Raw genomic sequence first — 72,089 nt, forward strand, 5'->3', positions numbered from 1 at the left:
TCGGGTTACTGCATATTCATATCTCTACAACCCTAGCGTCACCGAACTTTAAGTGTGTAGACCCTACGGGTTCAGAAGACATGTAGACATGACTGAGATGGCTCTCCGGTCAATAACCAACAGCGGGATCTGGATACCCATGTTGGCTCCCACATGCTCCTCGATGATCTCATCGGATGAACCACGATGTCGAGGATTCAAGCAACCCCGTATACAATTCCCTTTGTCAATCGGTACGTTACTTGCCCGAGATTCGATCGTCGGTATCCCAATACCTCGTTCAATCTCGTTACCGGCAAGTCACTTTACTCGTACCGTAATGCATGATCCCGTGACCAGACACTTGGTCACTTTGAGCTCATTATGATGATGCATTACCGAGTGGGCCCAGAGATACCTCTCCGTTATACGGAGTGACAAATCCCAGTCTTGATCCGTGTCAACCCAACAGACACTTTCGGAGATACCCGTAGTATACCTTTATAGTCACCCAGTTACGTTGTGACGTTTGGTACACCCAAAGCACTCCTACGGTATTCGGGAGTTACACGATCTCATGGTCTAAGGAAATGATACTTGACATTGGAAAAGCTCTAGCAAACGAACTACACGATCTTGTGCTATGCTTAGGATTGGGTCTTGTCCATCACATCATTCTCCTAATGATGTGATCCCGTTATCAATGACATCTAATGTCCATAGTCAGGAAACCATGACTATGTGTTGATCAACGAGCTAGTCAACTAGAGGCTCACTAGGGACATGTTGTGGTCTATGTGTTCACACATGTATTATGATTTCCGGATAACACAATTATAGCATGAACAATAGACAATTATCATGAACAAAGAAATATAATAATAACCATTTTATTATTGCCTCTAGGGCATATTTCCAACAGAAAAATGCAGGAAGGGATTGCGAGAGTTGTAGCGAGCATTACCTTCAAACCGCAGGCGCTCCTGCGAAGCCGCTCCGTTTCGGCGAGCCCCACCGACGGCCGCGAACACCGTCGATTCTTCCGCCTCCGTCGTCGCCTTCTCCTCCAATGGTTTGAAATGCGAGTGGGTTGTGCCAGTAACTGCGGTGCGGGTGAGTAAATGGAACCGTGAGGGAGAGGGGGCAGAGGTGTGCGACGTGTTTGACGTCAACCGCGATCGGAGCGTGGCGTGCGGGCGCATAGCAGTTCCACCGCACGCCTCCGAGTGGCAACCGCTGACCGCGGGATGGCAGCCAACGTGTGGGCGAACTGACTTGCACACCACACACGCGCCTCGTCCTACGTGGCGCAGAAAACCGGCCGGTTTGTTCCAAGTTTCATGCACACAGTTGCCAACGGAGATGCTTGCGTGTGGTCGGGATGGTGAACGCCCACACGTGTGGGCGTTAACATTTCCGTTTTATTATCCGTTTGGTTTAGCGTTTCGGGCGGCGTCCGACCGCCCAACGGACCGGCGCATTTTGCGTCCGCGTGCATTTTTTGCACCCTTTTTCATACATCTAAAACATTGCCCAAAGTTCGCATATGTCTCGTAACCAAATAAAAATATCACAGTTTTACAACCAAATAACAAGTTCATAGTTTACAAGCTGAATGAAATTTAAATTTTCACAAATGTGGGTTTTTCTAATCACGCATTTCATTATAAAATTAGATAAACTGTGTAAATGTTGCCGCTCTTCCATGCTCAGGCACAACATTTTTACCCTGAAATTGAAACCCTTGGTCATAGATTTCATCCGGGCACCCATCCTCTACGATCATGTTGTGCATGATCACACAAGCAGTCATCACATCCCATAACTTCTTGGTGCTCCAAGTTCTAACAGGATTCGAATGATGCCCCATCGAGTTTGAAGGACACCAAAAGCACGGTCCACGTTCTTCCTAAAACTCTCTTGTGCTTGGGCAAATCTCTGCCTCTTCTCTCCTACCGGGACGGGGATTGTCTTCATAAAGGTAGTCCACTGAAGATCGATACCATCAGCTAGGTAGTATCCTTTGTTGTAGTGGTGGTCATTGATCTCACCACTGACCTCTGGGAAGTTGTCTTCTGCAAGCCTTCCGAGCATCGGAGAACGCTGGAGCACGTTGATGTTGTTCTGAGAGCGGCCATGACAAAGAGTGCCAAATCCAGAAATCTTGTGACGCCATGGCTCAAGAATGACAGTGCAAACTTTCACATGGCCCATATACTGCCCTTGCCAAGCAAATGGACAGTTCTCCACTTTCAGTTCATACAATCTACGCTACCAAGCATACCCGCAAAGCCTCTAGCTGCATCGATCTTCAACAACTGGGTTGTATCTGCAGCAGTTATCTCTCTCAAGTACTCCAGTCAAACACTGCCATCACGGCCTTGTAGAACTTGTACATGGAATCTAGGCAAGTGAACTCACTCATGCGGACGTACTCATCAATAAGATCACTGGGTATTCCATATGCAAGCATCTGAATAGCTGCGGTGCATTTCTGAAAAGAGGAGAAGCCAACTTTTCCAAAGTGCATCTGACTTGCATTCTAGATAATCATCGTAGGCCGCTACCCCCCCCCCCCCCCCGATATGATTGAACACATGTCTAGCCATCCGGAAGTGACGCCGGAATTACTTGTGTTTGAACAGTTGATCACGGACGCAAAGTAGTCATTCCAAAGTAGGCAATGGCCCCTCTCTCTATTGCGATTCAACATCGGAGCATGGCCCGGGATCGAGCCCCTAAACATCGGCCGCTGCCTAGCAATATGGTCATGGACAACCAATGCAGCAACCACCGTCCCCTCATCGTCCAACGATGAATCGTCCGAATCACAAATGAAGTTGTTGAAAAAAAATACTCATTTCCACTATCCATTTGTACCTTGCGGGCGAAAAGTTGAACACCTTGCGGGCGTGGTGGAAGAAGCCGGTCGGCGAAGAGCACCGCCCGTCGCCCTGCCCAGGCAGCGGGCCTGTTGGCGTGGAGGCGACAATGGGGGCGGAGGCACCGGGCTCGGAGCGTTTCCGGCGGCGGCGGAGGACGGGGTTGGCGCGGTCGTGGCAGGTGCTACGGCGGCGGCTGCAGAGGCCACCAACGCCGGCAAGTTCGACCGCCGGGGGGTGCGGCGTGTTGCTGGGGAGATGTCTGGGCAAGGGTGACGGGCTGACGGCCTGGGCAGTGTCCACACCAGTCGGAACTGGGAGACGGCGGGGGTGGCCGGGTGTCGGCTGCAGATGGGAGGAGGGGGAATGGTCAACGTACCATCGACTGCCGGGCCAAAGGAAGGACAAGGACCGGTGTTGCGCATGTCCGCGATGATGCAAACTGGGCTCAAATTTGGGCTCGAAATGGGTCACGCGCGGACAACGGACACTCGTTCGTTTGGGTCGGCGTGTGGGCCACGGTGGATAGAATGCGTCGGGACGTTAGAGTTGCTCTGATGCATTAAGAATAAAGCCTGTGCCTGCTTGTTCGACCGCGAATACGTATGCTAGTACAAACGAATTCAGTATAAACCAAGTCCTCACCATCTGTTACACAAGGCTGCACTCACTCTGCAATCCCAAGAGACCAAGCACAACAGCTACATGAAACATTCACAAAGACTAGGAGCAACAAGCAGATCCTCTTGAGTGAAACCTAGCCAACAACGCAACGAAATGCTGCAGACACGCACTATCAAACAGAAAGCAAAACTCTCTCCCCATCTATGTATCCGTATATGTATGGGTTACTCCGGGGTTCGTTGCTTCTGCGGCTGGATGAGGGTTTAGAGCCCGGCCCCTGTTCAAAAAAATTGAAGAAATTGAAGCTCCAGTCGAAACTGTCACTGGGGGGCGGGGGGTCGAGGTTCAGCTCTTCCTCCTCGGATTTCTTGTCCGCGTCCACGTCGTCGCGACTGCGTCAACATGGCGCGGGCACGGGCCACTTGTATGTTTTTTTTTAGAAAAGGAGAATGACTCCTGGCCTCTGTATCTGGGCGATGCATACGGCCATTTTATTAATTATTAACACAAAACCTTACAAAGCCATACAACAATAAGACTAAAGCCATCGTCTTAGCAATAATTGTCGTTATACCTATCCAATTGATGAAGGGGCGCAGATAGTCTGGGCCTAATATCAAACAGACATCACAGCCAAACCTAAACATCTAAGACCTGAGGTCCCAACCAGGACGCCTGCCGGGTATGGGGCACCTACCAGTCCGGCGCACTCCTCAACCTATGAGGCCGCCGCAGCCACCTGCCACAAATCCATCTTCAGAGCTATATTGTTGTATGTACCGTGCCAGGTCTCTCTGCCATCGACGCCACCACGACGCCCGACAGCGTCGTCCTCCTGCGCGAATCCATCCTCCCACAGCGAACTCCGAATCTGCATTGCGCCACGCCATCAAGATCCGTCGCCATCAGTGTGTAGGATGAAGCACCGCTCCACCAAAGAATCCGTCCTCTGGTCTCTCGATCACGTGTGTACCTCCAAAAATAACGCCCCCAAGGAAGGAACGACACCAGAGCGCCGCCATCATCCGATCATCCGATTTAGGGTTTCCCCCGGAGGTAGCAGAGGGTGGCCTTGAACTTCTCCATGGCGATGCCTTCAAGAAGGGAACGACGCAGATAGCGCCGCCATCGCCGGCCTTAGCAGAAGCCGAAGGCAAGTTTTCACCCAGATCAGTTCGAAGGAATCCAACTCTCGTGCACGGGCCACCGTCACAACCAGCACCACCAGGCAGACCCTGGAGTACCGGCAGATCAGCGAGCCACCGGCACCACCGCATCCAGATCGCCGGCCACGCAGGGCCGCCGCCATTCCCCGCGCAGTCCGGGTCAGAGACGGAGCCGCCGACCGCGCACAGGGACCGCCGCCGCCTACACACGCCGGAGCGCCGCCGGGGTCCCAGCGCCCTCCACCGCTTGCCGACGCCAACCTCCGCCCGAGCACTGGCGCCACCGTGGAGCCATCAGATCGGGGAGGGAGACGTTGCGCGCCGACCACCCTCGCGGACCCCGCCGCACGCCTGAGCGTCGGCGCCACCGCGACGCCATCAGATCGGGAGGAGGAGGAGCCCGCGCCTCGCCGCGCTGCGCAGACCACGCCGGCGCCATTGTCGCAGCGCCACCAAAGGGGAGCCCCGCAGATCCGCCGGCGACCCGACCTGCCGCCGAGCCGAGCGCCGCCGCGAGGGCCGGCCGTCCCGCACCGCCCAGGAGCCTCGCGAGGAGGGAGGAAGCCCCGCCGCCGCCGACGCACGCGCGGGCTTTGCCCGGCGGCGTCCCCTGGCGACAGCGAGGGAGAAGGACGGCGAAGGAAGGGAGCGGCGGCGGCGATCTAGGGTTCCGCCCGGGCCGCTCGCGGGAGCGGCACGGGGGACCTTTCGGCCACCTGTATGTATGTGGTGACAATCTCATTATTGTTTATCCAAAGAAAAGAGCACATTGAAACCATAGCTTATTAGTGTCAACTGTATCGGATAACAACACATGCCTGTTTAGCCTGTCGCTGGGATCCCCATCCAATTTCCAGAAAGCCTCACCACTGTCACTCCCAACTTCTCCAGCCTTACTGTCAGCCAAAACATACCGATAAACAGATTTAGTTGTAATAGAATTCACTCATTCATGATGCTTCACTGAACCTGCTTGGTTCAGCAAGCTTCTTAAAACATTCGGCCAAGGTAAGTAAGTAAGTAAGTAAGTAAGTAAACACCCTTTAAACCTCATTAAAAAACTTAACATGTATGACAAGCGCCTGAATGCCCAGAAAGGAAAGCTAGCCAGGCATACCTCTTTTCACAAAAATGTTCCAGAATGCATTGAACATGATCCCACATCACGATAGGGGTTCCGATCCTCGTGTCGTAGAAGTCCATGCCGACAACTTCCCCGTCCAAATTAACAAGGGGTCCTCCCATACCAGCCTAGCAAGGTGACATGGAGTACATGCTGTAATTTCTAATCCAAATAGATACTACTGTACTACCTTGGATTATAGCAACAGCATATAATTTCCAATTGTACTCCATGTCCTAATCACCAAGTATTCCTAATCCATGAAATAGTATTAATACTGCTATCAGGTTTAGGACAAGGAGTACAATTTACTTTCACCTAGGCAGGAAATAGCAACAGCATGCGCACCTTGGTGATTCTACGTGAGATTCGTTCAATGCAAACGCACTCAAGCGTGCCTGTCCAGGTGACCTCTTCCGCGATCACGGCCATCAGCGCGCCTGATTCGAAACAGTGCCCTACGGCTGCTATTTTAGAGCACACATACCGACGACGCTGAATAATCGCCGGACGAACAACACGGCAATCCTCGACGCTGACTAGAGCAACGTTGTAGTGTAGACTCTAGTGCTGTAGCGTGCCCTTTATGCGCCGTTTCCTGGGAAGCAACACTTCGATCTACAAATGGTCCAGTGAGACTCAAGCAAGCAATGATTTGAAAGAACAGGCAATCAGTGAAAAGAATGACGAGGATGGAGTGGACCAACCCTCAAGTTTTCATCAATCTTATTCCCAGAGCATCTCCAACAGCCGCACTAAACTAGTGCCGCGCCGCAAATTAGGCCGTTTTAGCGCGCGCGCAACGCGGCGGGTCGTTCCAGCGGGCGCGCAAAAACGGCGCGCGCGCTATAACGGGTTAGGCGCGCGGTTGAAAACACTTACCCGCGCGGCGTATTTCGGGCGCCAGCTACAGCGCGCGGCACACTCGAGCGCTCGCGCCGCACTCTCTCCTCTCCTCGTCCTACGCCCCGCGCGCACCGGCGCCGGCGCCCTGCCACCCACCCATGGACGCGCACACCGGCGCCCCGCTCACCCCGCTGTACAACCGCGACCCCCCCGCCGCCGCCGCCGCAGCCGCCGCCGCCGCCGGAAACCCTAGCGCGGGAAGCGCTGGCGTCGCCACCGCCGGAGCTCCACCGAGCGTCGGCCTCACGCGCAGCCTCTTCTTGCCGCCGCGGATGACCACGGCGCCGGGTGGCGTTACGCCGGCGCCGTCCCGTGCCGCCGCCGCACCGTCGAAGAAGGTCCCCAATGCGGCGCGGACGAAGAAGGGCAAAACATCCGCAAAGAAAAACAAGGCGGCAGACGGCTCCGGCACCACGAAGGCGAGGGGAAAGAAGCTTGCAGGGCGTTCGACGGCCGCGGCGGCTACCGAAGCACCGGCGAGCTCACTCGTTGAGCCGGCCGCCGACGCGCACCACGTGTTCGACGAAATGCCCCCAAGGTGAAAAAATTTCCAACTTTTCTTTCCTTCTTATTTTTTCAATGCATCATCATCACATATAGATAGCTTATTTGCATTGTTCAAAAAACTTTGTAGTCTCAACGATGATGCATACATGTCCACTATGGGTGTTGGGTCCAACAATTCGCATTGGTCTCAAACCAATGACATCCATTTCGAAGACCATGAGTTTGAGGTGGACGAGGAGGGTGAGGGAATTGTCGAGGCGCCGAAAGGAAGAGCGGGCAATTACTCAACCAACGATGACAAGTTACTATGCCATACTTATTTGTAAGTGTCGAGGGATCCATCCATTGGAGGTGATCAAAGTAGAGACGCGTATTGGGGGCGAATGAAAGAACACTTTGATGCTCACAACTTGAGTGGAATTGACCACTCCGAGAGATCACTTCGGTCCCGATGGTCGACAATCAACTCGGATTGTCAAAAGTGGGCAGCCGTACAAAAGGCAGTTGACAAGATTAACCCAAGTGACACAAATGAGGATGATCGAGTAGGTGGCATCTCATATATGTTCATCATACTTGTTTTTGGTGACCGAAGTGCTAACTTGTTTTGTTTTTCTTGTAGTACAACATTGCACAAAACTTGTTCAAAGAAGAGACAAGGACAACCAAGAAGGGAAAGATCAAGAAAGGCAGGGTCTTTACCTTGCCTCATTGCTATGAAGTGTTAAAGGATGATGAGAAATGGAAGAAGCGTGATGGTTTGGAGGATTTGCATTTGAGCAACAAACGGAAGCGAGCAATTGAGATGAATGATGATGAGGAGGAGGATGATGCATCAAGTGATGACGGCAAGAGAAGCCCCACACCCAACTCGGTTTCATACTCGAAGCCAAAACGACCGGATGGGTGCAAGAAAGACAAAACCGAAAAGAAGAAGAGGAAAGGAGATGATGAGCTCAAAAATGCTATGGAAGCTATTGTGAAGGCAAGGGTCGAAGCCAATGAGGTGAGGAAAATGGCAAGGAACCAAGATGCCGTGGCCGAGGAGAGGAGGTTGGCGGCCGAGGAGAGAAGGGTGGCGGCCGAGGAGAGAAAGGTGGCTTTGGAGGAGAGGAAAGTGAGCAACGAGGAGCGAGCTAAGTTGTTGGAATGGGAGAAGCACTTATTCTTCTTGGACACATCTAACCTCAATGCGGCGCAAAAAGAGTATGTCAATCTTGCCCAACAAGAAGTCTTGATCCAAAAAAGAGCCTTGGTTCGTGCAATGGGTGGCGGTGGCTTCGGCGCCATGGGTGGCGGTGGCCTCGGCGCCATGGAAGGCATGGGTGGCTTCGGAGCCATGGGAGGCATGGGTGCACATCCGGCCGCCATGGGAGGCATGGGTGCACCTCCGGCCGCCATGGGAGGCATGGGTGGCTTTGGAGCACCCTCCGACGCTATGGCCGCCATGGGAGGCATGGGTGGCTTTGAAGCACCCTCCGACGCTATGGCCGCCATGGGAGGCATGAGTTTTGCTTCTCTTATGGGAGGCATGGGTGCACCTCCGGCCGCCATGGATGCAATGTCTTTCGATGTGCCTTCTCACACACATTCCCATGAAGATGCCGTTGAAGATCTTGCCAACACCGTCGGAGCTTCACATGATGCGGTGCGTGATGCGGTGCGTGATGAGGAGAGGGAGGAAGATTCATCTTCGGAGGCGGAAGAGTCGTCTTCGGAAGATGATGACGAAGACGAAGACGAGGAAGATGAAGATTGATGTGTCTTTTATGTCTTGAACTTTAGTTTGCATTTGAACTTGATTAGATGAACTTGTGGGCATGATTTTGAACTTGTGGGCATGAACTTTTATTCATCAACTTGTTTGTGTCAAATTTCACATGTTCATTTTTTTCCAAAATATCATATATGCAAAATGCCCGGCGAGTCGCGCGCGCTGTATTTTTGCGCTCTGCTGGAGCGGCGCGCGCGCTGCATTATAGCGCGGCTGCTGGAGCCAGCGCAGGCGGGCGCGCAAAACCAGCCGCAGCGCGCGCGGTAAACAGGTTTTTTGCGCGCGGCGCTTAGCGCGGCTGTTGGAGATGCTCTCATCACTTGAACTCGAGTAAATTGCAAAAAACCATCACAATTATGGACTCTAAATCAAAAAACCACCACCATTCATTTTTTTGCAAAAACCACCAGGTATTCAGTAATCCTTTTGCAAAAAACACTAACCGATCAATAAGCAGCTTTTAACACAGAATCTGACAGATGGGACCCAGTTGTAAGTGCTGACGTGGGGGTCAAATGTCACACCGTTAGCCTATACTATTAAGTCGATAGGGGCTTTGACTCGCGCGGCAGCGCCAGGCCGCCAGCCACGGTAGCTGGGTCTGCCCGCACGCGCGCCCGCCGGTGCAGCTGGGTCTCCCGAGCCCACCGCCCTCGCCCTGCGCCGCCGTCGGACATGGCGCACCGCCCGCCCGCTGCAGCTCCTGCCCGCCATGGACGCCGCTCTAGACAACGCTCGGCTTGTCGGAAGCCAACCAGCGCCAGCACTGGACGCGGAGTTCTTATGCTGCTCCACCTCGTGCAAGTTGTGCACGTGCGCCGCCTATATGCTCAAATGGATTAGCAGTAGGCCGGACGCCTCCTTTCCGCCATGGTCGAGCTCCCAAGAGGCCCTCCTCTATCTCCTTGCATTTGATCGAACACCTAGCAGGCAGCGTGGCAAGACGCGGCCGCGCCGCCTGGGTAGTGCGCCACTGGGTCTTCAAGGTCCTTGACAACATCCACGAGCACCCCATGCTCCTCAACCTCCCAGATAACGGGCATCGCCGTGCTGGCCGCATACTTCGGCCGAGCTGTCGCCGCCGTGGTGCGCTGTCACCGCCGCGTGGTGGCCACCACCGCGCCGCCTCTGCGTCGGTGCGTCCGAGCCGCCGTGCAGGCCCGAGACCTCGGCTCACGCCCTGGTCATCGTGCTGCTCCGGGCCGCTGCACGTGTCTGAGCGCGGGGCTCGCCGTTCGCCATGCGCACGCAGCGCCATCCGAACTCGCTGGTGCACGGGTGCTCCCGGAGGTGGTCAGTGAGTCAGGTCGTTCAATCCATCCGCCGGTACATAGCTGGCTAGCCTCCGTATGAATCAATCAAGCAGCTTGTTGTACACTTGTACGTGCGTATGTATTCGCGCGCGAACGACGACGGGTTCCGGCGTTGATGTGGCTCACCTCGACGGCTTCGCTCCACGGTTCGGTGCTCGTCGTCTCCAAGCTCCGGATCTTGCCCAGCTCGGTGCGGCACCCGAGGAACCTCCTGGAGACGCGAGGAAGCAAAGAACGTGGTTCGGGGCTAACCGGAGCTGGAGATCGTGCGGCATAAGATCCACCGGCTTTGACCTCCGACCGAGCCATGGCCGCAGCTATGTGGCTTGCGGACGCGCACAGAAAAAGGAGAGGAAGAGGAAAAGAGGGTGGCGGGCGGTGGGCGCAAGGAGCAGCGGCGGCGGTGCGAGCTGCCCAGACGTGGCGGCGGGGCCGGGCGGCGCGCACGAGGGCGGCGCTGCCGTATCGACCCCATCGGCGGCGGCAACGCTAACTGTAGTAGGGTGGGTCCCAAGTCAACCTAACGGGTGATCCAAACGGTGTGACGAGCACCGTCTTCATCAGCGCCACATGGCACCTGACAGTGAGACCTACTCATTAGGTTTTCAATCAAATTGCTCTAATTGACCTATCAGCGTTTTTCGCAAACTGTCAGCACAATAGTGATGGGTTTTTGCAAAAAAAAAATGAATGATGGTGGTTTTTTGATTTAGGGTCCGCAATTGTGGTGGTTTTTTGCAATTTACTCCTTGAACTCCTGACCAAGCTCGCCGATGTCAGAATACCATAGATCCATTCCATTCGATGAAAAAACCTGAGCATGCAAAATGCCTTTTCTCTCCTGGTGTGTGATTTTTGGTTTGTTAACAAGTGATGGCTCAAACACAAACATGACACGGTAATTGCGGCGTCACTGTAACTCACCACTGAATGAAGCAAGCGCGACAACATAGCGATCTATGTTGGAAGAGCCCTTTTTACTGAATTCACGCCAATCACCTTCAGGATATGTGTCGCCAAAAGTCTCCTCGAAAGTATTAACCAAAAGCATATCATCTGATGGAAGATAGATGTGGTTGTTAGTTGTACAACAGACCTGTAAAAAAGGGTCAGTAATAATAACTCACCATCTGGCATGGTTATTGGTGGCTCAGGGTAACCCATGGACTCTAGATCCCCAAACTGTTCCTTGCAGCGAGCATATGTGTATACTGGTGCAACAAGGTCAAGCGATTAGCACTGTGATATTAGCTACTATACGTGCCAAGTAAATTCACATAAATCCAGCGGATAACTGATGTAGGAGTATTAAATTATATGATGACAACCTGAGCAACAACAATTCATAGCATTAGAAGTCGGTCCACATGAACATACCCAAGGACATTGTGTAACTGTGCTATCCGATAGCACTGAAACAATTAATGTGTTCTAAACTAGTTGAATAGTTATTAAGTACTCCTCACCTAGAAAATCTAAACTTGTATTTTTGGCGTTAGCTTACTTCACCCTGTTGGTATTGATCTAGAGGCCCAATGGGCCAAAACGAAAATAAAAGACCAAAAATAAAGTTACGTTAAAGAGAGAAACAGGGAGGCCACGAACCAACGTTCGTACCCCTCGATCTCAACTTACGCGCCCTGATCGGGGGCACCCTAACCAACTATGGTTTTGGTCCCCTGTCGCCAGCGCACATAAAAAGATGGGGGAGCAGCCGGCACCTACGCTAGACAAGTTCTCGTACGGTTTACTCCTGCTCCCCACATCCCTAAACCCAAACCGATCTGGGGGAGCGCTGCACGACGGGAAGATCATCTCCAAGCTCTGCCTCTGTCCCAGGGCAGTGCCGGTGGCGCCCGGAGGGACGCCGCTACCTGCAACGAACAACTTCACCGAGCCTGCATCAAGCCTGCATCAAGCAGGCACGGGACTTCGCACCGTCGACACCAATGGCTGCTTCCATTGGTGGTAAGAACCTAATCCATCTCTCTGATCTGTGCTATTAGGTGATCTAATGCCTAGCTTACGATCTGTTAAGTAGATCCTACGGGATTATAAACAATAACAATGGTATCCTGAGCATGGTTAAGCCTAGATTAGATCCCTAAGGTGAACTGTTTAAGTTTGATGATCCTGATTACGTACTGATGATTAAGGTTAAGGATAATGGTTCATGATTAAGGCTAGATTGCCCTCTGTTGAAGTCAATGTTTAATCTCTAGGGTTATGTGGTTTCGGTTTAGATCTAATTTGCTATGGGATTAGTGTTAATGATTCAATAATGATGATTAATCCATTCGGTTAGTCTAACAACACCATGCTTCCGCATCAAGATATGTGAATTAACACTGCTTTTAGTCCCTGTTAGCAATTAGATTGAACTAGCGAAGTTAAAGTCAGCCGAACCCTAACTCTAGAAATTCCTCAATTTTGGAACCCTAGAAAGTCAAAATCATGCCTCAAATTGAAAGAAATTAAACAAAGGAGGGGCTGGATCTTACGTTTGTTGAGCATGACGGCCTTCGGGTCCGACGGCCACCGCCATTGGGGCACGGAATGGCCGGAACGCCGCCGCCCCTCGGGACGGCGAGCGGAATGAAGCAGCAGCCGCCGCTGCTGCGCTCACGCACGCGCGCGTCGCCTGGCCTCCGCGCCTTGCACGCCGCCGTCGCCGTCGAACGCCTGCGCCGGCAGCAGCCGGCGAAATGACCTCCCTTCCGCCGCACAAGTCGCCGTGCGCGCGACGCTGGAGCTACGCTCGCCGGAGGAGCACGCAGGACTCGGTCCGTCGCACGCTGCTCTGGCTTGGGCAGCCACCGCGCCGCCATGGCCGGCGAGCCTCGAGCTGCCGCGCGGTCGCCGCTCGTCTGGATTGAGCGAGGAAATCGGGAGGAGATGGGGAAATGAGGGCTATGGTTTGACCCTCGCTCGTTTTTGCTCCATGCGGGACGATCACGGCCATCGGCCCGATCGAATGGGCGAGAGCGATGGGTGGCTCAGGGCAGGCCTTCGGGCATACGTTCTCGCGGCTGGGCTTCGGCCCAAGTTGTCTTAGCCCGCAGAAAAGGTGTTTTTTTGTTTATTGGGCTAGGATTTAAAGAGCTGCCGTGGGTTTTGGGCTAATATTGAAGTTTCTATGCGTTTTCTATTTATTCAGTATATTTCCGTATTATGATTATTCCCAAAATGTTCTTGCACTGTTATAAATAGAAAATTGCCAGAAAATGATTCTGAAAATTATGGTTTAGTTTTCTGAATGAAATGAAACCAACGAGAAATTTTATTTAGAAAACTTTTATGAATTAATGTTTGTGTCATTTTATGGCACATTTATGTTCATCCCATGGTAATATCAATAAATGGTGAATTATTAATGTTGGAAAATTGATATTACACATGAGATTAATGTGATCATTTTTGTAATACAGACCAACGTTGTTTTACATTTTTTGAATCACTCTGTTAATTCCTTATTATTTTCTGCCCAACGGTGATATAATTTGGAGTTAATTTTTGCATGAAAATTGATCAAACCAACGTAGGTTAATTTTTGTGCAATTTAATTTAACTATGACGTTCTTTTCCTTTACTTATGATATTTCGAAATCATGACAGCTTCCGGTTCTCGTGGCCTCGAGATTGAGCCACTTACTGGGAATAACTTCCAATCGTGGAAGGACTCGTTGCTTTTGCACCTCGGATGGCATGAGGTTGACCTCGCATTGAGGGAAAGCAAACCAGTGGAACCTGCAAAGGGTGCCACTGGGTATGCTGAGCTTAAGAAAGATTATGATACTAAAGTTGAGAAGTGGGAGAGGTCAAACAGAATGGCGCTCCTAATTATGAACTTCTCCATCTCGACTGAGATTAAAGGGGCTATTCCAGCCAATGAAAGTGCCGCCGAATTTTTGAAATCGGTGGAAGAACAATTTAAGGGCTCAGAGAAAGTGTATGCAGATGAGCTTTTGCACAAGCTGCTTGCAAAATATGACGGGCATGGAAATGTGAGGGAGCACATCTTAAGTATGAGCAATGCCGTGACAAAGCTTAAAACCATGAAGTGTGACTTGAACGAAGAGCTTCTGGTGCTCCTAGTTTTTAGGTCACTATCCTCACAATTCAATCCATTCAAGATAAACTATAACTCTCTTGAAACCAAATGGAAACTATCTGAACTCATTGCACATTGCGTTCAGGAGGAAGAGAGAATGAAGAGTGAGCAGAAAGATCAAGCTCTCCATGTTAACTCTGCAAAGAGGAAGCATGAGAACCATGCTCATAACAATAATGTGCCCAACAAAAAGCAGTATTCCAAAAAGAATCCTCCAAAGCCTGAGCAATGCAACGAGGCAAGTTGTTCACGTCCCGCACCTTCAGCGGCTACTTCAATTAATCTTACAAATGCCGCTGGAGAAAGACTTGGCAATTTTTGCAAGCAGCCAAATCATTTCAAGGCAGACTGTCCAGGTTTTCTTAAGTGGCTGAATAAAAAGGGTAAGGATGAGATCACTCTTGTAGATGAATCTCTATATGTTGATTTTTCTGAATCTACATGGTGGATTGACTCAGGTGCGACTGTTCATGTCGCGAATTCTTTGCAGGGATTCCATATAAGCCACACCCTAAAGGGAACAAGAAGACTTAATGTCGCGAATGGGAAGGAGGCTGAAGTTGAAGTCGTGGGCTCCCTCACCTTGAAGTTGCACACTGGTTTCCTACTTCAGCTCAAGGACATTCTTTATGTGCCTACTTTGAGTAGGAATTTGATTTTAGTTTCATGTTTAGATGATTTTGGATTTCATTGTACCTTTGGGGAGAAACAATGTTTTTTAAAGTATTGTAATAAGGATGTTGGTCTCGCCGTCCGACGAGGCAAACTTTATATGTTAAATCTTTCCGGTTATCCTATGTGTGTGAATCTCTGCGAAATGAATATGAATGAACGCAATCATAAAAAGAATGGGAGAAGTATCAATCCTTCTTCGAAATTGTGGCATCGTCGCTTGGGCCACATTTCGAGGGGGAGAATGGAACGATTGATTAAAGAAGAAATACTTCATCCGCTAGATTTCTCTGATGCGGGCAATTGTATTGACTGTATTAAGGGAAAATATGTGAAAACAATTAAGAAAGGAGCAGTAAGAGCCACATCGGTCCTTGAACTTATTCATACTGACATATGCGGACCTTTTAACGTAAAGTCTATGGATGGTTTTGATTCTTTCATTACCTTCACAGACGATTTCTCTCGCTATGGCTACATTTACCCCATATGTGATCGATCCGAAGCTTTGGACAAATTTAAGATTTATAAAGCCGAGGTTGAAAATCAACTCAACCTAAAGATCAAAGTAGTACGGTCTGACTGCAGGGGAGAATATTATGGCAGGCATGCTCCTTACGGGCAAATTCCAGGACCGTTTGCAAAATATCTTGCTGAAAATGGAATAATTTCCCAATATTCAATGCCTGGTGAACCTCAGCAAAATGGCGTAGCTGAGCGTCGCAACCGCACTCTTATGGATATGGTACGTAGCATGCTTAGTCATGCGAACTTACCAGTAAGCCTTTGGATGGAGGCATTGAAAACAGCTGCACACATCCTAAATCTTGCTCCAACTAAGTCAGCACCGAGCACACCTTACGAGATGTGAGCGGGAAAGAAACCGAGCTTGAATTACTTACGAGTGTGGGGCTGCCCGGCTGAAGCTAAAGTATTCAATCCACATATTAAGAAATTGGACCCAAAGACAGTTAGTTGTTTTTTCATTGGGTATCCTCATAGAGGAAAAGGATATCGCTTTTATTGCCCAGGTCATACCACCAAGTTTGTGGAAACTAGGCAAGCGGTGTTTTTTGAGGATAATGAAGTCACTGAGGTTAGGGCGATTGATCTTGAGGAGAAGCGGGTGTACGTTCCATCCCCGACTATCCAACAAAACTTTATCCCTATGCCTAATATGCACGAGACACCTACTGGTGATCCTGAACCTGAAGTGGATCCTCAATCCAACGAGGAGCCTCAGCATAATGAAGATCCTCAGCATGATGAGGATCCTCAGCCAAATGATGATCCTCAACCCAATGTTAATCCTCAACCTTCTCGGGCAAGAGAAAATGCACATACTAATGAGCCTACGAGAAGATCACAGCGGGAAAAGAAAAAGGCCATCTCTAGCGATTATGTCACTTTCATGTGTGAGGATGAAAATGACATAGGGAAGGCACAAGATCCGACCTCATATAAAGAAGCCACTAAAAGTGAAGACTCGTCCAAATGGTTGGTAGCCATGGAAGACGAATTGAAATCTATGAGCTCGAATGATGTTTGGGACTTAGTAGAAGTTCCTGATGGAGCCAAAAGGGTAGGCTGCAAGTGGGTCTACAAAACCAAATATGATTCCAAAGGGAATGTCGAAAGGTTCAAAGCAAGACTCGTAGCAAAAGGTTTTACACAGAGAGAAGGAATCGATTATAAGGAGACCTTCTCGCCTGTGTCATCCAAAGATTCTTTCAGAATTGTCATGGCACTTGTAGCTCATTATGATTTGGAGCTGCATCAAATGGATGTCAAGATGGCATTTCTGAATGGTGACTTAAAAGAAGAAGTTTACATGACTCAACCTGAAGGTTTTGTCATGGAAGGAAAAGAACACATGGCATGTTGTTTAAAGAAATCCATATATGGCTTGAGGCAAGCTTCAAGGCAGTGGTACCTAAAGTTCAATGAGATTATTAGAACTTTTGGTTTTAAAGAGAATGAAGTGGACAACTACATATATGTTAAATTTAAAGGCAGTAGGTTCACATTTTTAGTCCTATATGTGGATGATATTCTATTGGCTTGCAGCAATAAAGATATGCTGCATGAGACCAAGAGATTTCTGTCCTCAAAATTTGACATGAAGGATCTCGGTGAAGCCTCGTATGTCCTTGGCATCGAGATTCATCGAGATAGGTCCAAAGGAACATTAGGACTATCGCAAAAGGCATACTTTGAGAGAGTACTAGAGAAATTCAATATGCATAAGTGCTCTTCCTCACCTGCCCCCATAGTTAAGGGCGATAAGTTTGGGACATTCCAATGTCCGAGGAACCAAAATGAAACTGATCAGATGAAGTCGGTTCCTTATGCTTCAACTGTCGGAAGCATCATGTATGCTCAAGTATGTACACGCCCTGACTTAGCTTTTGTAACCGGGATGCTTGGCAGATTTCAATCTAATCCAGGACCGGACCACTGGAAAGCCGCAAAGAAAGTCTTGCGTTATATGCAAGGTACTAAAAATTTCATGCTTACATATAGAAAGTCCGATAACCTGGAAGTTATTGGTTATTCAGACTCTGATCTTGCCGGGTGTGTGGATAGTATGAAATCCACGTCAGGTTATATATTCACACTCGCTGGAGGAGCCATATCGTGGAAAAGCTCCAAGCAAAAGATAGTTGCCTCATCTACCATGATCGTAGAATATCTAGCATGTTTTGAGGCCACCGGGCAGGCTGTATTCCTAAAGAATTTCATTCCCGGACTTAAAGTGGTTGACAGCATTTCCAAACCACTGACATTGTACTGCGATAATGAACCCGCAGTTTTCTATGTGAATAACTGAAGGAAATATGCCCTAGAGGCAATAATAAAGTTATTATTTATTTCCTTATATCATGATAAATGTTTATTATTCATGCTAGAATTGTATTAACCGGAAACATAATACATGTGTGAATACATAGACAAACAGAGTGTCACTAGTATGCCTCTACTTGACTAGCTCGTTAATCGAAGATGGTTATGTTTCCTAACCATAAACAAAAGAGTTGTTATTTGATTAACGGGATCACATCATTAGGAGAATGATGTGATTGACATGACCCATTCCATTAGCTTAGCACCCGATCGTTTAGTATGTTGCTATTGCTTTCTTCATGACTTATACATGTTCCTATGACTATGAGATTATGCAACTCCCGTTTGCCGGAGGAACACTCTGTGTGCTACCAAACATCACAACATAACTGAGTGATTATAAAGGAGCTCTACAGGTGTCTCCAAAGGTACATGTTGGGTTTGCGTATTTCGAGATTAGGATTTGTCACTCCGATTGTCGGAGAGGTATCTCTGGGCCCTCTTGGTAATGCACATCACATAAGCCTTGCAAGCATTGCAACTAATGAGTTAGTTGTGAGATGATGTATTACGGTACGAGTAAAGAGACTTGCCGGTAACGAGATTGAACTAGGTATTAAGATACCGACGATCGAATCTCGGGCAAGTAACATACCGATGACAAAGGGAACAACGTATGTTGTTATGCGGTCTAACCGATAAAAGAACTTCGTAGAATATGTAGGAGCCAATATGAGCATCCAGGTTCCGCTATTCATTATTGACCGGAGACGTGTCTCGGTCATGTCTACATTGTTCTCGAACCCGTAGGGTCCGCACGCTTAAGGTTTCGATGACAGTTATATTATGAGTTTATGCATTTTGATATACCGAAGTTTGTTCGGAGTCCCGGATGTGATCACGGACATGACGGGGAGTCTCGAAATGGTCGAGACATAAAGATTGATATATTGGAAGCCTATATTTGGATATCGGAAGTGTTCCGGGTGAAATCGGGATTTTACCGGAGTACCGGGAGGTTACCGGAACCCCCCGGGAGGTATATGGGCCTTAGTGGGCTTTAGTGGAAGAGAGGAGAGGTGGCCAGGGCTGGGCCGCGCGCCCCTCCCCCCCTAGTCCGAATAGGACAAGGAGAGGGGGGCGGCGCCCCCCTTCCTTCTCTCTCTCCTCTTTCCCCCTCCCGAATCCTATTCCAACTAGGAAAGGGGGGGAATCCTACTCCCGGTGGGAGTAGGACTCCTCCTGGCGCGCCCTCCTCCTGGCCGGCCGCACCCCCTCCTTGATCCTTTATATACGGGGGCAGGGGGCACCCCTAGACACACAAGTTGATCCACGTGATCATATTCTTAGCCGTGTGCGGTGCCCCCTTCCACCATAGTCCTCGATAATATTGTAGCGGTGCTTAGGCGAAGCCCTGTGACGGTAGTACATCAAGATCGTCACCACGTCATCGTGCTGACGGAACTCTTCCCCGACACTTTGCTGGATCGGAGTCCGGGGATCGTCATCGAGCTGAACGTGTGCTAGAACTCGGAGGTGACGTAGTTTCGGTGCTTGATCGGTCGGGCCGTGAAGACGTACGACTACATCAACCGCGTTGTGCTAACGCTTCCGCTGTCGGTCTACAAGGGTACGTAGATCACACTCTCCCCTCTCGTTGCTATGCATCACCATGATCTTGCGTGTGCGTAGGAATTTTTTTTGAAATTACTACGTTCCCCAACAGTGGCATCCGAGCCTAGGTTTTATGTGTTGATGTTATATGCACGAGTAGAACACAAGTGAGTTGTGGGCGATATAAGTCATACTGCTTACCAGCATGTCATACTTTGGTTGGGCGGTATTGTTGGACGAAGTGGCCCGGACCGACATGACGTGTACGCTTATGCGAGACCGGTTCTCCCGACGTGCTTTGCACAAAGGTGGCTAGCGGGTGACAGTTTCTCCAACTTTAGTTGAACCGAGTGTGGCTACACCCGGTCCTTGCGAAGGTTAAAACAACACCAACTTGACAAACTATCGTTGTGGTTTTGATGCGTAGGTAAGATTGGTTCTTGCTTAAGCCCGTAGCAGCCACGTAAAACTTGCAACAACAAAGTAGAGGACGTCTAACTTGTTTTTGCAGGGCATGTTGTGATGTGATATGGTCAAGACATGATGCTAAATTTTATTGTATGAGATGATCATGTTTTGTAACCGAGTTATCGGCAACTGGCAGGAGCCATATGGTTGTCGCTTTATTGTATGCAACGCAATCGCGCTGTAATGCTTTACTTTATCACTAAGCGGTACCGATAGTCGTGGAAGCATAAGATTGGCGAGACGACAACGATGCTACGATGGAGATCAAGGTGTCGCGCCGGTGACGATGATGATCATGACGGTGCTTCAAATATGGAGATCACAAGCACAAGATGATGGTGGCCATATCATATCACTTATATTGATTGCATGTGATGTTTATCTTTTATGCATCTTATCTTGCTTTGATTGACGGTAGCATTATAAGATGATCTATCACTAATTATCAAGAAGTGTTCTCCCTGAGTATGCACCGTTGCGAAAGTTCTTCGTGCTGAGACACCACGTGATGATCGGGTGTGATAAGCTCTACGTCCATCTACAACGGGTGCAAGCCAGTTTTGCACACGCAGAATACTCGGGTTATACTTGACGAGCCTAGCATATGCAGATATGGCCTCGGAACACGGAGACCGAAAGGTCGAGCGTGAATCATATAGTAGATATGATCAACATAACGATGTTCACCATTGAAAACTACTCCATCTCACGTGATGATCGGTTATGGTTTAGTTGATTTGGATCACGTGATCACTTAGAGGATTAGAGGGATGTCTATCTAAGTGGGAGTTCTTAAGTAATATGATTATTTGAACTTTAATTTATCATGAACTTAGTCCTGGTAGTATTTTGCAAATTATGTTGTAGATCAATAGCTCGCGTTGTTGCTTCCCTGTGTTTATTTTGATATGTTCCTAGAGAAAATTGTGTTGAAAGATGTTAGTAGCAATGATGCGGATTGGATCCGTGATCTGAGGTTTATCCACATTGCTGCACAGAAGAATTATGTCCTTGATGCACCGCTAGGTGATGGACCTATTGCAGGAGCAGATGCAGACGTTATGAACGTTTAGCTAGCTCAATATGATGACTACTTGATAGTTTAGTGCACCATGCTTAATGGCTTAGAATCGGGACTTCAAAGACGTTTTGAACGTCATGGAGCATATGAGATGTTCCAGGAGTTGAAGTTGATATTTCAAGCAAATACCCGAGTTGAGAGATATGAAGTCTCCAACAAGTTCTATAGCTAAAAGATGGAGGAGAATCGCTCAACTAGTGAGCATGTGCTCAGATTATCTGAGTACTACAATCGCTTGAATCAAGTGGGAGTTAATCTTCCAGATAAGATAGTGATTGACAGAATTCTCTAGTCACCATCACCAAGTTAGTAGAACTTCGTGATGAACTATGATATGCAAGGGATAACGGAAACGATTCCCAAGCTCTTCGTAATGCGGAAATTGACGAAGGTAGAAATCGAGAAAAACATCAAGTGTTGATGGTAGACAAGACCACTAGTTTCAAGAAAAGGGCAGAGGGAAGAAGGGGAACTTCAAGAAGAACAGCAAGCAAGTTGCTGCTCAAGTGAAGAAGCCCAAGTCTGGTCCTAAGCCTGAGACTAAGTGTTTCTACTGCAAAGGGACTGGTCACTGGAAGCGGAACTACCCCAAGTGATTGGCAGATAAGAAGGATGGCAAAGTGAACATAAGTATATTTGATATACATGTTATTGATGTGTACTTTACTAGTGTTTATAGCAACCCCTCAGTATTTGATACTAGTTCAGTTGCTAAGATTAGTAACTCGAAACGGGAGTTGCAGAATAAACAAAGACTAGTTAAGGGTGAAGTGACGATGTGTGTTGGAAGTGGTTCCAAGATTGATATGATCATCATCGCACACTCCCTATACTTTCGGGATTAGTGTTGAACCTGAATAAGTGTTATTTGGTGTTTGCGTTGAGCATGAATATGATTTGATCATGTTTATTGTAATACGGTTATTCATTTAAGTAAGAGAATAAATTGTTGTTCTGTTTACATGAATAAAACCTTATATGGTTACACACCCAATGAAAATAGTTCGTTGGATCTCGATCATAGTGATACACATAATCATAATATTGAAACCAAAAGATGCAAAGTTAATAATGATAGTGCAACTTATTTGTGGCACTGCCGTTTTGGTCATATTGGTGTAAAGTGCATGAAGAAACTCCATGCTAATGGGTTTTTGGAATCACTTGATTATGAATCAGTTGATGCTTGCGAACCATGCCTCATGGGCAAGATGACTAAAACACCGTTCTCCGGAACTATGGAGCGAGCAACTGACTTATTGGAAATAATACATACTGATGTATGAGATCCGATGAGTGTTAAGGCTCGTGGTGGGTATCATTATTTTCTGACCTTCACAGATGATTTGAGCAGATATGGGTATATCTACTTAATGAAACACAAGTCTGAAATATTTGAAAAGTTCAAAGAATTTCAGAGTGAAGTGGAGAATCATCGTAACAAGAAAATAAAAGTTTCTACGATATGATCGCAGAGGTAAAATATTTGAGTTACGAGTCTGGCCTTCAGTTAAAACAATGTGAAATAGTTTCACTACTCACGCCACCTGGAACACCACAGCATAATGGTGTGTCCGAACATCATAACCGTACTTTATTAGATATGGTGTGATCTATGATGTCTCTTACCGATCTACCACTATCGTTTTGGGGTTATGCATTAAAGACAGCTGCATTCACGTTTAAAAGGGCACCATCTAAGTCCGTTGAGACGACACAATCTGAACTGTGGTTTAGCAAGAAACCAAAGTTGTCGTTTCTTAAAGTTTGGGATTGTGATGCTTATATGAAAAAGTTTCATCCTGATAAGCTCAAACCCAAATCGGAGAAATATGTCTTCATAGGATACCCAAAGGAGACTATTAGGTACACCTTCTATCACAGATCCGAAGGCAAGACATTTGTTGCTAAGAATGGATCCTTTCTAGAGAAGGAGTTTCTCTTAAAAGAAGTGAGTGGGAGGAAAGTAGAACTTGATAAGGTAATTGTACCTTCTTCCTTATTGAAAAGTAGTTCATCACAAGAAATCTGTTCCTGTGACTACTACACCAATTAGTGAGGAAGACTAATGATGATGATCATGTAACTTCAGATCAAGTTAATACCGGATCTCGTAGGTAAACCAGAGTGAGATCCGCACCAAAGTAGTATGGTAATCCTGTTCTGGAAGTCATGTTACTAGACCATGACGAACTTGCGAACTATGAGGAAGCGATGATGAGCATAGATTCCGCGAAATGGCTTGAGGCCATGAAATCTGAGATGAGATCCATGTATGAGAACAAAGTATGGACTTTGATTGATTTGCCCAATGATCGGCGAGCCATTGAGATTAAATGGATCTTCAAGAGGAAGATGGACGCTGATAGTAGTGTTACTATCCACAAAGCTAGAATTGTCGAAAAAAGGTTTTCGACAAGTTCAAGGTGTTGACTATGATGAGATTTTCTCACTCGTATCTATGCTTAAGTCTGTCCGAATCATGTTAGCAATTGCCGCATTTTATGAAATCCAACAAATGAATGTCAAAACTGCATTCCTGAATGGATTTCTGGAAGAAGAGTTGTATATGATGCAGCCGGAAGGTTTTGTCGATCCAAAAGGAGCTAACAAAGTGTGCAAGCTCCAGGGATCCATTTATGGACTGGTGCAAGCCTCTCGGAGTTGGAATAAACGCTTTGATAGTATGATCAAAGCATATAGTTTTATACAGACTTGCGGTGAAGCCTGTATTTACAAGAAAGTGAGTGGGAGCACTACAACATTTCTAATAAGTATATGTGAATGACATATTGTTGATCGGAAATAATGTAGAATTGTTCTGCAAAGCATAAAGGAGTGTTTTTAAAGAAGTTTTTCAAAGAAAGACCTCGGTGAAGCTGCTTACATATTAAGCATCAAAATCTATAGAGATAGATCAAGACGCTTGATAAGTTTTTTCAATGAGTACATACCTTGACAATATTTTGAAGTAGTTCAAAAATGGAACAGTCAAAGAAAGAGTTCTTGGCTGTGTTACAAGGTATGAAATTGAGTAAGACTCAAAGCCCGACCACGGCAGAAGATAGAAAGAGAATGAAAGTCATTCCCTATGCCTCAGCCATAGGTTCTATAAAGTATGCCATGATGTGTACCAGATCTATTGTATACCCTACACTGTGTTAAGCAAGGGAGTACAATAGTGATCTAAGAGTAGATCACTGGACATTGGTCAAAATTATCCTTAGTGGAATAAGGAAATATTTCTCGATTATGGAGGTGACAAAAGGTTCGTCGTAAAAAGTTACGTCGATGCAAGTTTTGACATAGATCTGGATGACTCTAAGTCTCGATCTAGATACATATTGAAAGTGGGAGCAATTAGCTAGAGTAGCTCCGTACAGAGCATTGTAGACATAGAATTCGCAAAATACTTACGGATCTGTATGTGACAGACCCGTTGACTAAAATTATCTCACAAACAAAACATGATCACACCTTAGTACTCTTTGGGTGTTAATCACATAAATGATGTGAACTAGATTATTGACTCTAGTAAACCCTTTGGGTATAGGTCACATGACGATGTGAACTATGGGTGTTAATCACATGGTGATGTGAACTCTTAGTGTTAAATCACATGGCGATGTGAACTAGATTATTGACTCTAGTGCAAGTGGGAGACTGAAGGAAATATGCCCTAGAGGCAATAATAAAGTTATTATTTATTTCCTTATATCATGATAAATGTTTATTATTCATGCTAGAATTGTATTAACCGGAAACATAATACATGTGTGAATACATAGACAAACAGAGTGTCACTAGTATGCCTCTACTTGACTAGCTCGTTAATCGAAGATGGTTATGTTTCCTAACCATAAACAAAAGAGTTGTTATTTGATTAACGGGATCACATCATTAGGAGAATGATGTGATTGACATGACCCATTCCATTAGCTTAGCACCCGATCGTTTAGTATGTTGCTATTGCTTTCTTCATGACTTATACATGTTCCTATGACTATGAGATTATGCAACTCCCGTTTGCCGGAGGAACACTTTGTGTGCTACCAAACGTCACAACGTAACTGGGTGATTATAAAGGAGCTCTACAGGTGTCTCCAAAGGTACATGTTGGGTTGGCGTATTTCGAGATTAGGATTTGTCACTCCGATTGTCGGAGAGGTATCTCTGGGCCCTCTCGGTAATGCACATCACATAAGCCTTGCAAGCATTGCAACTAACGAGTTAGTTGTGAGATGATGTATTACGGAACGAGTAAAGAGACTTGCTGGTAACGAGATTGAACTAGGTATTAAGATACCAACGATCGAATCTCGGGCAAGTAACATACCGATGAAAAAGGGAACAACATATGTTGTTATGCGGTCTGACCGATAAAAGATCTTCGTAGAATATGTAGGAGCCAATATGAGCATCCAGGTTCCGCTATTGGTTATTGACCGGAGACGTGTCTCGGTCATGTCTACATTGTTCTCGAACCCGTAGGGTCCGCACGCTTAAGGTTTCGATGACAGTTATATTATGAGTTTATGCATTTTGATATACCGAAGTTTGTTCGGAGTCCCGGATGTGATCACGGACATGACGAGGATTCTCGAAATGGTCGAGACATAAAGATTGATATATTGGAAGCCTATATTTGGATATCGGAAGTGTTCCGGGTGAAATCGGGATTTTACCGGAGTACCGGGAGGTTACCGGAACCCCCCGGGAGGTATATGGGCCTTAGTGGGCTTTAGTGGAAGAGAGGAGAGGTGGCCAGGGCTGGGCCGCGCGCCCCTCCCCCCTAGTCCGAATAGGACAAGGAGAGGGGGGCGCCCCCCCCTTCCTTCTCTCTCTCCTCTTTCCCCCTCCCGAATCCTATTCCAACTAGGAAAGGGGGGGAATCCTACTCCCGGTGGGAGTAGGACTCCTCCTGGCGCGCCCTCCTCCTGGCCGGCCGCACCCCCTTCTTGATCCTTTATATACGGGGGCAGGGGGCACCCCTAGACACACAAGTTGATCCACGTGATCATATTCTTAGCCGTGTGCGGTGCCCCCTTCCACCATAGTCCTCGATAATATTGTAGCGGTGCTTAGGCGAAGCCCTGCGACGGTAGTACATCAAGATCGTCACCACACCGTCGTGCTGACGGAACTCTTCCCCGACACTTTGCTGGATCGGAGTCCAGGGATCGTCATCGAGCTGAACGTGTGCTAGAACTCGGAGGTGCCGTAGTTTCGGTGCTTGATCGGTCGGGCCGTGAAGACGTACGACTACATCAACCGCGTTGTGCTAATGCTTCCGTTGTCGGTCTACAAGGGTACGTAGATCACACTCTCCCCTCTCGTTGCTATGCATCACCATGATCTTGCGTGTGCATAGGATTTTTTTTTGAAATTACTACGTTCCCCAACAATAACAAGTCAAGTGCTGCTGCCAGGCACATTGACCTAAAGTACCATGTTGTTCAACATAGAATCCAGGATCAAACTATTAATGTTAAGCATATCAGTACGGCACGTATGCTTGCGGATCCGCTTACTAAAGGCTTACCACCCAATATATTTCATGAGCATGTAGCCGGCATCGCATTATTGGAAGCCTCTTGATTCTGGAATTATGGGACCGCTAATATAAACCACTCCCAATAAGTAAAATGTTTCCTTTTCGAAATAGGATGTGTGCTATGAATATTGAGGTTCAATGGCTTTTTCATCGGTTGTTGTAACACCTTACTCTGGTATATTATTCCTATGGAGAATGGACAAAAGTCATTGAGCCTAACGATCAAGGGGGAGAATGTTGGTATTGATCTAGAGGCCCAATGGGCCAAAACGAAAATAAAAGACCAGAAATGAAGTTACGTTAAAGAGAGAAACAGGGAGGCCACGAACCAACGTTCGTACCTCTCGATCTCAACTTACGCGCCCTGATCGGGGGCACCCTAACCAACTATAGTTTTGGTCCCCTGTCGCCAGCACACATAAAAAGATGGGGGAGCAGCCGGCACCTACGCTAGACAAGTTCTCGTACGGTTTACTCCTGCTCCCCCCATCCCTAAACCCTAACCAATGTGGGGGAGCGCTGCACGACGGGAAGATCATCTCCAAGCTCTGCCCCTGTCCCAGGGCAGTGCCGGTGGCGCCCGGAGGGACGCCGCTACCTGCAACGAGCAACTTCACCGAGCCTGCATCGAGCAGGCACGGGACTTCGCACCGTCGACACCAATGGCTTCTTCCATTGGTGGTAAGAACCTAATCCATCTCTCTGATCTGTGCTATTAGGTGATCTAATGTCTGGCTTACGATCTGTTAAGTAGATCCTACGGGATTACAAACAATAACAACCCCTCACCTAGAAAACCAGATTCCAGGTGTTTTGCCCCAATGTATTGATACCCGTCTAAATGGCCCCCCTAGGGTGGTTTTGCTGATGTGGCATACTACGTGGATGATGACATGGCCGTGTCCAGGGCAGGAGCCGGGGCTAGGTGTGGGCCCACGCGGTCAGGGTCTCCTACATGACAGCTGCTCTAGCACTGCTGGGGACTAGGGTGCTGGTGATTGGCATGCAGATCTAGACAGGGGAGACTGGAATGTATTTTGGTCTTTTTTAGTGCAAGCAAACCCATTTTCACTCTCTCTCTCTCTAAAAACCATGGCCCACAAATTATCTCTTGATTGTAAAACTATCACATACAAATCAATCAAGGGAATGCTGATGAAAGAGGAAGAGCCAGTATGCCGACGACTTGGTTACGACTTCTTTACCATCGCGAACTATTGTACTCTTATGTGATATTGGGAGAAGATCACCATCCCTCTCATCCGATCTGCTTGCGAGATCATCGCCACCCCTCTTAGTTCCCCTCTTACCTTTCCGCACCTTCTCCGAGACTGCTGCATGATTTTTTGGGGGAAAAACAAGGGGAAAAATGTGGATTCACTAACAGTAAAGCAATGTGGTAAAACTTTTACAAATCAATCAAGTCAAAAGGGGTGCTAATAAAAGAGGAAGAGGCAGCATACATGAGGCCATCGGCTCGGATTCCCTTCCTTTACTATTGCAAGCTCGTCTACTCTTATGTGACCTTCATGTGCGATCGTCGCCACCCCTCTTAGTCCTGCTCATCTTTTCTTAGACTGAAGCAGTTTTATTTTCTGCAGGAGGCAAGCTGTAGAGTTATCAACAGTAAGTCAGTAAAGCAATGCTGTAAAATTTTCAGGCCGAACAATCTAAGGGACGATATGTGAACTTAGCCCCAAACACCAACTTTGAATTTTATTTTTTTGGAAGTAACCGGGGGGCATTAAGGCCACCTGAATCTGAATTTTCATTAGCCGAGAAACCGGCAAAGCCACACAACTACACAAGGTTCAGAACTCCAGATCGGAGAACAGGGGTCAAGGCCACAGGCGGCACTCTATCTACGGCAACGCGGCAAAACGCTAACTTTGAAAGTTTTTGGTTGAGGCCCCAATTGAAGGTTCCCATAGCAATTTTGGTTGAAGCCCCAGACATCCGATGACTTTTTTTTTTTGCAGAAAATCAAAGTACAAAATAGCTTGAATTAGGGTTTGGGTGCTCGGTTTTGCACAGCGGGAAGGGCAGGACAGGGAACGGTAGAGACGCACCTGGTTGATGATCGTCGCCAGCAAGAGGGTCCGGCGAAGAGGGCCGTGCCGCTCGCCCAGCCGTATCTATCTATCTTTTTTATTTTTTTTGAGCAACTGCCGTTCTATATCTATGGAGAGTCGGTGGCCGACTCCTGCGGGATATCAGCCAGGCTATGGGCCCAGCCAGGAAGTAACGGGCCTCGGGATAGGGACTATGGTAGCAGCCCGACTCGTAGGGAAGAGTCAGCCCGTTTTCTTTTATTTTTCATTCTTCCTTTTTTCCTTTTTTCTAGGAAATGCCATCATGGCTAGTTTTATTTCATCTCAAATAATGAAAAATCATCCAAAATAAGGTTACGGATAAAAGAGGGAGGATTGTCCGTCCACACACCCGGAGGATCAACCCTAGCCCTTCTAGCCAGCTCATGAGCCACGCGATTCGAATCACGCGCACAATGCTCAAAACTAACATGGCCAAAATAATTACAAATCTCAAAGCAATCATTTTAATTATATATTAATATAACAAGCGAATTTCGCGAGCGTTACGACGGGACAGAAAAGAAAAATGGATTTGCTTTTTTTTTAGGATCCATCTAACTCCTACACTATTTGATTAATCAGACACAAAAAAAAGGCAAACCAACCTGCGATTGGACTTTTAGAAGGACAGTTGTATCGTCAGCCTATCATGGTTTAAGTCCTAAACTTGACACTTATGCTCGCATTTTTCTGAATTTATTTCTGGCCTTTCTGCGATGTGCGTTCAGTGGGAGGAGACGTTTCCATCGACTACAAAGTTTCTGTGACGCTTTGTCAATCACAAGATGATGTGCCGGCTCAGTCTCTCGAAGGTGCTCATAGGGATAGGGTATGCATACCGTTCATAGAGATGAGTGTATGTGCAAGCGTCTGTGTTCGTACTATGTTAGAAAAACACAAAAATAAAAGGAAAAAATCCCAACAAATATCTGCATAAAATTCAATGATATTTTTTTTGCGGGTGAACGATGTACTCCCTCTATAAACAAATATAAAACGCTTTAGATGAGGGAGTTCTTTTTTGTTGTGGAAGATGAGACATAGTTATTTCTCTTTTTTTTGCGATCATAGCTATTTTTCATTTAGATGAGAGGTAGACACATTTTTGGTTTATTCACCAGCAAATCATTTAGATGAGAGATATAGTACATGTTATCCGAAGTAAATAAAACACCCTTATGTTGACGTATCTCACACGCATTCACAATCACACTGGCATATATAAGGTGCGCGACTGCACGTACTTGAAGCTTCGTGGCAAGCTCAGGTGGACGTGGAGGTGCCCCCCTTGAGAGTGCCCATCCACGCCGGCGGTAGCATCCCAGTCTGCTCGTGCACCGTCGTTAGCAACGGCGGCAACATCCTGTACACCCCGGCCATCTCCTTCATGGCGCCGTCACCACCCTCGGAAGCAGAGCCGTTGCTCCACACGCTGATCTTGGGCTCGAGCCCCTTGATAGCGTCGGCGTTGATGCGCGCCATCTCCTGATACACGCCTGAGCTGATCATGAGGTAGTCACGGAGCGCGCCGTAGCTGCCGCCGAGCGCGCCGAGCATGGAGGACAGGTACACGCTCTGGGCCTCTCCCATGGCCGCCAGCCCCTCGGCCTCCTTGCGCTTGGCGTAGAGCTCGGCCTCGGCCTCCCGCTGCCGCGCGAAGAACTCCGCGTCCGCAGTCGCGCGGCGCGCCTCCGCCTGCCTCTCCTGCTCGAACAGCAGCGCCTCGGCCGCCTTCTGCCGGTTGTAGAGCTCCCAGTTGGCCTGCTGCACCTTCATCTCGTAGTCCACGACGGCCTTGCTGAGGTGCTCGGCCTTGAGCTTCTCCGTCTGCCTGGCGGCGTTGGTGCGCTCCACCTCCACCTGCAGCTGCGCGTCCCGTATGGCCACGGCCTTGGCCGCCTCCACCTCCGCCACCCTCGCCTGCTGCTCCCACCCGGCCTTCTTCATGGCCAGCTCCGCGTCGGCCTGCGCCACCTCGGCGTCCCTCTCGTTCCTGAACACCCTCACCTCCGCCGTCACCCTGGCCTCCTCCTTGGAGCCCTCCCCCTGGCGCTTCACCGTGTACACCTTGGTCTCGGCGTCCACCTTGGCGGCGTTCTGGCGCGTCATCCCCTCCCGCTCCTTGGCGCCGACCTCGCCCTTCATGCGCGCCTCGGCCACGTCCACCTTGGCCTGGTTGACGGCCTCCTGCTGCGTCTTCTGGCCGAGGTAGGAGAAGTACTCGTGCCCCGGCACGTCCACCAGCTGCTTCACGTTGGCGTTGTAGATGACGAGGCCGAACTGGTTGAGCTCCAGCTGCACGCTCTCGAACACGGCCTGCTTGAACGACTTGGTGCCGTGGAAGATCTGCTCCATGGTCATGGACGCCGCCAGCACGCGCGTCTCGCCCTCGATCACGCCCTTGACCAGCTCGTTGACGTGGCGGGAGAGCTTGTCGTGCGGGGAGATGAGCTTGGCGTAGCGGAGCAGGGACTCGACGTCGTCCGCGCGCGGGCCGATGGTGAAGACGGCGGGGAGCACGAAGGGGAGCTTCTCGGCGCTCATCGCCTGCACCTCGAAGGTGTAGTTCACCGGGGAGATGTCGAAGCGCGCGCACCGCTGCCCCGGCGCGATCCACGCCTTCTTCGCCAGCTTCACGTCGTCCACGCCGTACCCGGTGATGGCCAGGTACTCCGACGGGCTCGCGATTCGGTACACGAACCCCATGGCGCAAGCGAAGATGACAAGTGCAGGCTGTACGGTACTGAGCTAGACTGCTGCCAGGAACATGGATATGATGACAACTGACAACAAGCGTACGCAGCAGCATGTTATATATGCGAGGCTGGTCAACACATGCAACCACATAAATCTTTTCTTTTTGCGCCAAAAAACATTTTTTTTTACGGAACCTCGTCACACAAATCTTGCCCTGTATTTCCCGGTCATTGCTGGGATGCTCTTAGCTAGTTCCGCTTGATTCAGCCCGGGCTAATTTTCCAATTGGTCAGCATAGCGTGTAAGAAATTGTATTCCAATTTATAGACATTATCTATGCGTTGGTCCTTTCCAAGTAATGCTATACATACATTGATTTACATGGATCTTACAAACAAGTGTAATTGCGTGTGACCCTTTGTATGTTTAGCATTATTGGTCTTTTTTCGGAAGTTTGACGCAAGCATTTTTCTCGAATGGATCGAGTCGTTCCCTGTCCATTTCCGTGGCCTTGTGAGTTGTGATGTACTCGTTGCCACAAGAAACGGGCGTTACGATTTTATACGGTATTTTCCTCGTTGACATCGATGGAGTGTGCAGTACGACAACGCGTCTTCCCTTCGTTGGTCCTGGCTTTAATTGTGGTTCGAAGCAAAAATCATCGGGTAAAGAAATAAACTTGGAATCAACCGAATTGACGTTGACCGATCGAGCTTGGAATCAACCGAATTGACGTTAACCGATCGAGCTTTGTTCGTTACCGGAACAGGTTTCTGGTTTTGATCGGTTTAACCAGCTCAGAGCAACTCTCTGGCAGAGTCGTTGCAGTAGTAAGGGCATGTACAATAGTTCTATCTTAAACGTGCCACATAGATAAATGATGAGGTGGAAGATAGAGAAATCATAAGAGAAGGCTTGTCTTATCTTATTTAAGAGAAGATAAGAGATGATCTCTTAGCATAATTTGTCTCACTATGTTTTTAGGAACAACTAATTATTAAAGATAAGGCTAAGAGATGATCCATTGTAGACATGTTTGTTTGTCATCTCTAATTTACATGTAAAACTTAAGATAAAACTATCTTATCAACTATTGTACATGCCTTAATACATATGAATGCTCGATGTGCACTTGAAGGCTGTCCAGATAACGCACAAAATTGGAGTCAATATAAATGTAGCCTTTAAAATGGATTGTCACATAAGACCAGCTTTATCTGGGAACTAGCTAGAGATCAATTGACTGAAAATATAATTTGGGTCAATCGACGGACCACAAATTTGTTGCAGTCGATCTGCTCTCTGCTCGAACGGAGCGTCAGAGCCCGGTGGATGGATCGGTCTCGAGAGCAAACCTGCATCACCAGGGTACGCAGAACTGGAGCCAGCCAGTTGTCCACTCCCCTGCGATGCATGCAAGCACGCACACAACTGCACAATCTCCTCCTTGAACGGACTCTCACTCACCCCCACCTACCTTATCCTCTTCCTCGATCCCATGGGTGGGACACATGCAATATTTGGTTAATTAAGCATTGGTCATTAGCATTTAATTAAGTTAATTCATCACATGCAAAACACCCGTCACAGTCATTATCCAAATGGTACCCTGGTGTGTTTGCATGCAACTGTTAGCGGCTAGATGTGCACTCTCACACACATATATTTATTTTTACATACATGCATAGAATACATTTTTTTAAAATACATATATGCACACATACATACATATCATTGAAGAGAGAGAAGAGGGTATTTAAACCCATAATTATAATTCATTTATGTCCAGTAATCATCACACAAGACATCTAAATACTAGACATAATTACTAGACATAACCTACTCTCTCCTTTCCGGTTTATAAGGCTCAATTCAAAAATCTCACCAACCAAGGTAGATGATGAGTGGTGGAATATTTTTTGTAGTTTGCAAAAACACCCAATTAATGCTCTTGTTTTCCTTGCACCTTGAAGTCTGAACATGTGATGGGGAACAACCAAATTGAGCCTTATAAAATGAAAAAACTAAAATTTTGAGATAAGCCCTATAAACCGGAAAGGAGGGAGTACAAAATCAAACAACTTACACATAAATTATGTTTTTTTCTAATATGCAAGAATAAGCATATAATAGTGAAAAATATAATATGCAAGAATAAACATACAATATTGGATTTTTCATAAAAAAGTTTTTAAGCTGGAATGAACAAATGACATATGCATTACCCTTAAAGAAAAAAAAGTAAATTAAAAAAAGTAGAAGAAAATAAAGACATTGAAGTTTTCTAAAAAAGAGTTAATGACATTGCTATAACACTTTAAGAAGAAAGAAAATAAAAAACAAATGACAAAAATTGCACACAATTTACACCTTTTCTAATATGCAAGAATAAGCATATAATAGTGAAATGTTCGCAATAAAGGAAATTTCCTAAGAAATGATGAATTAGTGGCACTTGAGCTACAATTAAATGAGAAATAAAATAAAAAACTAAACGAAAATAAAATAATGAAGTTTTCAACGGAAGAATGAATTAGAGGCTTTGGTATTACCCTTTAAGAAGAAATAAACTAAAATAAAACCTAAATAAAAAACAAAATAAAGAAGTTTTCTAGAGAAGAATGAATTTGTGGCATTGGTATTACCATTTAAGAAGAAAGGAAAAAAAATGAGAAATTTGCACTTAATTTACACAGAAATTGCAATTTTTGTAATATGCAAGAAAACTATATAATAGTAGCATTCTCACTAGAAAGAAAGTTCCCTAATAAGGAATGAATTAGTGAGATTGGCATTACCAATAAAGAAAAAGTAAAATGAAACAAAAACTAAATAATGAAGGTTTGTAATAAAGAATAAATTCGTGGTTTTGGTATTACCCAAAAAGAGTTAACTACTAAAGCAGAATCACAAAATAAAAATATTTTTTTTCTAAGAAACAATGTATTAGTGGCATTAGTATTAACCTTAAAGACAGAAGAAAAATGCAGATGAAATAATGACACACAATTAACATAAAAATTACATTTTCTACAAAATGAAAGAGTAAGCATACAATAGTGGAATTTTCATAGAAAATGTTTTCTAAGATGGAAGGATTGAATGACATGCACATTACACTTAAAGAAGAAAGTAAATTTAACAAAAAGCAAAAAAAACAATGAGTTTTCTAAAAAAATAATTAATGACATTTCTATTACACTTTAGGAAGAAAGAAAATAAAAAAACAAATAATGGCAAAAATTTCACATAATTTACACATAAATTATGCTTTGTTCTGATATGAAAGAATAAGCATATAATAGTGAAATATTCATAGTAAAGGTAATTTCCTAAGAAGAATGAATTAGTGACACTTGTGTTACAATTAAATAAGAAATAAAATAAAAGTAAAACTAAATGAAAAATAAGATTGTGAAGTTTTTCTAAGAAAGAATGAATTAGAGGCCTTAGTAATACCCTTTAGGAAGAAAGAAAATAAAATAAAACTAAATCAAAATTAAGATAATTGAGTTTTATTAAGAAAGAATGAATTAATGACATTGGTATTACCCTTTAAGGAGAAACGAAACAAAAAAATAAAAAATTGAGAAATTTGCACACAATTTATGCAGAAATTGCACTTTTTACAATATGTATGAATAAGTATATAATAGTATAATTCTCACAAAAAGAATTTTTTAAGAAGGAATGAATTAGTGACGTTGGTATTATCATTAAAAAAGAAAGAAAATGCAACAAACACTACAAAATAATGAAGTTTTGTAAGGAAATAAAGTTTTGTAAGTAAGAATGAGGTAGTTACATTGATATTACCCTTTAAGAAGAAATAAATTATAAAATAGTAAAATAACAAAAAATACACACAATTTATACAAAAAAAACGTGCTTTCAACAATATGCAAGAATATGCATATGGTAGTGGAATTTTCACAGAAAATACAAATATGTTGAAACTACACTATTTTAATAGTATGTAAGAAATAAGCACATAATAGAGCATCTTTCATAGAATTACAATTTATACACATATTATACATTACTTATGTGTATATATTTTATATTCACCCAACATCCAAAATATACCCACAAAAACCGACAAAAAAAACAGAAGCAAAAACGCACAAAAACAGCCTAATAAGAAAACACATAACAAGCTTCAGCCCAACAAGAGATCAACTGACCCAAAATAGGGGTCAATCAAAAAAGCCAGCCCAATACAGGACAACACACTCAACAGGAAAAAAACAACTAGCACACATCTTAAAGCAGCAATCAACGGTAAAAAAATCGACTAACCCAAAAAATAAAACTCAGTCAGCTGACATGTAGCTATAGTGCTTGATCTCTACTGTTAAAGGGAGTTGTGGATAGTACGTCCAACTCTTCCTCCCATCGATCTCCTCTCGCCCACATCCTGCATTAACTCAATGAAATCAAATTTTATTAAAACCTTTACTAAAGTAATAATAAAATCATTGCATTTCCCTACCTATACTCGAGTCAAATAAAATCTTACCAAAATCTACAATATGATGGGTGTGAGATTATGTCGGACATGATTGGACTTGCATAATGATGTCAAACCAATAGAATATGTATGCCTCCGTTGCAATCCACGATCAAGTAGCTAGTCAGTGACTAAAAACATCTTCCTTCCCCACCTCAACAATGAAGGTTTTCATTACTGATACGTCTCCAACGTATCTATAATTTTTGATTGTTCCATGCTATATTATATTCTGTTTTGGACTAACCTATTAACCGGAGGCCCAGCCCAAAATTGCTTTTTTTGCCTATTTTAGGGTTTCGCAGAAAAAGAATATCAAACGGAGTTCAAACGGAATGAAACCTTCGGGAACGTGATTTTCAGAACGAACGTGATCCAGAGGACTCGGACCCTACGTCAAGACATCAACCAGGAGGCCACGAGGTAGGGGGCGCGCCTACCCCCCCCCAAGCGCGCCCTCCACCTTCGTGGGCCCCCTGTTGCTCCACCGACGTGCTCCTTCCTCCTATATATATCTACGTACCCCCAAACTACCAGATACGGAGCCAAAATCCTAATTCCACCGCCGTAACTTTCTGTATCCACGAGATTCCATCTTGGGGCCTTTTCCGGAGCTCCGCCGGAGGGGGCATCGATCACGGAGGGCTTCTACATCAACACCATAGCCCTTCCGATGAAGTGTGAGTAGTTTATTTCAGACCTTCGGGTCCATAGTTATTAGCTAGATGGCTTCTTCTCTCTTTTTGGATCTCAATACAAAGTTCTCCCCTCTCTTGTGGAGATCTATTCGATGTAATCTTCTTTTGCGGTGTGTTTGTTGAGACCGATGAATTGTGGGTTTATGATCAAGTTTATCTACGAACAATATTTGCATCTTCTCTGAATTCTTTTATGTATGATTGGTTATCTTTGCAAGTCTCTTCGAATTATCAGTTTGGTTTGTGTCATGGAATTGTCACGGCAGATGTCCTAGCGAAAGGACTTAGTCATAGGGCCATCGCAACTAGGAAGCTTAAAGGGGTTAATCGGGACAAAGGACACGAGAGGTTTTATACTAGTTCAGCCCCTTACGATGATGGTAAAAGCCTACGTCTAGTTGTGTTTGGAATTGTTGGGGTTTCGATCACCAAGAGGCTGATCCGCCGGCTTGGTTATCGATCTCTTGTTTCTTTTCCTAAGCCGCCGCCGCGTCGTCCCCTTATATACACGGGTTGACGCCTGGCGGCCTACGGAGTCCCGACCGGCTCATAAAGCGTGTCCGGCTCGGTTATATGCCTTTCCTTACAAGTCTTTCCTTACATACAGCGGTTTACAATATTGGGCCTTAAGCCGCCTCTGGGCTTAGGCCTTCTATAAGCCTTAATAAACTACCGCCTTGAATGTTTATTGGGCTTCCTTTGTGACCCGCCATTGGGGCTGACCCGGCTCCTCCTGGGCGGGTCATACCTGGTAGCTATATCCCCAACATTAGGCCCCAGGTTGACTTTAAACTTTGTTCTTTGTCAATCTTCAATACTTAGACAAAATCCATCTTCCTCTTTTCGCAGAAATTTTTGTAACCCGCCATGACGTCATTTCTTGAAAACACGAAAAACTATTATGACGTCATCTCTCAACAGATCTTTATCCTTTTAATGCCTTCCGAGAATCGAGGCGTCCGTTTAGTTGGATAATCATTATTCGGGTCTTCCTCGATTTTCATGCCCGCCTGTTCGCTTATCCCCTTATAAATAGGCACGCCCCGGTCTTTATCATTCTTCTCTCTTCATCATCTTCTTCCTCTCGCAACCCCCGCTGCTGCTCGAGCTCCGCCGCCGTCAGAGAGCACCTCACCTCCGTCGACTTTGGCTGCTGCATCGACTGGAATCAGTCCAGAGAACGGCGGCGACTCTCCGCGGAAGATCTGTGGCTGTAAGCGTTTCCCTTCTTGCTCCTCAGATTTGCATTAGGGCTTTCTTGGTTTCTGCATGTTCTTCGTAGTTCATCGCAGTTTCTTCGTAGTTCTTCCACTGCAGCCTCTTCTTGATCCAAAAAGAGATATATGCTTGTGTGGTAGTTGTTTTGTACCTACTCTTGATACTAGTAGATCCCTTTTCCCGGTATAAAGGCCTCATTAGGACTCACAAACTCATCTGCGCTAAACTTTTAGGTCTAGAATTTTTTCCATTTTGAATAGCCATTTGATCTGGAATAATATCAAGCAATTAGGAAACTTGTTTGTCTCAACACTTACCCGAATCTGCTTTCTCAAATATCTGTAGTCATGGCGGCTTATTGCGCCAGCTTACTTTTCCTTATATTACATTAGCCCTTACTTAAGCCGCCATTACTCCTTTGTACAATCATCACTTAACTTCACCATTATCATTGAATTGAACCGGCATGTTGCTTTCTTTTCAGTTCGTCTTTTGAACATCATGCCATCCAAAGCACCAACTGTCTGCAACTGGGTTCCCTCAACAGTAACTGAGGATAATTTGAAGGACTTCTTCTCCATAGGATTTTTGCCAGGGAAGAATGTTATGTCTTACCATGCACCTGACCCGGATGAGGAACGGCCCAATCCAAAAGATGGTGAAGTCATTGTCTTTTCTGACCACATGAACCGTGGCTTTTCACTACCCGACTCAAAGTTCTTCAGAGATGTCCTCCATTTTTTCAGACTCCACCCTCAAGATCTCGGGCCCAATTCCATATCCAATATCTGCAATTTCCAAGTCCTCTGTGAGGTGTACCTTCAAGAAGAACCGACTGTGGAACTCTTTAGAGAGTATTTTTATCTGAACCGCCAGAACGAGTGTACCAATGGCCCTAGCTTGGAACTTGGAGGCATCTCAATTCAGCGTCGACAGGGCGCCGTCTTCCCTCTAATAGTCTTGCCGAGTCATCCCAAAGACTGTAATCAGACTTGGTTCTATTGTCAAGACACTTCACCAGCAAATGAGAAGGCACTGCCAGGTTATCGTGCAGAGCATCTTGACTCCAAGTTTGCGCTCCCTGACAAACTCACTGCCGCCGAACGCAAGAAGCTTAAGCCATCAATCAAAAGGATTAACGCCTTATTGGGGAACGGCTTAACCAGAGTTGACTTGACCCGTTGCTAGGTCCCATGGCGGGTCATCCCTCTAAGCCGCTGATCCAAATTGATGTATGAATATGGTGGTGGCCCAAATGACTCTCTTCATCACAGCTCCGTTCAACTTACTGAAGAAGATATTGTTTCAATGTCAACTCTTCTGGTGAACAACAAGTATGAAGACTGCAGTAAAGTCGGGTTAAACCTGTTCTGCAAACTTAACCTGGCGCCAGAGGTAAAGAACCTTTGACCTCTTTCTCTTTTTATTTTTCTCAGCTGTTTTAAATACCTGCATGACCTTTCATCTTGTTTATTTGTTTACAGGCCAAATCTGATTTCTGGAAAGCCAAGTATGACCATGAAGCCGCCAAGAAGACGACCCGGAGGTCTAAGAAGAAGAAGAAGACCACCGCAGAGGACCTGTTAAAGCTTGACGATGATACTTCTGAGTCGGAGGTAGCCCTTGCCTCGCTTGGCCAATTTTTTAATAACCTTATTGACACTGATTATTGCCAGGACGACACGGGGGCCAGTCAGGCCAGAGAAGAAGAGGTAATTATTTCCTCCGACTCAGACAATTTGCCGAGACAAAAACTTCGACGGGTAACCCGGAAAGTAAGGTTTTCGCACCCTTTGGCTTATTTGGACCCTCATTTTCTTTTGAAAAAGCAGCAACACGAGAGTCGTCGTCAAGCCCGGAACAATGATGAGCCGCCTTCTGTTGTACAACAAACTCCTCAAAAACGCCAAAATGAGGTCCCTTTTATACTCCTCTTCGGCTTTTATTAATGAATCTATTCTCTTGTGTTACTGACGTTATTTGCCCTTTGAAGGAGGTTTCTCGCTCTTCTGGCGACTCATCTCAGACGCAATTTTCGGCCTTCAAGACTGCTCCTGGGTAAGGAAAAAAAAATCATCTTTCCTCTGTGTCTTTAAAAATTACACCATTGCACTAATTGTCCTATAAAATCTTTCTTAGTGGTCAAGCCAAATCCAAGAAGGCCAAAGTGGTTAAACCGGTGGAAGACCCGTCAGTTCTTGCACCTGAACCGGCTATGCCAACTTCTCCCCCTCAAACTGAAGCACCAGAAGATCCAGCTGTGACGGCTCAATCGGACCCTCCTAAACCGTCAGCTGATGAGACCGCTCTCAACCCGGCTATAACTAAACCATCCAGTTCAGCTAACCCACCGACAACCTCTGACACTGACGTCTTGGTTACTGGTAGCCGGTTTGTTGAGCCAGGGAACCCCACCGTATTAGCTCGACACACTGCCAAACAAGAAGCCTTAGAGAGGCAGAAGGTGTGGTTTGATGTCTCCCATTACACCCATCTCAATGCCAATGACGTGTTGTCCGGCTATCTCAGTCATGTGCACTCCAGCCGTGACTCGGAAATCGAGATGGTCAAGCAATTGCAGCTGAAATATGAGGTATGCTCTTTCGGCTTACTTATATTCTGCCAGCCCCCAAGTCTTTAGATTATGATAATACCTGAATGAGCTGTAGACTTATGATATAGGCTAAAGCTTTACCTTTAAATTTTTTTGAAGTCCAATAAAGTAGTATAAACTTCACCTGTAGTCCCCAAGGGCCGGTTCACTTGATCATAAATGAGCCGGTACTTAATTTCATAACTGTCTTGTACCGAACCCAACAAATATTGTAATCCGGTTTAATCTTGAGAGACTTTCTGAATATCATGCATTAGCCCCCAAGTATCAAGTGATGTTACTTTGTAAGGTACTTGGGACTTGAAATATATCATTGTCATAAGAAATTGTTTTGGCATACATTAGCCCCCAAGTGTCAAGTGGTTTTGCAGTGCAAAGTACTTGAGACTTGAATCTTGAATTTTTAGTTTAAACCTTGACACACCTGTGTATGTTTTGTAGAACGCCTTATCTGAATTGGGTTCTCAATTAATTGACGCCAAGACCCGACTGGCGGGTCAAGAAGCAAAAATCAAGTCTGCTGATTCTAAACTTCAATTAAGTCTTGCGGAGACAGAAAAACTGAAAACCAGCTTGACTGCCAAAAAGAAATCCTGGGTTGAAGAAAAGACGCTGCTGACACAACGCGTCGAAAAAGCTGAAGCAGCTCTTGAGGAGGTTACCACGGAGCTGACCGGTTTAAAGAACCGGGTGTCTCAAATGGTTTCTGCCATCTTTGGTAAGCCGTCTGTTGATGTCTACCACACAACCTTCTTCTTGTAGACGTTGTTGGGCCGTCAAGTGCAGAGGTTTGTAGGATAGTAGCAAATTTCCTTCAAGTGGATGACCTAAGGTTTATCAATCCGTAGGAGGCGTAGGATGAAGATGGTCTCTCTCAAGCAACCCTGCAACCAAATAACAAAGAGTCTCTTGTGTCCCCAACACACCCAATACAATGGTAGATTGTATAGGTGCACTAGTTCGGCGAAGAGATGGTGATACAAGTGGTATATGGATGATAGATATGGGTATTTGTAATCTGAAAATATAAAAACAGCAAGGTAACTAATGATAAAAGTGAGCATAAACGGTATTGCAATGCGTTGAAACAAGGCCTAGGGTTCATACTTTCGCTAGTGCAAGTTCTCTCAACAATAATAACATAATTGGATCACATAACTATCCCTCAACATGTAACAAAGAGTCACTCCAAAATCACTAATAGCTGAGAACGAACGAAGAGATTATGGTAGGATACGAAACCACCTCAAAGTTATTCTTTCCAATCAATCTGTTGGGCTATTCCTATAAGTGTCACAAACAGCCCTAGAGTTCGTACTAGAATAACACCTTAAGACACAAATCAACCAAAACCCTAATGTCACCTAGATACTCCAATGTCACCTCAAGTATCCGTGGGTATGATTATACGTTATGCATCACACAATCTCAGATTCATCTATTCAACCAACACATAGAACCTCAAAGAGTGCCCCAAAGTTTCTACCGGAGAATCACGACGAAAACGTGTGCCAACCCCTATGCATAGGTTCATGGGCGGAACCCGCAAGTTGATCACCAAAACATACATCAAGTGAATCACGTGATATCCCATTGTCACCACAGATACGCACGGCAAGACATACATCAAGTGTTCTCAAATCTTTAAAGACTCAATCCGATAAGATAACTTCAAAGGGGAAACTCAATCCATTACAAGAGAGTAGAGGGGGGGAAGAAACATCATAGGATCCAACTATAATAGCAAAGCTCGCGATACATCAAGATCGTAACACCTCAAGAACACGAGAGAGAGAGAGAGAGAGATCAAACACATAGCTACTGGTACATACCCTCAGCCCTGAGGGAGAACTACTCCCTCCTCGTCATGGAGAGCACCTGGATGATGAAGATGGCCACCGGAGAGGGATTCCCCCCTCCAGCAGGGTGCCGGAACGGGTCTAGATTGGTTTTCGGTGGCTACGGAGGCTTCTGGCGGCGGAACTCCCGATCTATTGTGCTCCCCGATCGTTTTAGGGTATATGGAGATATATAGGCGGAAGAAGTACGTCAGGGGAGACACGAGGGGCCCATGAGGGTGGAGGGCGCGCCCAGGGGGTGGGCGCCCCCTGCCTCGTGGCCTCCTCGTTGCTTCCCTTACATGGACTCCAAGTCTCCCGGGTTGCTTTCCTTCCAAAAATAAGTTCCGTGAAGTTTCAGGTCAATTGGACTCCGTTTGATTTTCCTTTTTTGCGATACTCTAAAACAAGGAAAAAACAAAAACTGGCACTGGGCTCTAGGTTAATAGGTTAGTCCAAAAAATAATATAAAAGTGTATAATAAATCCCATAAACATCCAAAGTTGATAATATAATAGCATGGAACAATCAGAAATTATAGATACATTGGAGACGTATCAGCATCCCCAAGCTTAATTCCTGCTCGTCCTCGAGTAGGTAAATGATAAAAACAGAATTTTTGATGTGGAATGCTACCTAACATATTTATCCATGTAGTACTCTTTATTTGGCAAGAATATTCAGATCCATAAGATTCAAGACAAAATTTTAATATTGACATAAAAATTATAATACTTCAAGCATACTAACAAAGCAATCATGTCTTCTCAAAATAACATGGCCAAAAAAGCTATCCCTACAAAATCATATAGTCTGGCTATGCTCCATCTTCACCACACAAAATATTTAAATCATGCACAACGCCGATGATAAGCCAAGCAATTGTTTCATACTTTTGATGTTCTCAAACTTTTTCAATATTCACGCAATACATGAGCGTGAGCCATGGATATAGCACTATAGGTGAAATAGAAGGGTGTTTGTGGAGAAGACAAAAAGGGAGAAGATAGTCTCACATCAACTAGGCGTATCAATGGGCTATGGAGATGCCCATCAATAGATATCAATGTGAGTGAGTAGGGATTGCCATGCAACGGATGCACTAGAGATATAAGTGTATGAAAGCTCAAAAAGAAACTAAGTGGGTGTGCATCCAACTTGCTTGCTCATGAAGACCTAGGGCATTTTGAGGAAGCCCATCATCGGAATATACAAGCCAAGTTCTATAATGAAAGATTCCCACTAGTATATGAAAGTGACAACATAGGAGACTCTCTATCATGAAGATCATGGTGCTACTTTGAAGCACAAGTGTGGTAAAAGGATAGTAGCATTGCCCCTTCTCTCTTTTTCTCTCTTTTTTTATTTTTTTATTTGGGCCTTTCTCTTTTTTATGGCCTCTTTTCTTTTTTTGGGCTTCTTTGGCCTCTTTTATTTTTTTTATTTTCGTCCGGAGTCTCATCCCGACTCGTGGGGGAATCATAGTCTCCATCATCCTTTCCTCACTGGGACAATGCTCTAATAATGATGATCATCACACTTTTATTTACTTACAACTCAAGAATTATAACTCGATACTTAGAACAAGATATGACTCTGTATGAATGCCTCCGGCGGTGTACCGGGATGTGCAATGACTCATGAGTGACATGTATGAAAGAATTATGAACAGTGGCTTTGTCACAAATACAATGTCAACTACATGATCATGCATAGCAATATGACAATGATGGAGCGTGTCATAATAAACAGAACGGTGGAAAGTTGCATGGCAATATATCTCGGAATGGCTATGGAAATGCCATAATAGGTAGGTATGGTGGTTGTTTTGAGGAAGGTATATGGTGGGTTTAAGGTACCGGCGAAAGTTGCGCGGTACTGGAGAGGCTAGCAATGGTGGAAGGGTGAGAGTGCGTATAATCCATGGACTCAACATTAGTCATAAAGAACTCACATACTTATTGCAAAAATCTATTAGTTATCGAAACAAAGTATTACGCGCATGATCCTAGGGGGATAGATTGGTAGGAAAAGACCATCGCTCGTCCCCGACCACCACTCATAAGGAAGACAATCAATAAATAAATCATGCTCCGACTTCATCACATAACGGTTCACCATACGTGCATGCTACAGGAATCACAAACTTCAACACAAGTATTTCTCAAATTCACAACTACTCAACTAGCATGACTCTAATATCACCATCTTCATATCTCAAAACTACCATCAAGTATCAAACTTTGCATAGTATTCAATGCACTCTATATGAAAGTTTTTATTATATCCCTCTTGGACGCCCATCATATTAGGACTAAATTCATAACCAAAGCAAATTACCATGCTGTTTAGGACTCTCAAAATAATATAAGTGAAGCATGGGAGTTCATCTATTTCTATAAAATAAAACCACCACCGTGCTCTAAAAAGATATAAGTGAAGCACTAGAGCAAATAACAAACTACTCCGAAAGATATAAGTGAAGATCAATGAGTAGTTGAATAATTATGCAACTATATGAAGACTCTCTAACATTTAAGAATTTAAGATCTTGGTATTTTATTCGAACAGCAAGAAAAGCAAAATAAAATGACATTCTAATAATAGCAAACATCATGAAGAAGCAAAAACTTAGGATCAACCGAAACTAACCGATAGTTGTTGAAGAAGAAAGGTGGGATGCCAGCCGGGGCATCCCCAAGCTTAGAAGCTTGAGACTTATTGAAATATCATATTGGGATGCCTTGGGCATCCCCAATATTGAGTTTTTGTGTCTCCTTAATTTCTCTCATATCACGGTCTCCCTAAATCTCAAAAGCTTCATCCACACAAAACTCAACAAGGACTCGTGAGATAAGTTAGTATAAACCATTGCCAAAACCTTATCATACTCTACTGTAGAAAATAACTAAAATTATTATTCAACATTGCATACTAAATGACTCTGCATATTTAATATTCCTATCCTCAAATAGAATCATTAAAGAAGTAAACATATGCAAACAATGCAAACATAACAGCAATCTGCCTAAACAGGAGAGTCTGTAAAGAGTGCAGCAAGATCCATACTTCCCTAACTCCAAAAATTATGAAAGAAAATTCCCACTGCAGTAAATTTATCAGAGCTTAATATTCAAAAGGTTTTAACATTTTATCACATTCTGACTTTTCTAGGTAATTATTGCAACAACGGTAAACTTTCTGTTTTCAAACAGCAACATGAAGACTTGTAAAATAGGCATAGTAAAGGCTATCAATGCCACTTTTATTGAAATAAAAGATGCAAAACATTGTTCTAAATAACAGCAAGCAAATCCTAAAAAAATAAATTGACGCTCCAAGCAAAACACATATCATGTGGTGAATAAAAATATAGCTCCAAGTAAAGTTACCGATGAACGAAGACGAAAGAGGGGATGCCTTCCGGGGCATCCCCAAGCTTAGGCTCTTGGTTGTCCTTGAATATTACCTTGGGGTGCCTTGGGCATCCCCAATATTAGGCTCTTTCCACTCCTTATTCCATAGTCCATCGAATCTTTACCCAAAACTTGAAAACTTCACAACACAAAACTTAACAGAAAACTCGTAAGCTCCGTTAGTATAAGAAAATAAATCACCACTTCAAGGTACTGTAATGAACTCATTATTTATTTATATTGGTGTTAACCTTACTGTATTCCAACTTCTCTATGGTTTATAAACTATTTTACTAGCCATAGATTCATCAAAATAAGTAAACAACACATCAAAAACAGAATCTGTCAAAAACAGAACAGTCTGTAGTAATCTGGATCAAACGTATACTTATGGAACTCATAAAATTCTGAAATAAATTGCTGGACCTGAGTAATTTATCTATTAGTCATCTTCAAAAAGAATTAACTAAATATCACTCTCCAAATAAAAATGGCAGCAATTCTCGTGAGCGCTAAAGTTTCTGTTTTTTACAGCATGATCGCAAAGACTTTCCCCAAGTCTTCCCAAAGGTTCTACTTGGCACAAACACTAATTAAAAGCATAAAACCACATCTGAACAGAGGCTAGATGAAATATTTATTACTAAACAGGAACAAAAATAAAGTTGGGTTGCCTCCCAGCAAGCGCTATCGTTTAACGCCCCTAGCTAGGCATGATGATTTCAATGATGCTCACATAAAGGATAAGAATTGTAACATAAAGAGAGCATCATGAAGAATATTACTAGCACATTTAAGTATTAACCCTCTTCCTATGCATGGGTATTTTTTGAGCAAACAACTTGTGGGAACAATAATCAACTAGCATAGGAAGACAAAACAAGCATAACTTCAAAACTTTAAGCACATAGAGAGGAAACTTGATATTATTCCAATTCCTACAAGCATATATTCCTCCCTCATAATAATTTTCAGTAGCACCATGAATGAATTCAACAATATAACCAGCACCTAGAGCATTCTTTTCATGATCTACAAGCATAGAATTTTTATTACTCTCCACATAAGCAAGATTCTTCTCATCAATAGTAGTGGGAGCAGACTCAACGAAATAACTATCATGGGATTGAAAATTGAGATCAAGATGACAAGTTTCATTGTTATCATTATTCTTTAAAGCACACGTGTCATCACAATAATCATCATAGATAGGAGGCATGCTTTCATCATAATAAATTTTCTCATCAAAACTTGGGGGACAAAATATATCATCTTCATCAAACATAGCTTCCCCAAGCTTGTGGCTTTGCATATCATTAGCATCATGGATATTCAATGAATTCATACTAACAACATTGCAATCATGCTCATCATTCAAATATTTAGTGCCAAACATTCTAATGCATTCTTCTTCTAACACTTTGGCACAATTTTCCTTCCCATCATACTCACGAAAGATATTAAAAAGATGAAGCGTATGAGGTAGACTCAATTCCATTTTTTTATTTTCTTTTTTAGACTGAACTAGTGCTAAAACAAGAAACTAAAAGACTCGATTGCAAAATCTAAAGATATACCTTCAAGTACTCACCTCCCCGGCAACGGCGCCAGAAAAGAGCTTGATGACTACTACACAACCTTCTTCTTGTAGACGTTGTTGGGCCTCCAAGTGCAGAGGTTTGTAGGACAGTAGCAAATTTCCCTCAAGTGGATGACCTAAGGTTTATCAATCCGTAGGAGGCGTAGGATGAAGATGGTCTCTCTCAAGCAACCCTGCAACCAAATAACAAAGAGTCTCTTGTGTCCCCAACACACCCAATACAATGGTAGATTGTATAGGTGCACTAGTTCGGCGAAGAGATGGTGATACAAGTGGTATATGGATGATTGATATGGGTATTTGTAATCTGAAAATATAAAAAACAGCAAGGTAACTAATGATAAAAGTGAGCGTAAACGGTATTGAAACAAGGCCTAGGGTTCATACTTTCGTTAGTGCAAGTTCTCTCAACAATAATAACATAATTGGATCACATAACTATCCCTCAACATGCAACAAAGAGTCACTCCAAAGTCACTAATAGTGGAGAACGAACGAAGAGATTATGGTAGGGTACGAAACCACCTCAAAGTTATTCTTTCCAATCAATCCGTTGGGCTATTCCTATAAGTGTCACAAACAGCCCTAGAGTTCGTACTAGAATAACACCTTAAGACACAAATCAACCAAAACCCTAATGTCACCTAGATACTCCAACGTCACCTCAAGTATCCGTGGGTATGATTATACGATATGCATCACACAATCTCAGATTCATCTATTCAACCAACACATAGAACCTCAAAGAGTGCCCCAAAGTTTCTACCGGAGAATCACGACGAAAACGTGTGCCAACCCCTATGCATAGGTTCATGGGCGGAACCCGCAAGTTGATCACCAAAACATACATCAAGTGAATCACGTGATATCCCATTGTCACCACAGATACGCACGGCAAGACATACATCAAGTGTTCTCAAATCAAAGACTCAATCCGATAAGATAACTTCAAAGGGGAAACTCAATCCATTACAAGAGAGTAGAGGGGGGAAGAAACAACATAGGATCCAACTATAATAGCAAAGCTCGCGATACATCAAGATCGTAACACCTCAAGAACACGAGAGAGAGAGAGAGAGAGAGAGAGAGAGATCAAACACATAGCTACTGGTACATACCCTCAGCCCCGAGGGAGAACTACTCCCTCCTCGTCATGGAGAGCACCGGGATGATGAAGATGGCCACCGGAGAGGGATTCCCCCCTCCGGCAGGGTGCCGGAACGGGTCTAGATTGGTTTTCGGTGGCTACGGAGGCTTCTGGCGGCGGAACTCCCGATCTATTGTGCTCCCCAGTCGTTTTAGGGTATATGGAGATATATAGGCAGAAGAAGTACGTCAGGGGAGCCACGAGGGGCCCACGAGGGTGGAGGGCGCGCCCAGGGGGGTGGGCGCGCCCCCCTGCCTCGTGGCCTCCTCGTTGCTTCCCTTACGTGGACTCCAAGTCTCCCGGGTTGCTTTCCTTCCAAAAATAAGTTCCGTGAAGTTTCAGGTCAATTGGACTCCGTTTGATTTTCCTTTTCTGCGATACTCTAAAACAAGGAAAAAACAGAAACTGGCACTGGGCTCTAGGTTAATAGGTTAGTCCACAAAATAATATAAAAGTGTATAATAAAGCCCATAAACATCCAAAGTTGATAATATAATAGCATGGAACAATAAAAAATTATAGATACGTTGGAGACGTATCATCTGTACTGATCTTTTATACCTTCTTTTGACCCGAAATATAAATCGCCAGCTGACCCCTTGTTTACAAAATATGTGCAGGCCCGCGAAGCAAGAATCTGAGCCAAGATAACGTGACTAAACTGAAGGCGGTCTATACCTTAGTGGAGCATTTGTACATTGGCGCTCAACGAGCACTTGCCGCTATCTCTCCTGCCAATCAAGGACCCAACCGGCTCAGTGATGTCTTGAAAAAGTTGTCAATCTTACCTGCCAGGTTCCAAGAAGTCAAACGATCATGTGCCAGAGCCGGAGCCTTGACTACCCTGAGCCGCTCCAAAGCCTGGGTGCCAGATCTAGACCCGGCGGATGTAGCCAGGGGGTACCCTACCGTGAGAGGAAGACGGGTCTCCATTTGAGCGGGATGACTTTGTTGCTTGTGTGAGAGGAGTTCGACCTCAGGCTACCATTCTTGGAGATGAAACCTATTGACAAATATCAGCCGGGTTTTGATTTGGAGAATAAGAAGATGGAAACTCCCTTGTACAAGGTGACAGATATAATCCCGCCGTTTCGTCAACATACATTTGCTCCGGAAGTTGATCCGGCTGGCCTGATTGATGAAGAAGTAGAATTCATTGTCGTGAACGGTTTTGAATGGTAAAAACCCAGCTTCCAATCAGCAGAAGGAGGTGAATCGGCAAGGGAAGAGTGAGAACCATCTTCGTGGGCTCTTTAGAGCCTTGTAATATATTTAGCTTGAAACAACCGCATACTTTGACTATGCCATCGTGCATAAGATGCCGTGTGTGACTCTTTGCTTCTTGATGTCAATATATGCGTCCCATTTATGGTTATCTCTGTAATATTTCGGCTCTGTTCCTGTAGAAAAGGAAAAAACTGGCTTGGCGGTATAGCACCGAACGGGTCAGAACACCCGGTATATAACCAATGGTTTATCATAGTAGAAGAAACAGAAACAAATGCGAAAATAAACAAGGTTAAAACAACCTTTGATTAACACAGAAACAACTGTTCATAAATAACAGTCATACCTGTATTTTTTACCTCTGGACCGCCGGTTTATATGACCCGGGTGATGAGATTGATGATCCAATCCATTTTTGAGAAGTCAATGCTTCTTCATGCCTGATGATCATCATGCCTGGGCGGCTTATTGTCAAATAGTCAAGCCGGTAAAAGACCGTGCTGATCATTTAAAATTGAGACAATAAAAGACCAAGAAGGCAAAATATGCAGTTTGCAATATAAATTAACTTTGTAACTGAAAGTTGGGGGTTTCTGATTCGAATACGATCAGTAAACCGGACCAAAGGGGTTAAGCTAAGATTCGAATACGATCATATAGCCCCCAGTGGCTTTGGCGTTGCGCCGATCAAGAGGGTACCGACAGCTATGTTCTCTTTGGTTCTAATATGACCTATGTTTGAATAGGAAGCCCCCAAATGACCTTGAGAGGTTTTTAACGACCCTGATTCGAATACGATCCAAGTTGGACCCAAAAGGGGTTAAGCTATGATTCAGATACGATCAAGTAGCCCCCTAGTGAGTTTGGCTTTGAGTCGATCAAGAGGGTTACGACAACTATGTTCTCTTTGGTTTGAATACGACCTATGTTTGAACAGGAAGCCCCCAAATGACCATGAGGTTTACAGCTAGATTCGAATACGATCATAAGCCGGACCAAAAAGGTTAGACTTGATTCAGATATGATCAGTTCCTTAAAGTCATTTTAATAGTAAAAAAGAGTAAAGATATATAATCCTTGAAAGGGAAAAGGATAGAGGTCCTACTTTATTACTTATCATAGTATATACAACGTCAAAGTATGTACATGGCGAGAGCCGGTGGCTCAGGTGTAGTATGGCCGTAGTTGAGCAATGTTCCACGACCGGTGGGTCTCTTCCTCCGACTTACGTGAGTCTTTGTGCTCTCGAACGTCAATGAGGTAATATGACCCGTTGTTTAAGTTCTTGCTGACCACAAAGGGTCCTTCCCAAGGTGGGGATAGCTTGTGTGCATTTGAAAGATCCTGGATGAGCCGGAGCACCAGGTCACCTTCTTGAAAAGTCCTGGACTTAACCCGACGGCTGTGATAACGGCGCAGGTCCTGTTGATAAATTGCTGATCGAGCCGCTGCCAAGTCTCTCTCCTCATCTAACAAGTCAAGTGCATCCTGTCTGGCTTGTTCGTTATTAGCTTCAACATAAGCCACCACATGAGGCGAGTCATGACGGATGTCACTAGGCAACACCGCTTCTGCTCCATAAACCATGAAGAAGGGTGTATAACCCGTGGACCTGTTAGGAGTGGTGTTGATACTCCACAGTACCGAGGGTAACTCCTCTACCCAACAACCCAGCGTCCGTTGTAAGGGAACCATGAGCCGGGGTTTGAGACCTTTTAAGATTTCCTGATTTTCTCTCTCAGCTTGCCCATTAGATTGAGGGTGAGCTACAGAAGAAACATCAAGCCGGATATGCTCATGTTGACAAAATCCTCCATAGCCCCTTGGGATAAATTAGTGCCATTGTCAGTGATAATGCTGTGTGGAAAGCCAAAGCGAAAGATCACCTTTTTCATGAACTGAACCGTTGTGGCTGCATCACACTTACTCACTGGCTCTGCCTCAACCCACTTTGTGAATTTGTCAACTGCCACTAAAAGATGTGTCTTTTTATCCTTAGACCTTTTGAAAGGTCCAACCATGTCAAGCCCCCAGACCGCAAACGGCCAAGTGATTGGAATCATCCGCAACTCTTGAGCCGGCACATGCGCTCGTCGTGCAAATTTTTGACATCCATCACACCTACTAACCAGATCCTCTGCATCAGCGTGAGCCGTCAACCAGTAAAAACCATGACGAAAGGCTTTGGCCACAAGAGACTTTGACCTGACATGATGACCACAATCCCCTTCATGGATCTCATGAAGTATTTCTTGCCCTTCTTCAGGAGAAACACACCGCTGAAACGCTCTAGTGACGCTGCGATGGTATAACTCTCCGTCAGAAATCGTCATTGATTTGGACCGCCGGGTTATCTGTCGGGCCATGGTCTCATCCTCTGGCAACTCGCCCCGGGTCATGTAAGCCAAGAACGGTACTGTCCAATCTGGGGTGACGTGAAGAGCCGCCACCAACTGTGCCTCCAGGTCAGGAACGGCTAAATCTTCCTCTGTAGGTAACTTAACAGACGGGTTATGCAAAACATCCAAAAAGGTGTTAGGTGGCACCGGCTTACGCTGAGATCCCAACCGGCTTAAAGCATCGGCCGCTTCGTTCTTCCTACGGTCAATGTGTTCCACCTGATAACCTTTAAAATGCCCTGCAACAGTATCGACTTCTCGGTGATAAGCCGCCATGAGAGGGTCCTTGGAATCCCACTTGCCCGACACCTGTTGAGCCACCAAATCTGAATCGCCAAGGCACCGGACCCGGCTCAGACTCATCTCTTTTGCTATTTGAAGACCATGGAGCAAGGCTTCATATTCTGCCGCGTTGTTAGTACAAGGAAACATCAATCGCAACACATAACAAAATTTGTCACCTCGAGGGGAAGTTAACACAACTCCAGCCCCCGAGCCCTCCAACTGTCTGGACCCATCAAAGTGAATCGTCCAATATGTGTTGTCTAGTTTCTCCTCTGGCATCTGCATCTCTGTCCAGTCATTAATAAAGTCAACCAGCACTTGAGATTTGATCGCAGTACGTGGTACATACTTCAACCCATGAGACCCAAGTTCAATGGCCCACTTGGCGACTCGTCCAGTAGCTTCTCTATTTGAATGATGTCTCCCAAAGGAGCAGAGCTAACCACAGTGATTGGGTGACCCTGAAAGTAATGTTTGAGCTTCCAGCTTGCCATGAACACCCCATACACGAGCTTCTGGCAATGTGGATATCTTTGTTTAGATTCAATCAACACCTCACTGACATAGTAAACCGGCCGTTGGACCGGATGTTCCTTGCCAGCCTCCTTGCGTTCCACCACAATCGCCACACTAACAGCTCGTGAGTTAGCGGCTACATATAACAATAGCGGCTCTTTCTCAACCAGAGCAGCAAGAACCGGTGGCTCAGCAAGCTGCTTCTTCAGATCCTCAAAGGCAGAATTTGCCGCTTCACTCCAAACAAAGTCATCCGTATTTTTCATCATCTGATACAAAGGCATCGCCTTCTCCCCTAACCGGCTTATGAACCGGCTCAGAGCAGCAACATGACCCGCCAGCCGTTGAACGTCATTGATGCATGTTGGTTTGGCTAGGGATGTGATTGCCTTAATTTTCTCCGGGTTAGCTTCAATACCTTGGTTGGACACCAAAAAACCCAAGAGTTTGCTAGCTGGGACTCCAAAAACACACTTGGCCGGGTTAAGCATCATCTTGTAGACCTGGAGGTTATCAAAGGTCTCCTTCAGATCTGTTACCAAGGTTTCCTCTTTTCTGGACTTCACCACTATATCATCCACATAAACATGAACATTACGCCCAATCTGATTGTGAAGGCAATTCTGCATACACCGTTGATAAGTTGCCTGGGCGCTCTTAAGCCCAAAAGGCATAGACACATAGCAGAAGGCTCCAAACAGAGTGATGAAAGCTGTCTTCTCCTGGTCCTTGACTGCCATCTTGATCTGATGTTAACCTGAATAAGCATCCAGAAAACTCAAATGCTCGCAAACCGCTGTAGCATCAATGATCTGATCAATATGAGGGAGAGCAAAAGGGTCAGCTGGACAAGCTTTGTTTAAATCGGTGTAATCCACACACATACGCCAGGTGCCGTTCTTCTTGAGTACAAGAACCGGGTTGGCCAACCACTCTGGGTGAAAAACTTCCACAATGAACCCGGCCGCCAAGAGCCAGGCCACCTCTTCTCCAATGGCCTTGCGCCTTTCCTCGTTAAACCGTCGGAGAAACTGCCTGACCGGCTTAAACTTCAGATCAATATTGAGAGTGTGCTCAGCGAGTTCTCTCGGGACACCCGACATGTCAGAAGGTTTCCATGCAAAGATGTCCCGGTTCTCATGGATGAACTTGATGAGCGCGCTATCCTATTTTGGATCCAAGTTGGCACTGATGATGAACTGCTTGGATGAGTCGCCGGGCACAAAATCAACCGTCTTGGTGTCATCAGCTGACTTGAATTTCAACACCGGTTCATGCTCCATTATTGGCTTCTTTAAAGACGTCATGTCTGTCGGGTCAACATTATCTTTACAAAACTTTAACTCCTTTGTTGCACAACAGACTCAGCATATGCAGCATCTCCTTCTTCACACTCCAGGGCTATTTTCCGGCTTCCACGTATTATAATGGTGCCCTTATAACCCGGCATCTTGAGCTGCAGATATACATAACACGGCCGAGCCATGAACTTATTGGCGTAAGCCGGCCGTCCAAACAGAGCATGATATGGGCTTTTGATCTTAACCACCTCAAAAGTTAACTTCTCCGCTCTGCAATCATATTCATCACCAAAGGCTACTTCCAGTTCAATCTTACCAACTGGGTATGCCTGTAAGTGCATCTAGTGCCACCCCTAGTTGGTTTTGGAGTATTGATGACAAACCTAGTTGAGGGACTAATGTGTTTGTGAGAATTGCAGGAAAACACAGGTAGAAGTCCCTCATTGATTCGGTTTTACTACCAGAGATGACCCCTAAAAATGTACGAAGACATTGAAGACAATGGTGGTTTATGAAGATATTCATATTGAAGACAATGACATGAGAAGACTCCCTATGAAGTTTTTGAAACTCGAAGACCTAGATCCTTCGTAGTTTTATTTCATTCATGTTGTGTCATAGGAACCACCGTACTGTTAAGTGGGGTCGAAGAGAACCAGTCAGAATGACTGAAGTGATGCCTAATTCAAATCCTATGTCTTCGAGCGAAGCCTATGAGAGAAAATCTTGTCCAGAGTCAGACAAGTCAGCTTTACTTGTAGCCCAAGTAAAGTTGCCGTGTGAGTTCGAAATCCGACCGTTGGTACACGTGTCAGTTCCTTAGTGACCCAGGGTCATTTCGGACAGATCAGGTCGGGTTGCCAAGTGGCTATAAATAGTCCACCCCCCACAACCTTAAACGGTTGGCTGCTCAGATTTCAGTGCACGACTTTTGTCGTTTGAGAGCAACCCACCTCGAAGCCTTTGAAAGAAAAATTCCCAGTGAGGAGAAAAGCCCTAACCACCCAGAGCCAGAGTAAATTGGGCATCACTTAAGTCTTCGTGTCTGTGTGATCTGAAGACTTATTACACTTGAGGACTGTGCATCCTCCAGACGGTTAGGCGTCACGTTCTGAGCATCCAAGAGAAATTGTGGATTGCCGGTGAACGAAGTCTGTGAAGGTTTGGGAGTCTACCTTGAAGACTTACCAGAGTGATTGGGCGAGGTCTGTGTGACTTTAGCTCAAGGAGAAAACGGTGAGGACTGGGTGTCTTGGACTAAGTGTCCTTGACTGGGTGTCCGGGACTGTGTGTCCTTTGGTTTAAATACCTAGCCGCTCCAACCAGACGTACAGTTGTCACAGCAACTGGAACTGGTCCAACAAATCATTGTCTTCAACGTGTCACTGGTTTCATCTTCACTTCCTTTTACTTACAGTTATTCATTGTGAAGCCATTGCATGCTTGCGTTATCTTTTGTCTTCACAACATGAATGTATGATCTGTTTGGCTTCATAACTTCTTCCTACCTGATCCTTATTACACTGAAGCTGGTTGTGATTGCGCTTTCACTCTATTGAATACATGACCATGGCTGGCCTAGTGTAATCTAACTTCCGCTGCATAGTAATAGGCATAATCTTCACTGTTTGTCTTCATAACTCTCACGTTTTGAAGACTTTCATAAAAATCGCCTATTCACCCCCCCTCTAGTCGATACAACGCACTTTCAATGCCGACTTGCCAGGTACAACACCGTGAAAAACAGTGTTGGATTGCTTAAGACTCTTATCAGTCAACCACATCCGACGGAACGTCTCATAGTAGAGGATGTTGATGCTACTACCTCCATCCATGAGCACTTTAGTGAATTTATATCCACCAACCTGAGGCGCCACTACCAAGGCTAAGTGACCCGGATTATCAACCCGGGGAGGATGATCTTCTCTGCTCCACACAATAGGCTGTTCTGACCATCTTAAATAACGTGGAATCGCCGGCTCAACGGCATTGACAACCCTCTTATGAAGCTTCTGGTCCCTCTTGCATAAACTAGTGGTAAATACATGGTATTGCCCACTATTCAACTTTTTTGGGTTGCTCTGATATCCGGACTGTTGTTGCTGATTACCTTGGCCGGGTTATTGATTATAACCTCCCTGGTTACCCGTATGGCCCTGACCGTGAAAACCGCCTTCACCTGAACCGCCGCCAGGCCCGTGACTTCCATCAAATGCATTTGAATTTTTAAACGCCTTCATGATTGTACAGTCCTTCCACAGATGGGTGGCTGGCTTCTCCCAGGTGTCGTGTCTTGGACAAGGTTCATTCAATAGTTTCTCGAGGGTGGGACCTGACCCGCCCGACCGAGGGGGTTGCCTACCCTTGCGCCATTGATTGTTACCCTGTGCATTGGTGTTAGCCACAAATTCGTCAGTCTTACGTTTATTACCTCCTTGATTTGCCGGGTTATGCTGGTGACCCTTGCCGTTGCTGTTCTTCTTTCCCTTCCCTGTTTTTTCTTCATCAGACACGGGGTCCTTGGTACTATCAGAATCAGCATACTTGGCTAGAGCCGCCGTCAACTGGCCCATGTCATTGCAGTCACGCTTGAGCCGCCCCAGCTTCTGCTTCAGAGGTTCAAAACGGCAATTTTTCTCCAACAATAAGACTGCCGAGACGGCATCCATCTTATCAGATGAATGTATTATCTCCTTGACCCGGTGCGCCCAATGGGTTGTGGACTCACCTTTCTCTTGCTTACAATTAGTCAGGTCTATGATTGACATAGGTTGTTTGCATGTGTCCTTGAAGTTCTGAATGAACCAGGCTTTTAATTCCGCCCATGAGCCCATGGAATTGGGGGGTAATACTTTCAACCAAGTGCGAGTCGTTCCATCCAACATCATTGTGAAATACTTAGCCATTGCTGCATCGCTGACCTCCAATAGCTCCATCGCCATCTCACAACTCTCAATCCAGGCCCCAGGCTGCAAATCGGCCGTGTAATTAGGCGCCTTACGAGGCCCCTTGAAGTCTTTTGGCAAGCACTCATTGAAGAATCAGTGTTCTTCGCAACCTCTTCAACCGCTTCAAGCGAAATGACAATGAGAATGTCCAGCACACATTTGACCGGCTCACTGACATCACAAATGAGCTTCAAGCCCTCGGCGTCACTGAGATCACCAAACATGAAATCGTCAAGACGCTGCTGAGATCACTTGATAGTTCGTTTGACATCCTGGCCCTGATGATTCAAGAACGTCCTGATTTCAACACACTCGATCCGTCTGACATACTTGAGAGGCTCAACACACATGGGTTTCAACTTTCTGAGAGAAGAGATATCTACGGTCCAAACTATGGGCGAACTCGTGCCTTGAAGGCAAAAGCTGTCTCCTCATCTGAAGAAGAATCTGACTGCAGTTCTGATGATCCTGAAGACTTTGGAAGAGAACTTGCAATGCTAGTGAAGAAGTTCCAAAAATTCACTAAGAAGAAAGGCTTCAGGAAATCTTCACGATCAAGCTCAAGGAATGATGAAGCTTCTGCTCATGACTACAAGAAGAAAACATGTCACAAGTGCAAGAAAACTGGACACTTCATCTCTGAGTGTCCACAGTGGGACAATGAGAACAGAAGGAAGAAGAAGAGCAAGGAATATGATTCTGACGACAAGAAGAAGAAGAAATACTCAAAGTCTTCTTCCAAAACTTCATCAAGGTCTTCATCACACAAGAAGAGCTCATCTGGCAAGGCACGTGCATTTGTTGGAAAGGAGATGGATTCAGAGGAGGAGTCCGCATATGAGGAGGCAGAGGTGGAGTCTGAGGAGGAGTCTGATTCTGGCATTGCGAGTCTGGCTACAGCATACGTCGCCAAGTCCATCTTCAATACTGAAGACAATGACTGCATCACCGACACCGACGCAAATGACAAGAACGACTCCACTCCTACCTATTGCTTCATGGCACGCGGTGCCAAGGTAAACACACGGACCACTCGCTATGAAACATCCAGTGACGATGACTCTGAATGTGATTCAAAACCTAGCTACAAAACACTTGCTAAAATTGCAACTGAACAACAGAAAGCTATGGAACATATTCAAAAACTGTTAGACAGAAGCGATGATCTGTTGGGTGCTGAAATGACTCGATCTGAATCCTTAATTGAAGACATAAAAAACCTTCACGTTAAGTATCAGGAACTTGAAGATCGTCATGATACTCTCTCAACAACTCATGAAAAGCTTTCCTATGATTATCTTCAAAGGAAGCAAGAACTTGAGAAATTGAGGGTGGCTCATGAAGATCTTCAAAAGGAAAACGAGTCACTTCGCGCTGAACAGATCAGTCCCGCTCAGGAAGGATTTGAACAACCTTGTCTTAAATGCATTGAGCGTGATAATGCTGCTTCTGTTGCTGAATGTTCCACTGCTACTACTGTTTCAATATCTTCAACTGTTGATGTGGTAACTAACCCCTCTGCTGAGGATACCACTGCTATTGCTGATGAGAATGCTAGGTTGAAGACATTTCTTGAAACAGGGATGTACAAAAGTCTGAAAGGGCATCAAACATTATGTGATGTCCTTAAGAAGCAGATTCTGAACCGAAACCCTAGGAAAGAGGGTGTTGGGTTCATAAGGAAAATCAATGCAGATGGCTCTTACTGGAAACCTGAGCAGTACCCCAAAACTACATGGGTTGCTGCAAAGGAACTTTCAGCAGATCCATCCAATTTATCTGGCTTCACTTGTGCTAACCCAATTATCATTGATGAATCCTTTGATGCAAACTATAAACTGTTTAAGAATCAGAATGATGAAGTGTTTGCCAGGTACATTGGTACTAACTGCAGGAATGGACCGCCTATGAAGAAGATCTGGGTTCCGAAAACATGTCTGGAAAATCTTCCTGTGAATGTCTTCATGACACCTCACTTGAAGAAGACAAACCTCAGACCAAAGGCTTCATATGGTCCAAATGCTTCATACAAACAGGGGACTCACCTGAGTCGCACTAACGCAAATGTTTTGCAGGGGAACCATACTCAGGCATATGAATATGAGAGTGGTTCATCGAACCGTCATGTTCATATGACCAAAAATTATTCTGCTTATTCCTATGAATATTATTGTCCACCTGCTAGACTGTTTGCTAAGGTTTCAAAGCCAAAATTCTCAGATGCTGCACTTAGACTTATAGCTTCTAAGCCACCCTTGAAGATGTGGGTGGTTAAGAAAGCTTAACTCTCCTTTGCAGGGAAAGGTCTCCAGCACAAAAACAAAATCTTCTGATGCTATTGCTGGGGACCATAAAAATCTTGTGGGGCGCAAGATAAACTGCCCAAATGGCATCATTATGTACTTCATTCCTGAATCGCATGCTACTCTCCCCATTAGTCCTAATCTGGATCTAAGTTTTCATAACCCACTGGTTCGTCAAATGTTTATGCTTCACAATACCTTTCGTGAAGCCTATCCCCCTAACTGCACTGTAGGGTACGACACCAGCGACTTCAAAGTCTTCAGGATAGTGGGTGTACAAATCATATGACTGGCAAAAGAAGCCTTCTTATGGACTCAACATTACGTCCATCTGACAAGAGCCACATTACATTCGCTGACACTGGTAAAAGTAAGGTATTGGGTCTAGGTAGAGTTGCAATCTCAAAGGATCAACACATGGATAAAGTCATGCTTGTTGAATCCCTTGGCTTCAACTTAATGACTGTCTCAATGCTTTGCGATTTAAATATGATTGTAATGTTTGGCAAATATCGCTGCCTGGTGCTAATGGAATCTGACAAATCTCTAGTGTTTGAAGGGTATAGGAAAGGTGATTTGTATGTGGTAGATTTCTCAGCAGGACCACAACTTGCAGTATGTCTTCTTGCAAAAGCTTCAGAATGCTGGCTTTGGCATCGGAGGCTTGGGCATGCTGGCATGAGGAACCTCCACACCCTTGCGAAGAAAAAGCACGTCATAGGCATCGAAGGCGTCAAGTTTAAGAAAGATCACTTATGCGGTGCCTGTGAAGCAGGGAAGATGACAAGGGCAAAACATCCTTCGAAGACAATCATGACTACTACACAACCCTTTGAATTGCTTCACATGGATCTTTTCGGTCCCACTCACTACTCAACTTTTACTACTTCTGCATGCCTCTATGGCTTCGTAATTGTTGATGATTATTCTAGATATACTTGGGTGCACATAATCCTTTACAAGACTGAAGTGCAGGATGTCTTCAGACGCTTCGCAAATCGAGCTATGAACAATTTTGGCGCCAAGATAAAGCACATCAGAAGTGACAATGGCACTGAATTCAAGAACACCGGTCTTGATACATATCTGGACACCTTGGGCATCACACATGAATTCTCAGCTCCATACACGCCACAGCAGAATGGCGTCGTCAAACGCAAGAACAGAACACTCATTGAGATGGCCAGAACAATGCTAGATGAATACAAGACTCCAAGAAAATTCTGGACTGAAGCCATTGATACTGCATGCCATACAATCAATCGTGTTTATCTTCACAAGCTTCTGAACAAGACATCTTATGAACTCCTAACTGGCAAGAAGCCAAATGTCAGTTACTTCAGAGTATTTGGCGCAAAATGCTGGATCAAGGACCCACACCACACCTCAAAGTTTGCACCAAAAGCACATGAGGGCTTCATGCTTGGATATGGAAAGGATTCGCACTCCTACAGAGTCTTCAACCTCTTCCACTACAAAGTGGTTGAAACAGTGGATGTGCGGTTTGATGAAACCAATGGATCACAAAGAGAGCAATTGCCAAATGTGCTAGATGAAGTTCCAGCAAATGAATCAATCAAGCTTATGGGAACTGGAGAAATTGTACCTTCTGAAGCTCAACCTGAAGAAGAACTTATCATCTCAGCACCTGATCCACATGAAGACAATGCTCAGCCTGAAGATATACCTTCAAATGACCACATAGATCAGCAAGAGCAAAGTCTTCGCCCCACACACCCTCGTGTTGCAAATGAAGTACAAATTGACAAAATACTGGACAGCATCAATGCACCTGGTCCACTCACTCGTTCAAGGGCAACTCAGCTAACAAACTTCTGTGGGCATTTCGCATTCATCTCAATATCAGAACCTAAGAAAGTTGAAGAAGCCTTCATGGAACCTGAATGGATTCAAGCTATGCAAGAAGAGCTTCACCAGTTTGAACTGAATAATGTATGGGAACTGGTTAAGCGTCCTGATCCACGGAAGCACAACATAATAGGCACCAAATGGATATACCGCAACAAGCAAGATGAGCATGGTCAAGTTGTCAGAAACAAAGCTCGTCTAGTTGCTCAAGGATATACTCAAGTGGAAGGCATTGACTTCGATGAAACATTTGCTCCTGTGGCTAGGCTTGAAGCCATACGCATACTGCTGGCCTATGCAAATCATCATAACATACTTCTATATCAAATGGATGTGAAAAGTGCCTTTCTCAATGGCAAGATTGAAGAAGAAGTGTATGTTGCACAACCACCTGGCTTTGAAAATCCAAAACATCCTGATATGGTATACAAGCTCAACAAGGCACCGTATGGCCTCAAACAAGCCCCCAGGGCCTGGTATGATACACTCAAGTACTTTCTGAAGAGCAAAGGCTTCATACCTGGTTCCCTGGATCCCACTCTTTTCACGAAGACATATGATGGTGAACTGTTTGTGTGCCAAATATATGTGGATGACATTATCTTCGGCTGCACCAATCAGAAGTATAGTGAAGAGTTTGGATATATGATGCAAGAGCAATATCAGATGTCCATGATGGGGGAGCTGAAGTTCTTTCTCGGTCTTCAAATACGGCAACAACGCAACGGCATCTTCATATCTCAAGAGAAATATCTTAAAGAGTGCCTGAAGAAGTTCGGTATGCAAGACTGCAAAGGCTTCACAACACCAATGCCAGCCAAGCATCATCTGGGTCCCGACGACAATGGTAAAGAGTTCGATCAAAAGGTATACCGCTCCATGATTGGGTCTTTGCTTTATTTATGTGCATCTAGGCCAGATATCATGCTTAGTGTTTGCATGTGTGCTCGATTTCAAGCGGCACCAAAGGAGTCGCATCACTTAGCTGTGAAGCGAATTCTTCGATATTTGGCTCACACCCCAACTCTAGGATTATGGTATCCAAAGGGATCAGAGTTTGATTTAGTTGGATTTTCGGATGCTGATTATGCTGGTGACAAAGTTGATCGCAAGTCTACATCAGGCACATGTCACTTTCTGGGACGATCACTTGTATGTTGGTCTTCAAAGAAGCAGAACTGTGTATCACTCTCCACTGCTGAATCTGAATACATTGCTGCTGGATCTTGCTGCGCTCAGCTTCTGTGGATGAAGCAAACACTCAAGGATTATGGCATTCATCTGAAGCAAGTGCCACTTTACTGCGACAACGAAAGCGCCATCAAGATTGCCAACAACCCAGTTCAGCACTCGAAGACAAAGCACATTGAAATTCGTCATCACTTTCTCAGAGATCATGTTGTGAAGGAAGACATTGATATCATACACGTCAACACTGAAGAGCAATTGGCAGATATCTTCACAAAGCCCCTGGATGAGAAGAGATTTTGCAAGTTACGGTGTGAGCTAAATATCTTAGAATCCTCAAATGTCCTGTGATCAGGCACACATCCTAACACTTAAGCATATTGATGACTTAGATGTGCAACACACGAAGTAGCGTATATCTTCAAACAATGAAGACATACATTCTAAGTGTGAATACATTAATGTGGAATTTGACTTCGGAGCGCCACGATAATTGTGCGCCGTGTCTGGGTCTAATACTTCCTATACGGTGGGTAACGCCACCACCAAACGTTCCATTTTGAAGTGTTTCTCTCATGGCGTTACCTCTCAATGTCTTCACAATTGGTTTGGTTTCATTCTCAATATGTCTTCATGATTATCTTCACCGCGTTGATTATATGGATACATATGTATTGATGTTCTGTCCTCTACAGCATTCACTTATAGCTATGTCTTCTTGGTTGAATCTTTTGAACTAAGTGAATGTGATCGGACCCTAACCTCTCTATGCTTTCTATCTCAAACTCTATCTCTCCAAGTCATATGCATTCTGTTGAAACAGTCAAATGTCTTCACTGTGTCCTTGTCAGCTGAAGACATAGTGACAACCATAAAAGTCCGTTTTTAATGCTCATTCCTCCACATAAGATCCGGAGAAGAAGGAACGACCGCCCGACAATTTAGGCGTGCGTGGGACATGGAACAAATCCCAATCTTCCTCTAACTGGCCACGCGTGCCTCAAATGCGAACCGCCAGGGGTACCTGCGTAATAGCGCAGTGCCGCCTCTATCCCTATAAATACACGATTCACTGCGGTCATTATCTCCTTCTTCCACCCTCGCACGAACACTAGCGCCACCGCTAGCACTCGACGACACCGGCGACGAAGCGCTTCACTGCCGCAACCTCTCCGACGCCGTTTTCACGCCGACAGCGGACATCGCTCTCTCCGCCGTCACCGTAGATGTCTTCCGTCGCCAAGTTAGGGCACGGAGGATCGAACTGCTCGGCCTCAACTCTCACTTCGTCTAGCAGTTCCAAGTGTGGTAAATAAAACCTCTTTTTACAGCTTCTTTTGATCCTACAGTTCAGTCACTTTCTGCCATAAGAAGTTTCTCTTCACACCAGTTAAATCTCTCGCTGCATCTCATAACATGCCTAGTATATTCACTTGTGCTTCATAAAGTAGTTAGATTCCTCACTTGTACTGATCTATGGGTTCGTACAAATCTGGAACCAACTTCTTATCTACAAGTGAATGTCTTCGCATAATGAGGTCAATGTCTTCTAAACCGATTTATCTTCAAAATCTTCTGAGAATGCATATGACCTCTTCCCCTTCCCTCGCACCTTAATGCTGTCACAGGTACATGTCCGTGGGAGAATCCTTTGGTTCTCATAGTCTGCATTCATTTGCAGAGTACTTGCAGCATCACATCAACTCGCCTGAAGCCAGTTCTTGCAAAAGGAAGCCTTTGAAGCCTTTGAACATCTTGAAGCCTTCCAAGTTATTCATGGCTTCAGAAACAGCAGCAAGGAAGGGAGGCAGACAACGACGTGGTGAAACGTCCAAAGATCTGCCTGATGAATTGGCAGAGATGTACAAAACTGATCCTGAAGAAAGCTATGGTCAGCGGAAGACACGAATCCAATGGATTCGAAGATATTGGGCAGAGCAATGGTTCCACTACCGCTTAGTCACTCAGGAATATGCGGAGAAGTGCGCCATCAAGAGACCGTGGGGAGATGTATTATACAAAAATCTCGTTCCCAGGTCCAGAGACGAAGCCATTGCTCAAGGCTTCTATCCATGCATGGTGAGAGGACCACAGCCAGCTGAGGCACATCCGTCATCACTTCTCTGGTGTCGCGATGATAATCTCTTCAAGCGCAACTTTCAGTTTGCACAACAGTCAGCGAAGATAAAAAAGAAGAAATTTGGGCTTGACTTCAACCCTGGTCCCTCCTCACCAAGGGCAGATGGCACACGCAACGCCGATCCCAATATCATCGGGCCGTATGCCAATCTTGCAGGCCTCATCACTCGCATCCTAGTCCAAGGGACTGCTGTGAATGACCCTCCAGCAGATACTGAGTCAGATGACGCCCCTGCTGCTCCGAAGCCAAAGTAGAAGAAGCCAAAAGCTCCAAAAGCTTCAAAGCCAGCCGCTTCTCCCAAGATCGCAAGAGTGAAGCCTTTAGCAACTGCACCTCCTGAAGCCAGTGTGCAGTCAGAAGGCTTATCACGGGTGTCCAAGCCCCAAGAAGCCAAGAAGCCTCAGCCACACACAGGCAAAGAGCTCACAGCTGCTGACATTCTGCGCTGCGAAGCCATTGATCTCTCAAGCGATGAAGATCTTGGAGATGATGCTCTTGAGCAGCTCATCAAGAGCAAGGAGGAGGCTGAAATCTTCAACAATCTGCCTCTGTTTGATGTCGCCATCATCCACAACTTCATCGATGAATGGTTTGACACACCAGACATAAGCTTCAATGATCTGCAGCTACCCATAGGCCTCAGCGTTGCCTTTCAAGGTGCAATCTCTTCAGAACTTGCAATAGCCCAGCGAATTGTAGAACTGAAGCAGAAAATTGATCATGAAAAGGCTCAGTTCAAGAAGCACGTGGCCAAGCTCAGTGTGCAAGAAGTGAAAAACTTCAAGATCATGTTGCACGAGCTGAAAGAAAACTTCCTGAAGACGCGTGCCGAAGCTCAAGGCACGCGAGAACGCATGAAGACTTTGGCTGATCGTTGCGTGCAAGCCTACAATGAGGCAGAAAAGCGCAAGGCACTTGGGCGTCCCGGCATTGACCCCAGGATGGCCGCGAAGAAGAAAAAGAAGGCGGCTGTGCCCGAACCTGAAGCGCCAAGGTCAGAACCTGATGCTCCGATTGTCTTCTCCGCTGCAACGACTGGCTCGAAGCCAAAGAGTCGATCAACCGCCTCACAGCACAAGAAGACACGGACTGCAGAGGCTGAAGCTAAGAAGAGAAAACATTCTGAAGCCTCTCCTTCTGAACCCATCATCAAGAAGCGCAAAACCAAGAAATCTCGGGCTGCTCCCACAGAGCCCCTGATAGTTGAACCACTCTGCGTCCGCTATCCTGACGCAGATCGTCAGTTGACAGTGCATGAGCCTGCTTACATAGAGGCTCCGCACGCTGAAGACATTCCAGCAGCCAACCCCAATGCTGCTGAAGACATTGGTCCCCAAGACAATGTGCAAGGTGATGCAGCCCTTCCTCAGCTTGAGACAAGCGAACAGATCAGTATTGGTCGTCCATTGACGCCAATCACACAAGATGCGTCGTGGGCAGATCGCCCACAGGAGGAAGATGAGCCCCAACCCACTGCAACTCCACCAGCGCCTACACTCCGTAGGCTTCGCAAAGGGCCAAGGGCTCAGGCTGCTGAAGACATTCCAGCTGCATCAGCCGAAGAGCAAGCAGAAAAACCACAAGCTCCAACTCCCCCGCACCAACAAGAAGCAGTTCTCAAGGAGAACGTGCCTGAAGCTGAAAATGTTGAGGCTGCCACAAACAACGCCGAAGCAAATGTGGAGCCCTCCCCAACAACAGCTTCAGAAAACACCGAAGCTACTGCTCCTGAACATTCTGTGCCTGAGTCTGCTGCCGGACCACAATTCAACTATCATATTGCGCACAGGCCCCAGGTCCAGAAGCCGATCCCACGACTACCAAGGTTCCCAGGTCCTGCATCAGCTCCTGGTTCCTTCAACATCAACGGCTTCAGGGCAGATAACACGTTTTTCGACCGCTCCAAGAACCCTTATTCAAGGGAACGGATTGTATCAGATAGGTTCTGGAGCCATCAACAGCGCAGCTATTATTCATGCATCCTCTACAACCAAGGCCGCATCTTTCCTCACAAGCGCCTTGAGGTTGAAGCTGTTGCCGGTCTGCCTGGTCTGGAGGAAGCACTGGATTGCTTCAAGCAAGTGGGTTTGCTGCCATTTATCACTGACGAAGAGCACTGGAACAAAGAGCTTCTGCTCCAGTTCTATGCCACTGTGCATATCAAAGGCTATAACAGAGATCCGAAGACATGGATTCTGGAGTGGATGACAGGCAATATCCATCATGAAGCCAATGCTTTCGACCTAATTGATCTTACCGGCCTTCCCACTCCTGGCGAATTCTTTGAAGAAGGGTGCCAACTCCATGCTGAAGCAATTGAGAGCATATTTCAGCGTCCTGAGCCAGATATGAGTCAGATGCTCTCAATGATGAAGCCATTGCCTCCGAATGCACCCTATCCAACTAGGTTCTTCGTTGAAGACTTAGAGTACTTGCCCAGAACAATATATCATATCATAAGGTGGACTCTATGGCCTGTCAAGGGACACTCTCGATATGCAACGATTGATGGTGCAATGAAGACTCTCATCTTCTGCATACTTCACAGCAAATGCTTCAATACACAGGATCTCTTCATCCGTCAATTTGCAGCGTCTGCTTCAGAACTGTTTGGATTAAAGTTTTATGCTCCTTGGGTTATGAGGCTGATCAAGCTTCACTCTGCAATCTCCTATCAACCCTCAGCCCGCAATCATAGGATATTTTTGCCAGAAGTGGACACATCTGCTGAAGCAATATATCCAGAGCCGGCCAAGCAACCACTAAGTCTTCAGAATGCAGAACACCAGAGCTTCACTCAAAATATTGATGGTGTTGAAGCTCTCTCCCGAGTGTATCCAATGGCTGGCACCACACGTGCCCCTGCATCGACTGAAGCCACCAACAGCACAGCTGCAAAGAGACCCAAGAAGCGCTCGTGCACTCAATGACAGAGAGCTTCTTGTGGCTCTTCACCAAAAGCAAGATAGGCATCACGACTGGCTCAAGAGGAAGATGAAAAGCATCATGCAAGAAGTCAATCGCATCAGAAATCTGGCAACCAAGAATGCATTTGTCACACACGAGACCTGTCGCCGCACTTGGAAGGGCCTCACCATGATGTGCCCTGAAGCCGAACTGCATGAGGATGGGTTCACAGAGCACTTCAAATTTGACTCCACGCCTCCAAGAAGAGCGGTGATGCACAGCACACCATCACTTGAAGAGTCAGAGTTCTCTTCTTCTGCTGCCACCGTGTCTGCCCGGATTATTGAAGAAGAAGACGACGCGACATCATCTCCACCTGCTTCAACGCACGTCGAATCTGCACCAAGCTCGTCTGCACCACTGCCAAACAACTCCACCGACCCTGCTGCGCCTGGGAACGCGTAGAAACCTCTATGTCTTCAAACCTTTTTGGTCATCACTGACAAAAGGGGGAGAAGCATATGATGGTAGTCTTCAAGCGGGTCACTTTGGGCGGGTGCCACTATATTTTGCTACATTTTACTTCGTGCTTACAACTCCCGTTTTTGCTACATTTGCTTCTTTGAGTTGTAACACTTAGCCTTGATGGCCGTCTGCTACCTGCTTGTCACTCCGTTATGCGAAGATAAATTCCGCATGTGCGACGATAAATTCCGCACTCATCTCTTACTGCAGACGTCCATTTTCCATTATGCATGTCATTATCTTCATATACTTTCACATGCATAGTGGATTGTCATCATAAGTTGAAGTGGATCTCCACAAGTACAACCTGCCATGTGCATTTGCATTCAAAAGGCAAATTACTTATATGCACATCTTCAGGGGGAGCCCTTGCAACTTATGAAGACAAATTCCTTTACTATTTCACAAATTATGTTCCCCGTTGAAAACTTCAACTAGTTTGTCATCAATCACCAAAAAGGGGGAGATTGTAAGTGCATCTAGTGCCACCCCTAGTTGGTTTTGGAGTATTGACGACAAACCTAGTTGAGGGACTAATGTGTTTGTGAGAATTGCAGGAAAACACAGGTAGAAGTCCCTCATTGATTCGGTTTTACTACCAGAGATGACCCCTAAAAATGTATGAAGACATTGAAGACAATGGTGGTTTATGAAGATATTCATATTGAAGACAATGACATGAGAAGACTCCCTATGAAGTTTTTGAAACTCGAAGACCTAGATCCTTCGTAGTTTTATTTCATTCATGTTGTGTCATAGGAACCACCGTACTGTTAAGTGGGGTCGAAGAGAACCAGTCAGAATGACTGAAGTGATGCCTAATTCAAATCCTATGTCTTCGAGCGAAGCCTATGAGAGAAAATCTTGTCCAGAGTCAGACAAGTCAGCTTTACTTGTAGCCCAAGTAAAGTTGCCGTGTGAGTTCGAAATCCAACCGTTGGTACACGTGTCAGTTCCTTAGTGACCCAGGGTCATTTCGGACAGATCAGGTCGGGTTGCCAAGTGGCTATAAATAGTCCACCCCCCACAACCTTAAACGGTTGGCTGATCAGATTTCAGTGCACAGCTTTTGTCGTTTGAGAGCAACCCACCTCGAAGCCTTTGAAAGAAAAATTCCCAGTGAGGAGAAAAGCCCTAACCACCCAGAGCCAGAGTAAATTGGGCATCACTTAAGTCTTCGTGTCTGTGTGATCTGAAGACTTATTACACTTGAGGACTGTGCATCCTCTAGACGGTTAGGCGTCACGTTCTGAGCATCCAAGAGAAATTGTGGATTGCCGGTGAACGAAGTCTGTGAAGGTTTGGGAGTCTACCTTGAAGACTTACCAGAGTGATTGGGCGAGGTCTGTGTGACTTTAGCTCAAGGAGAAAACGGTGAGGACTGGGTGTCTTGGACTAAGTGTCCTTGACTGGGTGTCCGGGACTGTGTGTCCTTTGGTTTAAATACCTAGCCGCTCCAACCAGACGTACAGTTGTCACAGCAACTGGAACTGGTCCAACAAATCATTGTCTTCAACGTGTCACTGGTTTCATCTTCACTTCCTTTTACTTACAGTTATTCATTGTGAAGCCATTGCATGCTTGCGTTATCTTTTGTCTTCACAACATGAATGTATGATCTGTTTGGCTTCATAACTTCTTCCTACCTGATCCTTATTACACTGAAGCTGGTTGTGATTGCGCTTTCACTCTATTGAATACATGACCATGGCTGGCCTAGTGTAATCTAACTTCCGCTGCATAGTAATAGGCATAATCTTCACTGTTTGTCTTCATAACTCTCACGTTTTGAAGACTATCATAAAAATCGCCTATTCACCCCCCCTCTAGTCGATACAACGCACTTTCAATGCCGACTTGCCAGGTACAACACCGTGAAAAACAGTGTTGGATTGCTTAAGACTCTTATCAGTCAACCACATCCGACGGAACGTCTCATAGTAGAGGATGTTGATGCTACTACCTCCATCCATGAGCACTTTAGTGAATTTATATCCACCAACCTGAGGCGCCACTACCAAGGCTAAGTGACCCGGATTATCAACCCGGGGAGGATGATCTTCTCTGCTCCACACAATAGGCTGTTCTGACCATCTTAAATAACGTGGAATCGCCGGCTCAACGGCATTGACAACCCTCTTATGAAGCTTCTGGTCCCTCTTGCATAAACTAGTGGTAAATACATGGTATTGCCCACTATTCAACTTTTTTGGGTTGCTCTGATATCCGGACTGTTGTTGCTGATTACCTTGGCCGGGTTATTGATTATAACCTCCCTGGTTACCCGTATGGCCCTGACCGTGAAAACCGCCTTCACCTGAACCGCCGCCAGGCCCGTGACTTCCATCAAATGCATTTGAATTTTTAAACGCCTTCATGATTGTACAGTCCTTCCACAGATGGGTGGCTGGCTTCTCCCAGGTGTCGTGTCTTGGACAAGGTTCATTCAATAGTTTCTCGAGGGTGGGACCTGACCCGCCCGACCGAGGGGGTTGCCTACCCTTGCGCCATTGATTGTTACCCTGTGCATTGGTGTTAGCCACAAATTCGTCAGTCTTACGTTTATTACCTCCTTGATTTGCCGGGTTATGCTGGTGACCCTTGCCGTTGCTGTTCTTCTTTCCCTTCCCTGTTTTTTCTTCATCAGACACGGGGTCCTTGGTACTATCAGAATCAGCATACTTGGCTAGAGCCGCCGTCAACTGGCCCATGTCATTGCAGTCACGCTTGAGCCGCCCCAGCTTCTGCTTCAGAGGTTCAAAACGGCAATTTTTCTCCAACAATAAGACTGCCGAGACGGCATCCATCTTATCAGATGAATGTATTATCTCCTTGACCCGGTGCGCCCAATGGGTTGTGGACTCACCTTTCTCTTGCTTACAATTAGTCAGGTCTATGATTGACATAGGTTGTTTGCATGTGTCCTTGAAGTTCTGAATGAACCAGGCTTTTAATTCCGCCCATGAGCCCATGGAATTGGGGGGTAATACTTTCAACCAAGTGCGAGTCGTTCCATCCAACATCATTGTGAAATACTTAGCCATTGCTGCATCGCTGACCTCCAATAGCTCCATCGCCATCTCACAACTCTCAATCCAGGCCCCAGGCTGCAAATCGGCCGTGTAATTAGGCGCCTTACGAGGCCCCTTGAAGTCTTTTGGCAAGCACTCATTACGTATAGCCGGCACCAGGAAAGGGACATCTCCTGTTCTTGTGGCTACTCCTGCCTCAACAGAGGTTGCTGGATAAGCCAGAAAAGTTTGATGAGCCGCCTAACCCTCTCCTGGTCTGCTAAGTTAAGGGCTCCAGCCTGTACCGGCTCATACCTGCGTGGTTGGTTGCAGCGTTGAGCGTTGCTTGACACATCAGCTGAGTCCATATGCCTGCTGTAGCTTGGGCTCCGGCTCGGGCAAGGGGTTGAATGGATTCTGTCTCGACTGTAAGAGTATGCATACTGCTGCGCCAGAGCCGTTTGAAGAAGTTCTCTCACCCTTCGTGTTTCGATGCTGTTGGAGAGTCACCTTCCATCGGGAGAGTCGCCAAACGAGCCGACGCAGCAATAAGGTTTTCCAAAGGATTGGAGAAGTGACCCGGTGGTGTTGGCGCATAATGAGGCGGAGCGGTATACATGCGAGGTGGTTCCATAGCCCGCGGCTGCAGCGGCGCTCCGGGTGTCGTGATCCGATTTGCCTCCGGCGGGTTACTTGGACCGGCCCCGGGTGTATGGAAAAGGTTCCTAGGATCGAGTGTCAGAGGTAGACGTGACTGAGTTTTCTGATGCCTTCTCCTCTTGACCTCGTTTGATGCGTTCAGATCCACCGAGAGCCGGAAAGTCTCCACTTGAAGCTGCTGAGCATGAGCGTCCAAGGCCGCCCGCTCCGCGGCCATCCTGACCTCTTCTGCTGCTAAATTTTCCTTGGCCTGTGCCATCTCTTCGCGTATCCGTGCCACCTCCGCGTCATGCTGAGCTTTATCAGCCGGCTCTACCACAGCAGCCACATAGAGTCATCAGCTTATCCTTGAGGTCCATTA

General features: G+C 45.6%; 1 protein-coding gene and 2 pseudogenes across 1 annotated transcript; 2 read left to right on the forward strand and 1 right to left on the reverse strand.

Moving 5' to 3' along the window:
• The first annotated feature begins 6,360 nt into the window (after positions 1-6,360).
• Positions 6,361-7,222, forward strand: LOC147964410 (uncharacterized; annotated as a pseudogene).
• Positions 7,223-13,653: 6,431 nt separating this feature from the next.
• LOC147964411 (uncharacterized) lies at positions 13,654-14,759 on the forward strand (annotated as a pseudogene).
• Positions 14,760-29,839: 15,080 nt separating this feature from the next.
• Positions 29,840-31,502, reverse strand: LOC125514299 (flotillin-like protein 1). The gene has a single exon (XM_048679612.2). The coding sequence runs from the start codon at positions 31,415-31,417 to the stop codon at positions 29,975-29,977; it is 1,443 nt and encodes a 480-aa protein (XP_048535569.1). The 5' UTR covers positions 31,418-31,502; the 3' UTR covers positions 29,840-29,974.
• Between the last annotated feature and the right edge of the window lie 40,587 nt (positions 31,503-72,089).

This window comes from Triticum urartu, chromosome 6A, assembly GCF_056163025.1.
Source record: "Triticum urartu cultivar PI428250 chromosome 6A, HENAU_Tu73, whole genome shotgun sequence".
NCBI lineage: Eukaryota > Viridiplantae > Streptophyta > Magnoliopsida > Poales > Poaceae > Triticum > Triticum urartu.

What these genes read in the sequence shown, in the direction of transcription:
- LOC125514299 (XM_048679612.2), bottom strand. Translation starts at nt 31,417, where the DNA reads ATGGGGTTCGTGTACCGAATCGCGAGCCCGTCGGAGTACCTGGCCATC.